At 41.7% G+C, this 72089-nt stretch overlaps 2 protein-coding genes across 2 annotated transcripts; one reads left to right on the top strand and one right to left on the bottom strand.

Moving 5' to 3' along the window:
• Positions 1–49232: 49232 nt before the first annotated feature.
• On the bottom strand, positions 49233–51017 carry LOC147417759 (putative aspartic proteinase GIP2). The gene has a single exon (XM_086507415.1). It carries the CDS (start codon positions 50654–50656, stop codon positions 49319–49321), a length of 1338 nt encoding a protein of 445 aa, XP_086363541.1. The 5' UTR covers positions 50657–51017; the 3' UTR covers positions 49233–49318.
• A 7386-nt stretch (positions 51018–58403) lies between these two features.
• On the top strand, positions 58404–64417 carry LOC147417758 (uncharacterized). Its single transcript, XM_086507378.1, has one exon. The coding sequence runs from the start codon at positions 58914–58916 to the stop codon at positions 59286–59288; it is 375 nt and encodes a 124-aa protein (XP_086363504.1). The 5' UTR covers positions 58404–58913; the 3' UTR covers positions 59289–64417.
• Positions 64418–72089: the final 7672 nt, after the last annotated feature.

Below are 72089 nucleotides of genomic sequence, written 5' to 3'. Positions count from 1 at the left end.
GCATCTAGAACACCTAAGAAAAGTATTTGAGAAATGTAGGACATATCGCATTTGTCTCAATCCTGAGAAATGTGTGTTTATGGTCCGATAGGGCAGAATTCTGGGACATATTGTCTCACAAAACGGAATATCCACGGATTTAGAGAAGATAAAAGTTATAGTGGATATGCGTAGACCAACCAATGCGAAACAAGTACAGAGCTTTATGGGACATTGCGGATATTATAGACGATTCATTTACATGTACGCTATAATAGGCCAACCACTTTACAGGCTAATAGTGAACTTTGAATGGACAGAGGAGTGTGAGGAATCATTCAAGAAATTGAAAGAGGCACTCATTACTGCTCCAGTCTTGAAATCACTAGATTGGGAGAAGATATTCCATGTGCATATAGATGCTTCGGCATATGCAATAGGATGCATTTTGGCTCAGCCACAAGAAGGAAACATGGATTTTCCTATCTGTTACGCCAGTCGACAGCTCAACAATGCAGAGAAGAATTACACCACAGCAGAGCGAGAAGGATTAGGAATGATATATGCTGTGAAGAAATTTCGGCATTATCTTCTAGCCAACAAGTTTGTGTTTTTTACGGATCACCAAGCCTTGCTCTACCTAGTGAATAAACCATGCAATACCGGGAGAATAGTGAGATGGTTCATTATCTTACTGGAATTCGACTTCACGGTAGTAGTAAAGAAAGGAAAAACACATCTTAGAGCTGATCATCTTTCGCGATTGACGAATGGGGAAGACCCTATAGAAGTAGATGACGACATGCCAGACGCGTACTTGTTCAACATAGAAATGATACCGAAGTGGTCTCAAAATGTCGTTAGCCTATTAACCTATGGAGGAGAGTTTGATAGAAGAGAATACAACCAGAAACATATTGCTATTCAGCAATCCAAGAATCTTCAATTGGTTGCAGGAAGGTTGTATCAATTGGGAAATGATCATGTTTTACGACTATGCATCAATCCTGAGGAATATAATATATATCTGTGCGAAGCACATGTTCAGGAATGTGCATTTCATTGTTCAAGAAGGAACACATATAGGAATTTGTTACAATTGGGAGTCTATTGGCCAGGAATGAAAGAAAGCGTACATGAATATGTCACTGTATGTATTGTATGTTCATCAAAACCGCCAGCAGAGTATTCGACATTATATCAGATAATGATCGCTCCGAAATGGAGTCAGTATATTATTGAATATCTCACAAATAGAACTTTCCCAGAAGGAACGTCAAAAGCTCGTCAGAAATCTGTAGAGACAGAAGCTAGAGATTACGCTTTAATAGGAGATCAACTCTATAAGAGAGGTAAAGACAACCAGCTTAGGATTTGCGCATCAGAGTCTGAGTATGTGATAATCCTGGAGCAAGCTCATGGAGGAGTAGGTGGAGGCCATTTCTCAGGTGATAAGACAGCAAAACTTGTCTTAGCCGCAGGAATATGGTGGCCAACATTACATATGGACGCTGAGGAATACGTTAAACGGTGTGATGACTGTCAGCGGACCAAAGTACCACTTAAAGAGATGATATGCCGCTTAGACCAATGATGGGGGCAAGAGCTTTTGCAAAATGGGGGATTGATTATGTCGGACCCATTTCACCTCCTGCATATAAGACTCATGCACAATACATCGTTGTGGCTACAGACTATCTAACAAAGTGGGTCGAAGCAAAGGCAACTCAAAAAGCAGATGCCAGGACCACGACACAATTTCTATATGAATACGTCTTTGTATGATATGGATTGCCAATAGAAATTGTGAGTGATCGAGGCACGCATTTTATAAATGAAGTGATAGAGATCCTTCTAGATGAATTCATGGTGATCCATAGGAAATCAGCCCCGTATCATCCACAAGCAAACGGACAAGCTGAAGCAACAAACAAAACCATATGCACGATCCTTACGAAGATTGTATTTGAGTCGAGAACTGACTGGGACCAGAAGTTGCATTCAACATTATGGGCATATAGGGTAGCATATAAAACATCAATAGGAACGACCCCATATAACATGGTTTTTGGGCTAAATGCTATCTTACCAATAGAATTCTTGATTTCAACCTTAAGGGTGGCTAAGGATCTAGAGTGGACAGGGCACGAGCTTTCTGATAGAATAGATGACCTGGAAAAGCTAGACGAGATTCGCCTAAAAGCAGTAGCTTCTATCTACGCTCAAAAAAGGCGACAAAAGGAATTTTTTGATAAGCATGTGCAGACTAAAGAGTTTAAGGTTGGGGACTATGTCCTAGTTTACACTCTGAAACAGCATGCTAAGAAGCTTAAAAAGCGAGGGATGGGACCTCTGGTGATTAAAGATCTATCACCAAGTGGAGCCGTCAAGCTTGCTACATTAGATGGAGAAGAAATGCCCAATTGGATTAGTGGATGCAGAGTGAAAAAGTATCTTTTGCCGCTAACCCAAGACATGCTTCTCAAAATACATCAAGAAAAGCTGCGTGTCGAGAAAAAGAAAAAGATTGTGGAGGAAGCGCAAGCCGAGGCGAAGGAAAGAATGGAGAAAAGAAGACTACTACGTCAGAAACAGCGCAATGAAGGAGCAATACGAATAAACGCCGTCAGTATAACAGAAATGGATAATGACAAAGAAGAACCCATCATTGAATGCAAAGTAGGAACCAACCAAATCAAAGCCAGAGCACTATTGGATTCAGGAGCTCAAACTAACCTACTTTCACTCAGTTTGTATAGACAATTGACAAATGACACTAAATTGCAAACTGCCAAGCAAGAGTTAAAGAGTTACTCTGAGAATTCAATCAAAACTGTCGGATGCACAGTTTTACATATACAGATTAACCAGTATGTGTATCCTCATATGTTTTACGTGGTTGAAGACCAAGCTACACAACATCCATTATTGCTAGGACAACCATGGCAGAAGCAATACAATGCAATGATTGACTGGAGTTCTAAATCAGTGCTTATCAAATACGAAGGCGAAAGTCAATCAGTTAAGTTCACCAAAGGAGAAGAGCCAACTCCAAAGGAGGAATCCAAGAACAAAGGTAAACAACAACCAGAGAAAAAGAAGAAGCAATGGCAACCAAAAGTTTCTATACAACCGGATTACTCTTCGACGAGGAATTCTCAACAGTGGATAAGGAAGACAAGCAATAATATAACAGCTCAACCTTGGGAAAAAACGGAGTCAAAGTTGGTATGGAGACCAAAAAACGTTGTGCCAGAGAACACAAAGGTGGAAAACAGAGTCTTCAATACCGGACAACAGAGTGATTCCAGACAATCAAGGACAGCAAAACAGACCTGGATTCCAAAGAAGTTCATGACGGCACAAAGCTATAGCAAGCAAATTTGGATCCCAAAGATTTGTAAACAGGAACTCCCTTCAGTACAATCAACGGAAACTCCTAGGTATTTAAAGTCGAGGAAATCAACACAAAGAACAAAGCAGGTTTGGGTCGCAAAGAGTTTGTGGCAAGCACAAGTGAAGCGGAAGCAGATTTGGATTGTAAAAAAGAACAACAAAGTAAAGAAGAATCCATCTACTGATTCTACTACCGAAGTGCCAAAACCAACCCAAAACCCGACCCCCAATCCTTCAATCAAACAAAGAGCAGCTTTATTGGAAAGACTATTGTATCATCGCTCTGCAATTGCATTGGGAACTTATGACCAAAACAACTACAATGCTTCGCCCACAAACACTTCATAGTCGTCCGGGAGGACTCAGACTAGGAGGGGGGGAGGTATACAGGTATACAAGAGCTAGAAAGCAGCTACAAGCGACAAAAACAAAGAAAAACAAAAATTATATTACAAGGGCAGTGTCTTACATGATTTTACAATTTTTATGTTTGATTGCGGATATTGATAATACTCAGACTAGGAGGGGGGGAGGTATACAGGTATACAAGAGCTACAAAGCAGCTACAAGCGACAAAAACAAAGAAAAACAAAAATTATATTACAAGGGCAGTGTCTTACATGATTTTACAATTTTTATGTTTGATTGCGGATATTGATAATATTTATGCCCTTATATACCTTGTTTTGCAATAAGAAGAGATCAAATGATGAATTTGGGTCTCTAGACGTGTAAATATCACTAAATGAGAGTGTTTTTGGAGCTAAAAAGTGGAAAAAAGTGATAATCCAAGTCCAGAAATCACAAATAAGTGTATATTCATATACACAGGGTTACCAGCTATTTATTGTGTATGTTTGGAATTTTTTGGCTTCAATTTGCTATTTTCCTTTATTTTTTATGATTTTCTTGATAAAAGTAAAAGAAAAATAAAAAGCAGGTGAAACGAGATCAGAAAAAAGAAAAGAATAGATGGTGATGATCCTAATGACAAGGGCAACCCATGGTAAAAATTGAGTACAATTCGGGAAAAGTTGCGGAAAGCCCGAAATGACAGAATTTTGGCAAAGTGAACAGATTTCTCAGAAACAGGTCAAACGGAGTCCAAATTGAGAAATTTCAAATCCTAAAGTGCATTTCACAACGAGATAAGAGCACATGTCAAATTTGGTAACAAGTGATCCGAGAAGTCCGAAGTTAAGTATTTTTCACTTCACTTTCAAGCTCATTTTCACTATTACCTTCTTGGAGAGAGCAAAGAGCACACAGGAGCATCCAACCTTCTACAGCCTTCTACGACTGCTACGAGAGCTCAGAGGACACCAGAAATGAGAGGTAGACTCGTTGCCATAAGCTTTTGATGCCTATCATTAACTTTTGTCGTGAAAACTGACCAAAACCAAGAAACAAGAGCAGACGGGGAATGCGGTAGAATGCTAGGTAGTGGCACAACCGCCTAACCAAACCTTGCAATAACTTATAGGTGGGTTACCCTAGTATAGAAGATGGGTTTCTAACACTCAAAGCTCGAGAAAGAACGACTGGAAAAACCCTAGGTCAACAGAGCCTGCAAGAGGCAGACAGGAAAAAATTGTCGAAACGACACGAAACTTCACAAGAAGTTCAACCACATCAAGGACAATGCAACCATAGAGTATCTCCAGGTTTGAACCACCAAAAGTAGGTCGGAACAACCGATTTGGCTGCGGACACACAAAGCGTCATTTTGGCATAACGGCTGAAATTGAGGACCGAATGAAATGAAACTTCACAAGCAGCTTCAAATATACATGGATGACTTATGTTTGCAAGCAAAACCCAAAAGAAAGCTGATTCACTTACCGATGGTGAAAAAGACGCTTTCGAGCAACCAAAAGGAGAAAGATGGAGAACGAGAAGCCAAAGTCAAGTTCAACCAAATAGATGGCTTCACAACATATCCAATGAGCTGGAAATGCAACTCTCGAGAAGAAAAGTTGAAGAAATTCAACTCCAAGGCAAAAAGACGACTTCGGAGACTAAAATGCCTATAAGGGGGCTTTTTAGCTAAACTGATGACTTTTTAAGTTGAAAACTAGTTAGCAGGGCTTAGGGCACTAGCACAAAGCATTCTTTGCACAAAAAGACCAACATTTCAAGAAAAGACATCATACGCGTATGATGTCTCACAACATGAATTTCACATCTATTTCAACATTTGAGTGCATAGCCTCATTCCACATGTTAATCACATCCTATGAACCAAGTATCATGAGAATTGGAGTTAGAAAACCCAAGGAAAAAAAAAAGACGCAAAGTAGGCCATAAAATTGATTTTTGGTCCTAATTTTGTCAAAGTAACTCCAAACTCATTGAAACTTTGTAGGATTGTTGATTAACACATCTACAAGCTATCTGGAACCAAAAAGCACATTTTGACACAAAAGACATCATACGCGTATGATGTCTATTTGCACTTACAGAGCCAAAACTGCTCATTTGTCATCACACATCCATTATACATATCTAATACATGCTACATATGAAATTTGGAACCATTTGGTCAAGAGGATCACCCCATTAGCCCAATTGAGGGAAAATCCTTCACCTAAAGCCTATTTTTGGCCCAAATCCAACATACTCAAGTCCAAACCAAGATTTAAGTAGATATAGTCCTTCACTAGTACATGGGGAGTCCACAGAACCACTCCCATGCAAAATTGATGAAAAAGACATCATACGCGTATGATGTCTCCAGAGCCATTTTTAGCCCAAAATCTATCCAAACTTCATAAATCCACTGAATAAGCCTATCTAAAGCCAAATCCAATAGAGAAATTTGGTCCAAAAATACACTAAAAGACATCATACGCGTATGATGTCTCACTATGTGATTTTGGCACCTCAGGGCTTCAACCACCAAACAGAAGTGATCTACATGCCATTTGAAAGTGAACCACCAAGTCTTATCCAAGTTGGATCATAAAATTTAAATCTCTTTCAAAATTTTGCCAAGAGCCAGAACTGGACTAAATTGGCCAAAACTTGACCAAATGGTATCCAAACTCAAATCCATGCATATGATACTCATGTATACACTATCAGCTACAAGCACAACCAATATGAAGTCATTTTGACACAAAAGACATCATACGCGTATGATGTCTCCAACATGATTTTGAGCCCATTTTGCATATTTTTTCACCTACCTTGCATCCTTAGGCCCTGAATAGCTCATGTTTCAATTTTCAAGTCATTTGAATAGTTAAAAGCTTCATTTCGGCTTTCAGTACTAAAAAGATGCTAACTTCTGAAATTGGAGTTACAGGATCCATGGATTCCGCCAAGTTATCGGCAACGAAGAGAAAAAGACCGACAATCAAAGATGCTCTTGCAGAAGCGGAACCCTTTGACATTCCAGCAGAAACCCTCAAGCCCACAAAAACTTGGGTGGAGGAAGCAGTATTGGAGAAAGAGGGATCTACCAGGGGACTTTCAGAGATCCTCAAGGGCAAGCGGTGGATGTACCGATGATCCCACAGGAATTGGTAGATTATAGCAGGTCAGAAGACATCAGCAGGTACCTGGAAAGGGCAGACTTCCACAGTTTCTTCACCTCGAGACCATCAGGTGTGGATACAAGAAGAGTGTACGAGTTGGCAACATCCATTCAGAAGGATGGAAAAGCCACATTGACAGCCATGGATGGAGAGAAAGTAGAAGTACAGATCACTCCACAGCTCATTGTAGATTCATTGAAGCTGCACAACAAAGGGAGCTTGGTCAGGGAAAGAAGGGAGGCCATAGAGGTCTATGGGCCCAAGAAGCAAAATGCAACCTATGGAGATATGGCGGACCCAAGAGCGGCAACCCTTTGCCGACTGTACAACCAATTTCTTCATGTTTGCAGTAAAAGACCGCAAAAGTATACGACACCACCCCATGCCATTGCGACCACCATCACATGGTCATTAAAGAGCAATATGCCAAAAGAGGTGAATTACGCTCAACACATCCATGAGCAAGTAATTTCCATGCACAACAAGAAGCCAAGGTACATAGGAGGAGCGGAAATTCTGACAAGAATAGCTTATGAAGCTATTGGAGCTAGAGATCAGTGGCCAAAGGTTCCCTCCCAGAATGAGTGGCTTAGAGAAGCCGACGAGGAGGAAGAACAGCCCGAAGTATCCAAGAGGGCGTCCACAAGAGCACGCCGGAAACTAGAAATAGTTTCAGAACCTGAAGAGGAGGTGGACGAGCCGCTTATGAAGAAAGTAAAGAAGAAGGTTGCTCCCAAGCAAACCAAAAGTCAGAAAGTGGCAAGAATGGAAAGACTAGTGGAGCAGTTTAGAGCGGAAAGAGCTCTAAAGGGTGACTTTGAAGAAAAGTGGGTGCCAGACCCCACCAAAGTCGGAACTAGCTCAGCCAGGCCACATGTTGATCAATACGATCAATATATTAAAGCTTATGAGGAGTCAGAGGCTATACTGGAGCAGCAACATGTCGAGCCATACACTGAAGAGGAGGTACAGCTTTTAAAAGCTGAGCTGAAAAAAGACGACAAGGGGAAAAGGAAAGTAGATGAGTCTACTAAGCCTCAAGAGAAAGACGGGCAAGCCGACAAAGGGAAAGCCAAGGAAGATGAGGACATATATCCCTCTATGACTGATGTACCAAGCCCGAAGAAGACGGAAAAAATTGTGGAGGAGACCACAGTAGAGGTGGACACAGATGATTTGGAAAAGCCAGAGGCCGAGACTAGAGAAAAGAAGATAGATTCAGTTCAGCAAAAGAGAAATGATTATGAGGATCTGGTAGCTATAGGATACACTGAAGAAGAGGCACTTGAGGCAGTTTATGGGATCACCCTACAAAAACAAGATGAACGGAGAGGAACGGAGGAAAAAACAAAGAGTAAACAAGAAAGTGAAGAGAAACTGGACGAACCAAAAGTACTAGAAGAGCCAAAGCCAGTGGAGGTGGTGGCAGAAAGAGCTTTAGAGTTGACAGATGAAGATGAAAAAGACATGCACATGGTGCATGAACTGCTAGGCAAGATCAAAGAAAGATCCAAGGCAAAGGAAGTAGAGATTGAGACAGCCAAACAAAGGGAAGCAGAGTTGCAGAGGAAATTAGAGAATGCTATGACTGAATCTGAAAGTCATAAAGCATCACTCTATGACGCAGAAAACGAGAGAGACGGCTTGATACTCCAGCTAGCCGAGGATTCAAGAGAGGTAACAAGTGCACAGGAAGCAAAGGAGCGGATAGAAGATGAGTTGGAGGCAGCCAAGGATGAGCTTATTGAGCTAAGGGAAAGAGTCGAGCTCCAAGAAAGAACAATCACTAGACTCACGACTACCCCTAGAGCTAGCAGAGCAGGAACCGAACAAGAGGGAGCTATCATACCAGCTTTGGAAGACCAGGTCCGAAGCTTACAAAGAGAGCTGAGATTAGAGCAAGTGCAAAGGTTGCACATTGCGGAGGGATCATTGGCAGCAGAGGAGAGGCTCACATTAGAAAATCAAACACTACGGACAGAGAATAAGGCCCTCCGCAAACAGCTCCAAGATCTACAAGAGCAACAAAGAAGAGAGATAGAGACACCAGACGAAGAATTAGGTGGAGCAGCCATAGAGCTACCAGAAACTGGAGAGGCAACCACAATTGAAGATCCAGCCCCAGCTCAAGAGGTGGCCTCGACTTCAAGAATCTCTGAAGAAGAAGAACAAAGGCTCCATGACCAAATAGAAAAGTCAGCAGAGGAGAGTGCCAAGGCGGAAATGGAATGGGAGAGGAGACTCCTAATATCCATTAGACTTCAGGGACTTGACACAAAAGTGCTCCATGAACAGTGGATGCAACCCAGCCTGCCTTTCCCTTTGATGAAATTTGAAGTGCTAAAGACGAAAAAGAGAATAGAGGAGGAGCAGTATGTCGCTCTTTACGAAGGCGACATCACAAAGGAGGAACAATCAAAGAAGATAGTAGATTCACAACCTAGATGGAGGAAAGGTTGGCTGAACAAATACCCAACCTACCTCATCTACTTGGTGGAGGCACTAAAGGAGATTCGGGAGGATGCAACCTTCTGCCCGGTGCCAAGAGTCAGAAACTGGAAAGAGCATGGCAGGATTGCAGAAAAGAAGCCAAATTGGCTTAATTATCCCAGGATGCCAGGACCAAAGGCAGGAGAGAGAATAGGTAAAGCCTACATGGTGAAAACCCTAACGGGCACCATCAAGCTCTTTACTGGCTCTCCTGACCTTTCGTGTCAGATGCTCAAGAAAATCTGCAGGACTCTCTTAGCTTGCATTGAAGTGTTCGCGCCAGATAAAGCCACGACCTCGAGTCTACTATCGATGGCCGACACGGTGACTGATATGATGTACGATCTTTCATTGCAGCCTTCTCCAAAAGTGTTACACCTCCTATACCAAAGGATTATGTTTTTGCCTAGCTTCCACATGCAAACATTCGAAGAAGCTTTCTACACAGGCTTTTTCACCCACGAAAGAAAAATATTCAGCCCAACCTTGACCATCGGCAACCTACGATACGAATCACATTTGCAGATGCTCAAGAAGACAAGACTTTATTGACCAAGCATAAAAGTCATGTCGGGGACGACATGAACGCGAAGGGGGGGGAGTGTTGAGCCAACAGAGGATCACACCCACATTTTCGCTCACACTCATCATTTTGTAACCATTGATTGTAATAAATGTCTTTCCGACATTAATTTTGATTTGAGCCATTCATTAAGTAACGGGACTCAATTGAGTTTCCAGCTTGTAATCCCGAAGTAATTTCACTTGCTGATGTAATGAGTTAGAGATGTTCTCACCTCCAAGGCTGAGGTATATAAGCTAAAGTTTTTGTAACCTAAGGGAGGATTCAGATTATTAATCAAAGTGAGTTTTTGGAGCGCCGTGACTGTGTCTGAGAGAGAGAGAGAGAGAGAGAGAGAGAGAGAGAGAGAGAGAGAGAGAGAGAGTCTTATCTAGCTACGCGAGCTACGGAGCCGCCATTGGAGAAGCGACATCGCCATTGTGTTAGCAACGGCGAGAGCTACGCACAGATACCAAGAGTGCGCGCTATCGGCATCTATGTGTGGTAAGTTCCTACGAGCTTCGGTGTGAGTTTTCTTCCAACTCGTGTGTCGGAATGGAGCGTGCAGCATATCTATAGAACCACAACGAGTAGAGCTACACATTAGTACCATCGGGGTCAAGTTTTGATCACCTGTATTTTTCGGCCTGTCTTCATACGCGTTTACCGCACGGAGTGGTTATGGGTTGATTTTGCAATTCAAGTCTTTAGGGTGTTGTTCTTACCTAGTGTATAGACTTCCCCTTGAGTTTGAGATCGATTCTATGATTCTAGATCTTGTTTTGTATAGCATTCGTTCGTAGTACGGATTTCAGTCACTTGCGTATTTTAGAACTTAGATTTGATTTCCTTAGTAGTGATTGTCATTAGAAGGTCGAGTAGGTGATTTGACACCCACCTAGTTGTTTCCATGCGCCTGCGGGTCAAGCTCCGTCCTCGTCTGACAAATTCTGTTGTTGGTTGAGTTCTCGCTATTTAGCTTCCGCTAGCGGCGTAACCGCCTTAACAGGCATAGACTTTCAGGAAGTGTTCTCTCCTGTTGTGAAGATGACCACGTTGCGTGTATTGTTTGCCATAGTGGCTGCTCTTGATTTGGAAATGGACCAAATGGATGTAGATACCGCTTTCTTGCATGGTGATGTGGAAGAAGAGCTTTACATGAAGCAACCCAAGGGTTTTGTCATCCCTGGCAAGGAACATTTGGTATGTATGCTCAATAGAAGCTTGTATGGGCTGAAATAATCATGTAGACAGTGGTACAAGAAGTTTGATCGCTTCATGCTTAAACATGGTTACAAAAGAAGCCATGCAGACCATTGTTTGTATACCAAACGTGATGAGGATGGCAGCCCTATCATTCTTGTGCTCTATGTAGACGATATGTTGATAGCTGCAAAGAAAAGAAGCATTGTTGATGCTCTTAAAGGGCAGCTGAAATCTGCATTTTCAATGAAAGATCTTGGGGCAGCTGAACATATACTTGGAGTGCGTGTTACACGACAAAGAGACAAGCGCCTATTGTATTTGTCGCAAGAAGTACATTGAAAAGGTGCTGGACAGATTTAACATGGCTGAAGCAAAGCCTCTTGGTGTGCCATTGCAGCCATATGTCAAGATCTCCAAGGATGATTGTCCCAAGTCAAAGGAAGAAGCCAATGACATGCAAGGTGTGCCTTATGCTTCAGCTTGTGGTTCACTTATGTATGCTATGGTTGCTACTAGGCCTGACATAGCCCATGCAATGGGAGTTGTTATCCGATTTATGGCTAATCTAGGCAGGTTGCATTGGGATGCAGTGAAGTCCATTATGAGGTACTTGAAAGGGACTAAAAACAAATGCCTCTGCTATGGTAAAGGACCGATGGAATTGAAGGGATTTTGTGACTCTGATATGGCTGGTTATGTGGATACACGAAAATCCACAAGTGGCTATGTATTTACTCTTGCGGGAGGTGCTGTTTCATGGTGTTCTAGATTGCAAAAGATTGTTGCATTGTCTATGACAGAGGCTGAATATATTTCAGCCACTGAGGCTTCCAAAGAAGCTATTTGGTTAGCACGCCTATGCCGTGAGTTTGGCTTGCCTGCCAAGGCACCTATGCTTGGTTGTGATAGCCAGAGTGCTACATGTCTGGCAAAGAACGCCATGTTTCATGCACGCACAAAGCATATTGATGTGCGGTATCACTTCATATGAGAAGTGCTTGAGGATGGCCTTATTACATTGGTTAAGGTCCATACATCACAAAATCCAGCCAATGCTCTCACTAAGTGCTTACCCAAAGCACAACATCATCTATGCATAGAGATGGTGGGAGTCACGTAGCTTAAAGGCGCCATTTATGCCTTTAAGTGGGAGGTTGTTGGGTTAAAAGCCTAAATAACCCCTTTTTGTACATTTTTATACTTTGTCCAGGTTTATATTGAACTTGGACACATTTTTTAAAGGTCACTTATAATAAAAGTGGGAAAACCCAAAACTCACTTAATGAGTTTTCCCCAAAAACGTGAGCCCTCTCTCTTCTGCTAGCGTTTCCTCTCCTGCTGGCCTTCGCCTCCCCTCTTTGCACACACACTGCACTTCCTCACATGCTCTTTCACTTGCACACACCGCCGCGCGCTCATCACTAGTGTCGAGGCAAGCCTGACCTAGCAGCTACAATGGGAGAATCTGCAGCAGCAGGGATTGTCAGTTGCACGGTGACTAACACTAGCATGATGCATAGTGGAGTTTTACATACCATACAAGGTTGTCTGCGAGATTTACATGCAAGCTCTAGCGTGGATACGCACACTCGTCTATCATTAGAGCCGATACGACTACATGTATATTGACTGAGCGAGTCAGTGGACACAGGTTGAGAGAGTCTCTCACCTGTTTTCTTGTACATACTAGTAGTTTAGCTAGTAGGACCCACTTATCGATACATTTACCTTCAAGTGGGAGATTGTTGGGGTAAGGGCGACTGTGCCTTGCCCGGCCACCCAGGTTATGGGCGCTCGCCCACCGCTCACCTTATTGATGGTACATATATACAACAATAGGGAGTAGCTCATTTGAGTACTACTCCACCCACACACTCTCTACTCTCTCCCTCTCCCCTTCTCGCATGCACGCACCGCACCACATCCACACCGTGCAAGCACGCATCCGCGCACAATGCTCTTCACATGCCATCTTTGTAAGTGAAATATTTTTTTATTTCAAAAACCATTTTGCTGACGTGTATACGGCACTGTACATTGGTTTTTTATCCCACGATTGGCCATAAATGCATTAAAATCATGAGACATATGCTCCCCCCTTTATCTGAGCGGAGGGTGTCCATAGTACATTTAGAGACATTTTTAGCCATAGGAGAAATTTCTTGAAGCACAGGAATACTTTGGGCTTAGCTTAAAGTGGAAACACCCATGCATGCTTGGAGTAATCATCAATGAAATTCACAAAGTATAGGTAAATGCCTAAGGATGGAGTTTGCATAGGCCCACAAACATCACTATGTACAAGTTGCAATCTGCATGTATCCCTTACTGAACCATCCTTTGGAAACTTCAAACACTGCATCTTACCCAAATTATAGCCTTCACAAACCTTAATAGAAGGTGCTTCACTGAGGTGGCAAAGAAGGAACCAAATTAAATTTTTGCAAATGCAGCAAACTGGCAAAATTTACATGCCCAAAACGTGCATGCCAAAGTTTTCCATCTAAAATAGCTTTTGAATCCCCAACTGTATTTGCAAAATTCTACCCACACTTGTCATACAAAGGAAGCTTATATGGCCCACAACACAAAATGCCAAATGCAACTATTTCATCACCAAAATTGATATCATGAAGTGTACATCTATCATCCACAAATTGGACAACAAGGCCAAGTCTTGCAAGTGCATATACAAACAAAAGGTTCTTTTTTAGTACATAAAGTGCCTGAGCAATTGTAAAAGAACTTGCATTCACAATAGCTAGCACAATCTTACCAACTACCTTGATCGGATAAGAGGCATTGTTGGCACATGTGACCGTAATCCCATGAGGGACAAGAGAGGTAAACAAGTCACAATGTGAAGTAATGTGCTTTGTAGCACCACTATAAAAGTACCACACATTTGAATATGCAACAACAAACATACATGCATCATGGACATAAGGATCATAAGTACATTCTGCACTAAATGCCCACTCTACATCTACATCAACATCACAATCTCCTTTCCTAGAAGATTCTACAATAACTGCACTTATAATGGAGCCAGCCTCTCTCTTCTTGCCCTCTTTGCCTTCAACTTAGGACATTGCTTTATCAAGTGATCATTAGCCTTGAAATAATGTCAACACATCTTCTTCTTGCCCTTTTTACCAGAATTCCTAGGTGAGGTGCTGCCAGCAGAAGCATTAGGAACAAGCGATCAGCTACTCACCGAAGGACCATGAGAAGTAGCTACATTGCTGTTACCACCTTTTCTTTGAGCAACAACAAAAACATGTTTAAATGCACATTGTTTAGCCCACTTATTTCTTAAAAGTGACTCTTGCAACAACAATGTGCATAATGCATCAAACTTGATAGCTTGAGAGGTTCCTTGGGTCGTAAGTCTCCAAGTACTAGCAGAAGTTTGGTAAAAATCTAACAATGCATTGAGAACAGTCTACACAAATGAACTATTAGAAATGACTACCTTTAGAAATGAGTTCATAATAAATCTCCTTGATACAAGCAAGAAAAGTTTCCATGTCATCTTTCTCTCGCATTATCTTTAACTTCAACTCTTTATGCACCAATGCAATTTTGGCCTCATTGCGACTTGCATAAAGATCAGCTAGAGTATCCCAAGCCTATTTTACTAATTTTGTTGAGCAAACGTGAGGAGTAATAGCGTGATACATAGATAATGAAATCAATGCATGAGCCTGTGCATCTCTAGTATCCCAACGAGCCTTCTCAATTGTAGATAAAGCAACTGCAGTGACAACAAACCTGTAAGAACCTGCAATATTCTCAATAGAGCTTGCATCCATAGAAGACGGATGTACATAATCAATTCCCTACATAACATTCCAAACGCTCTTTGACACAAGAACATTTGTCATCATATAACCCCACAGTGTGTAGTTATCCCCATCGAGTTTATCCTCAACAACAAACATATTGAAAACATCCGTGTTTGTCAACCAGGATGATTAACTACATTCGATGTGAAAACTACCCAAAAAGAGGAAAAGTAAAGTAGGACTATTATGTGCTATGTAGTACAACGCAAGAGGACCACAAGGGACTTGTTTTGCTGAAATTTACACCGACAAAAAATTTACACAAATGGACAAAATTGCCTACATAGTACTACTTGTAGTGGAAACAGAGGCTAAAATGAGTCAAAATAAAAACTCTTAGCAAACAAAGCTCTTCAAGCTAGCCTAAAGTTTTTGTTGACATGTTGATGCTCACCAAAGCTCACTCAAATCGGAGAAAGTGAGCAGGCCAATGCTGACAATGTTGGCAGCTATGCCCCGAAGGACACAACGTGCTCTGATACCATTTGTTGGAATTAGGGTTTTAGGGATACACACAACTTGGAGAAGATGAAGAAGCTCAAGGCACACAATAGAGACCATATTGCTTAGCGCACAATAGAAAGATAATTTAGCCTTAAAATGACATGCGTATATACAATGCACGGGCGAAAAAATCTTCGAATGAGGGGAAAAATTCCCCTACAGTCCTGAGTGTGTTCACACACATCACTACCACCTATATGGTAACATAGACTACATTGTACATTGATGCTACATCCCACCTCTCACTACAAATACAAATATAGATAAATTTTTAGCCATAAACAAAAATTTATTGAAGCACATAAATACTTTAGGACTTTTCCTTAGGCAGCTATACCCATGCATGCCTAGAATGATCATCAATAAAAGTCACAAAGTACAAAAATTATTTCAAAAAGATGGAGTATGTATCAGACCACTAATGTTAGTATGGACAAGCTACAATTTGCAAGTAGCCCACACAAGACCATCCTTAGAAAATTTACAATGTTATATTTTGCCCAAAATAAAGCCTTCACGGACATGTTTTAGTGGGGCCTCAAGAGGGGGCAACAAATCCACCATATCAAATTCTTGAAAATGCAACAAAATGGAAAGATAGAACCAAATTGTGCATGCCAAATTTTTACGTCTTCCAATAAAAATAGACAAGTTGAATCTTTTATCCAATTCATATAAGCTTCAAATTTATAAAGCCCACAAGAGAAAGATGGCAGACCTGAAACTTTTGAAAGCAAGGAACTAGACAAAGCTCAATAACATTTTTTTGCATATCAAAAGGAGACTCATACTTGCATCATACAAACTAAGATGCTCTTTATACTCAAAAAGATGATGGTTTAAAAGGCCAAATGTGTAGAGCTATGATTGCTTATATTAATGAAGAGCATGTGGCTACTTGCATTTGGCTTTAGTATGGTTTTAGCTCTTGAATGGGTCTCTACCAAGAGAATTTGGGCTCCTATTCACTCATCAAGGCCCATGCATTGCTTGGTAGTAACCCTCTTGGAGGCCAAACATTTGGACTCATTGCTAAGTACATTAAGGCCTTGCTTGTTTCTTGTAAAAGGGGTTGCTAAATTATCCTTAATATTGTTAATTACAACAATTAGATACACTTTGAAATACTATGATACTTGATATCACAGCTAATGTGGGTATCAAGTTTGTTGTTAAGAGACATATCGGCTATGATCTCGCTTTTAATGATACTATTGTGAACATGGCCTATTATATTGGTGTGAGCATTGCAGTTATGGAAAACAAACTAGGGTTAACACTTTGACATTGAATAGAGAGTTAGGGAGTCCTCTAAACTTGGTACATAAAGTGATTTATGTGGGCCTATGCCGCATACATCTCTAGGGGGGCATTATATTTACTAACATTCATAGATGAATCTAATAAGAAGGTGTAGGTCTACCTCTTGGATTTTGCTATGTTTTAGAAATGCCTTTCAAACGGTAGAAAATTAGTCAGGCAAGAAGTTGAAGGCTTTGCACATTGAAAACGGGGGAGAGTACATCTCCATTCAATTCAAGAAATTGAGACATTAGGCAACATTTTACTGTGCTATACACACATGCTCAAAATGGTATTGCTAAGTGCATGAATACATTAATCCAAAAGAGAGTCACAACCATGTTTTCTACGGTGAACTTACCTCCAGAGGTTTGGGGAGAGGTTGTTATGACAACATTTTTCATCATCAATAAAATTCCTAGTATGCCATTGAACTATACTATTTCACAGGCAATGTGGATTGGCAAGAAGCCAAACTAGAATATGTGTATTTGGGTGTGAGGCATTCTCAAATGTCCCTAAAGAGGTATGCAAGAAGCTAGATCCCAAACCACACAAATACATCTTCATTCAATATGGTGGCAGATGGAGAGATGGGCTATTGTCTTTGGCACCCAAAATCTAGAAAAATTCATAAAAGCTCACAAATTATCTTCAATGAGTTGAAAATGCATAGACAACATGTAAAAGAGGTTGAGTATGGCAAGGTCAAATTCTAGTATGTAGCCACAAATGAGATCAAACAAACAACTCAATCTACTAGTGACATTCTTACCACTAGTAATGCTCTAGAGAGAGCAAAGTCTAACAACTAGGTAGTGAGGAGATCTATGTGTGTCTCTCATGCCCTTGAACATTTTGAGCTAGAGTTAGACTTTATGTTGGTCATTGACTACGAAAAACCTATGTGCTACTACCAAGAGGCTATTCAGATGGAAGATAGCATGAAGTGGGAGCAAACAATGCAATTGGAGTATAGCTTGATAATGGAAAATGAGATTTGGGAACTAATAGAGTTTCTAGAAGGCAAAAAAGCCTTGCCTTGCAAATGGGCGTCTAAGAAGAAATACACAGCAAAAGATCTCGAGCCTAAGTATAAGGCTAGATTGGTTGCTAAGGGATTCAAGAAAAAGAAAGGGATGGAATTTGATGAGATTTTCTCTCTAATAGTACTACATTGCATCTTGTGCTTGGATTAATAGTCAGAGGATATGAAACTTTTTAAATGGACGTGAAGATGGATTTCCTTCCCAAGAATCTAGAAGAAGTTGTCTACATGAAACATCGAGAGGGTTTTGAAGTTGAACCTGGCAAGCTTACAAGGGCAAGACTGGTATAGACTACGTATGGATTGTATGGCCTAAAGCAAGGATGAAGGCAAGACTAGTGTAGACTATGTAAGGACATACAATTGCCTTTTGGAAACTGATTTGTGTTCTTGTACCCACTCTCATAGGAGTGAGATTTGTGCCAGTTTTCTCCCAAGATTTCTATCCATAATTTGGCTTCATCACCATACACTTTTGTTGCATATGGGCTATCTCTGCTAATATGGCATCCATCATGTGTGACAATTTAGAGTTGACAGTGACGACTCGTGAGATGATACTCTTGTAGTTGTTGATACATGCGACGTTGGCATTGTGATCACATGGCACATTAGGTGTCGTTGTTTTAGACGTATGAGGTAGCAAGAAAGATCTATGTAAAATGCAAATATGGTTTTGACACATGCTACAGATGTGAATTTATATTTGAGTGATGTCAGGTTCAGCTTTGACGTTCCTGTCGCTTGCATGTCTTTTAGGGTGACACTTCTCCCTAGTTGCTAGATGAGGATGAAGTTTTCCACGTCACACCACAATGTCATGAGTGGTTTAGCACTTTCTCTAATAGGAGATCTGGTTGTGTGCACTTAGTCAATGGTTTGGTGTTTGATATTGCAAGTACAAAAGATGTTTCCTTGTCACCTAGTGGTGCATCCTATATGCTTCGATATGTGTGCTATGTTCCTTAGTTGAGATAGAGTTTGATCTCAATGAGATAGTTAGCACATTGTTGGTGTCAGATACTGTCTAGAGAGCGGTCTTTCTAGATGCATTGCAAATCACTAATGATTTCCAAAGGAGACCAAAGTGGCTTGGTCTATTGTACGTATGTATCAAAGGTACGAGACAACATAGTCTTGATTTTGTTGTTGGCATGCGTTGATCAAGAGATGAGATGGGTCTGCTTCGTGAGTGAGCTCCACCATGCTCACAAGACAAAGCATGTAGCTATGCATGACATGTTAGTAGTTTTGTAGAGATAGAGGTAGAGTGACAATGCTCTAATGAGACACAACATGTGTCATTGGAGTCTGTTTAGACAGAGGTAGAGCAGGTCTGCTTCCCAGAGACACATGCAGAGATGACGAACATGGAGTTTTTTTATATGCTTATGGTAGAGACTCATGAATTGATGCCAGGATACATAGTTTTACCTATGGATGAGAGGGACATAGCCCTCCCAATGTCGACAATGACACATCCATGTGTGAAGAGTAGTTTTGATGATGCAATGCATGCAAATAACAGTAAGGAGTCTAGTACAACTAGGTTTGTCCAGATTTAGTCAATGTTTGGGCATCTTATGTACGACCTAATAGTGTCAAGTCCTGACCTAGTAGCTATAGGAGGAGCATTTGTAGCAGGGATTGTTAGTCATACGGAGACTATTAGTAGGAGATGCATTATGGAGCTATGCAAACCATACTTAGATGTCTATAAGATTTACATGCAAGCTCTAGTGTGGATATGCATGCTTGCCTGTCACTACAATTAATACGGCTACATGCAGATTGAGTGAGCAAGGCAGTGGTGGGTGGGGGTTACCAATTTTCAAGCTAAAACCAATGAGATAACGAGCAAAGGGTCAAAATAGATACTAAAAATAGTTCAAATTTATTAAAATTCTCTATCTACCATCTATATTTCAAAAACACATCAAGACTAAGTGTTTACAACTAAATGTTCTTTTTGGAAGGAGACATATAATTGTAAAACAACATTTTGATAGGCATCTACGATGGACGCATTCGAGAATAGGCCATAAAAATTATCATCTCACATTCGAGCATCGGAGTATCTAAATACTATGACCTCCAAGTATAGATGCCTTGCAAGATTGTCTTGTAGTAGTTTATTCTTGCCCTATCTTTTAAAATTTATCTAAATTCGAGCATTGGAATATCTAAATACTATGACTTCCAGGTATAGATGCCTTGCAAGATTGCCTTGTAGTAGTTTATTCTTGCCCTATCTTTTAAATTTTATCCTTTGAATCATCTCTACCTTTCTTTGGATTTTCTTTTAACTATAGGCATGGGAAACTTAAGATGGATATGGCACGTCTAGGCTTTAATAAGATAAGAGTATATTTTGGAAAGAAAATGTAAAATTTTTCATTCACACCATGCTAAGAAGGAGCTCATTAGGACATTTTGATAAGAATCCTTGAGCTAAATTGCCAACTTTAGGAACCTTTTATGCTCGTCATGCGCATTGGAAGCTTACACATTTACAATGTGAGCGATTGAAAATTAATTTGAGGATGGAAGGGTCAATAAACAAGTTCAAATTGATGAAGGTAATTTGTAGCATTAGATTCTCAGACAAGTTGCACCTACAAAACAACCGTCTTAGTGGCGGTTCACATGAGGCATTGATTGGCAAGTTCTATGCAACCAGTTAACAACTTCTTTTGTTTCCATGAACAATTTCTAGCCTAGCTTTCAATTCTTGAGTGCCAATTGGTTGCCCACCCACTCCATTGTTACCATATACATGTGGTAGTGATGTGTGTGAACACACTAGGACTGCCGGGGCATTTTTCCCCACTTTAGGAGGTTTTTCCCCCCATGCATTGTATATATGCCCATCACTCTAGGGCTATCTATCTTTCCATTGCACACTAAGTAATACACTCTCTATTGTGTGCCTTGAGTTCCTTCATCTTCTCCAAGCTGTGTGCGTTTCTCTGCAACCCTAATTCCAACAATTGGTATCAGAGCAGGGTACGTCCTCCCGGGCTCAGTCACCAGTTGCTCCAACACACGCCTGCTCACTTTCTTCGATTACAATGAGGTTTGGCAAGCGTTCGCAGGTCGACCAAAATTTCGGGAGTGCTCGTAAAGCTTAGTCCACTCAAATTTTTGATTCGGGCTCATTTCGGCCTTCGTTTCCACTACAGGCATGTCTGCACAGGCTATTTTGTCATTTTGTGCAAAATTTCTGTCAGTGCCATTCTCAACATAATAGGTGCCTTACAATCTTCTACGGTTTGTGCTATATAGCACATGTTGTTCCCGCTTCGTTTCTCCTCTTTTTGGGCAGTTTTCACATCAGGTGCTGCATTTACCATGGCTGACAACAACACAGATGTGTTCAAGATGTTTGCTGCTGAGGACAGGTTGGATGGGGACAATTACCCTATGTGGGCTTACATGATGCAACATGTTCTTGTGTCAAAGGGCGTCTAAAATATTGTGCAGGGCATTGATGTACGTCCTGGTTCTGAGGATGCAGGCGATGTTGAGGATGTTGCAGGTCTTGCTGCTATTAGAGTTGTTTTGCCTACGGCAGAACAAGCTCGTTGGGATGTAAAGGATGCGCAGGCTCATGCATTGATTGCGTTGTCTGTGAAGCGCACCATTGTTCCTCACATCCGTTCAGCAAAATCTGCAAAACAGGCTTGGGATATATTGGCTGGTCTTTATGCAAGCCGCAATGAGGCTAAAATTGCTTTGCTGCGCAAAGAGCTGGAGTCGAAGATTATGCATGAGGAAGATGATATGGACACTTTCCTTGCTGGTGTCAAGGATATCAATGAGCAACTTATTTCTGCAGGTGAAGTCATTTCAGACAGTTCCCTTGTGCAGACTGTTCTTGATGCCTTACCAGATTCCTACCAGACTTTTGCTAGTACTTGGAGACTGATGACCCAAGGAAATCCTGACGTTGTCAAGTTTGATGCATTATGCACATTGCTATTAGAAGAGTCACTTTCCAAAAAAAACAAGACTATGCAGCGTGCAGTTCAACATGCTTTTATTGCTTCTCAAAGAATGGGTGGTAACAGCAATGCAGCCACTTCTGCTGCGAGTGGAAAAACTTCTGTTCTTAATGCTTCTGCTGGCAGCAATTCGTCTGGAAATTCTGGTGATAAGGGCAAAAAGAAGATGTGTTGCTATTATTGTAAAGCTAGTGATCACTTGATCAAGCAGTGTCCTAAGTTGAAGGCCAAAGAGGCTAAGAAGAAAGAGGGTGGTTCCACTGCAAATGCTGGTTCCACTACAAATGTAGCGATTGTTGAGTCTTTTGTGTTACCATATACATGTGGTAGTGATGTGTGTGAACACACTAGGACCGCCGGGGCATTTTTCCCCTCTTTAGGAGGTTTTTTTCCCCGTGCATTGTATATACGCCCATCACTCTAGGGCTATCTATCTTTCCATTGCACACTAAGTAATACACTCTCTATTGTGTGCCTTGAGCTTCCTTCGTCTTCTCCAAGCTGTGTGTGTTTCCCTCTTTAGGAGGTTTTTCCCCCCTTGCATTGTATATACGACCATCACTCTAGGGCTATCTATCTTTCCATTGCACATTAAGTAATACACTCTCTATTGTGTGCCTTGAGCTTCCTTCGTCTTCTCCATGCTGTGTGCATTTCTCTGCAACCCTAATTCCAACATCCATCTCTTGGGGGTGGAGTGAGAAGGAAATTGCAGAAACGACAAAAGGTGGATTTCATCAACATTCAAAATTTTGATAACCAAATTGATTTTTCAAAAGCAAAAACACTTTCTTGATCATTTCGTTCAAATTTCTTGGGAACTTGCAGAGCCTCAGCTGCCAATGACAACCAATTTGCAACTGGTTATGAACCTATAATCCACGTGAACTATGGTTGCTTGCTAAGTTGTAATAAAGGAGATTAGAGGCCTTAAAGAGTCCACTCTTGAGGTGAACCAAGGCTAACATTTTTAACAGCCAGTATTGTGACAACCCTTGCAAATGAAACCTATTTGTGCCCACTGATCTTCTTTATTGATGCTGAGCCGAATGTTGAGCAACCCCCCCCACCCCCCCCCGACTGAGGGAGATGAACTCATATGTTGATGCCTACAACCTATATTGTGGTAGTTGCTTTCCCTCCCTACATCATGTTAGCAAAGAATTTTTTATAAATTCCTTGTACTTTTGCCATTTCCTATCATTTCAGCTTTTCTCGTGTACTCTAGCTTTCTAACTTGGTTGTTTAAATAGGCACAAGTAATGGATGAGCCTTTTGAGTGAGATTTTGTCTCTTGAATTACACTCCTTGCAGGGTGTGTCCAACATGGTTAGTGATGACCAAGAAGCACTTGACTATATTAAGCATGTGTATCATGGGGAGATCTATAAAGATAGAGCACACACACATACATGTACATATACGTACACACCTAGGTACGTACACACATATATTTACTTACATGCATACATAGATTTATAAAGACATTCAAAAGCGAGAATAGAGAAAAGAGAGAGAGAGAGAGAGAGAGAGAGAGAGAGAGAGAGAGAGAGAGAGAGAGAGAGAGAGAGAGAGAGAGATAATGTGAGTGTTTCTTTGTGTGCTCATGGGTGAGCTTGAGAAACTATATAAGATTGTCATTCAAACCCGTTGGTAAGAGCGAGTGAGACCCATTAAGCTCTCTCGCTCTCTCTCTCTCTCTCTCTCTCTCTCTCCATTGAATCCCATGTTCTCCCAATGTGCTGGTGCATACCTGCGTGGTTGCCACACGCCTCCCTGAGATCATTCCCCCTCATTAATGCAGCATCGAGAATAATGTCATGTAACAGGTGCGCTCCCCCGTTGCAACTGGACCTGATCTCACCATCAAATATTGTAGGCGTGGCAAAGATGTTTCACGGGCTCAAAAGAGGGTACAACAGAGTAAATGCAGCACCATTTGGCCGTCATAGTATAGGTAATGGAAACCACAAGACATGCAAACCAATTATGATCAAAATGAAAAGTAAGAGATGTGGAATTATCAAGAGATCTCAGGTGAGAGGTTAGCATTAACACTGAAGAGTACTAATCGGAAATTTTGTGTTGAATTTCTCTAAAGTTTGTAGGTTTTCTTAACCCTATTGTTAAAATTTAGAATGGCAATGTGACTATATATATTTAATGTAATGTAAACTTCTCTAAATCTGCACTAACTCAAGATGTTGAGCCAGGCAAAAGAATTCACGATGACATTGTTAGTCAGGGGCTACTACTGAAAGAAAACACGGATGAAATCACGTACGCTTTCAACTTGAAGGCATGTGACACTACGCAATATACTGAAATGGGCAAAAGAATTCACAATCATATTGTTAGTCAAGGGATGTTGAAAGAAAACATTGTGCTTCGCATTCCCTGGTCAACATGTATGCCAAATGTCATTTACTTCAAAATATGGTGATGCCAGGCTTGAATTTGACGTCATTAGCTTAGTCTTGCTCGCCAATTGTTTTGCCTCAACCAGTGGCTATCAAGGATCGGTGCGGTCCATTCACAAATGGGGCGTTGCATAATGTGTGCATGTCTCTGTGTGTGTAATAGGGCTGCGTTCAGACTGCGCAAGGGTTCCTTCTCCCTTTTCCACTCAGAATTCCTTGAGACACTGCGCACGTCTGCAAGCTTGTTCACACATCATAGCTTGCTAAGGGTGGCTCTTTGACAAAAAGGTAAGGTGTGTCGGGTTTTCTCTCCACCCAATTGGTTGAGAAGGGAGTCTCTCAACCATTGGCGGCCTTCCAGCTCGGAACACCCTCGCCATCACTTGGGCACAACTCAGCACGCCACCTCGGAATGTGGGCAAGAACTCCGTGTGCAGTCTGAATCGCAGCTCAAAAGACATCTTGTTCTATTGGTCCAGCTCAGCAAAAGCCATGCGCAATCGGACAGTCTGAACCCAGCCTAAGTTTTAAAACACAAATTAAGACTTTTGAAAAAATCACAACGATGTCCATGTGTGCATGTGCATGTGCACACACACTTGCGTATGTTCTCATGAACATGTGCCCATGTGTGTGCATGTGTGTAGTTGTTTTACTTAAATACATAAGCACAAAAGAACCATAAAGTTCAAATAACAGTTGGCTGTAGAAAAGTGACCAGGGGTAGCACAAAAACAACTCAGTCTTAGAATTATTTTTGTACATTGCAATAAGAATGAGGTCTCACTCTAGTAACAGAGTAAAAAGGAACATTTGTAATGTCTGCTTCAAAAAGTGGGATTAGTTTGATATATGAAGGATGAACGACAAAAAAGCCAAAGAGATTCCAAGAAAGGATAGAGTCCTCACCTACATTTATTCAAACAAGACAAAAATTTCGTTAGCCTTGAATGCGCATAGTAGGTGCCAATAGACTATATGAGTTGTTATACATGTCCAACTTACAACCTTTTTAACTTAGACCATCATCCAAAGTAATCAGTTTTGCTAAAAAGGTGTGTTTTTGTTCTTTTTAAGTTAATTTTATGGCAAGTCATCCAAAGATCATCACTCCTTTAGGATAATAGTGAACTAATATAGTTTTAATAGATATGGTTTTTGTATCACCCAATTCTATTAAGACCTTATATAGCATATTAACGTACATACCACACTGATCGAAAGGCCACTACCTCTTTTGATCCAAGTGTTTTAATCCCAAAATCAGGCCCAAATTTTCAGTCCTTCCCTACTGCAGAATCTTACAAACAAATAGCCCAAGAATTTATCAAACCCAATCAAATGATTGTGATTTCCTTATAACCTCCTTTCTTGAACAAAAATATTTAATAAGACTCACTTATGCATGTATGAAACAATATACAATATCTATCACATTCCGCACCAAACAATAGACAGTAGGTGTTAAAAAACAAACCATACGGGCCTCAAAGCCCCTTCTTCTCTCTCTCTCTCTCTCTCTCTCTCTCTCTCTCTCTCTCTCTCACACACACACACACACACACACACACACACAAACGATAGCTCTTAGTATGCGATAACAAAACAAAAAATGCAACCTAGTTAGGATAGCAACATTGTTTGTAAACAACACATTTGAAAACATTTCGATGCTACTAGAGCCCCTTTTGGGCAGAGCATACAATGTTCTTAACTAAAAAACTGTGCAGAGTTTCTATTGCCTTGCCTGACATCATATGGGGTATCCCCCCTTTTTTAAACCCATAAACACGAGCCATATCTTTTTCTAAAAAGACTAGTATTAAGATAACTAAGACAAAGCCCCAAAGTAATCTAAACACGTATTGGTTACCGATATGAATTTACTAGTGGCCAGTAATCTGCAAGGCCAAGCACGAGCAATAGATGTCAAAACATATGCCATTATTTGGAGTAATACCAGTGCAGTATACCATATGCGGGGCAAAATAAAAAGTTTACGCAAACAAAGGCCACCCTTACCTTGCAGTGCAAGGCAATCAGTACAAAATACCAAGGTGTGTTATTACAGAGCTTGTGAGCCATAAAAAAAAAATTTAAGTTATACATAGCCCCATTTTACCCGTTAGACTCAAAGCAAAAATAGAGTATGATGCAATAAACCAGCGCAAAGAACAAATAACCAACGTAAAAAATACCATTGAATACATCAAATTTTCATGCTGCAAAACAGTCAGCTCAACATCATATTACACATCATGTGTAAAAGAAACTTTTAGTCTATGCAGTAAAAAAGCCCAAATTAAGTCGTAAAAAGAGCCCAACGGGCAAGTGAATGCTTTTATAGAAAAACCTTTTCAGTGCAGAGTGTATAGAAAGAAAGAGGTGGATTATGCAGAGTACAGACTTATGAAGCTCCTTTATGTTTCACTAAGTCCATAGTCATGCAATGAGAGATCGACCAGAGAAAGCCCTCAAATCTTCTCTTTTCACATAAAGTCAAACACATAGTCAAGGGTAAGTGAGGGGTATGAAGCATCCATCACCTTGTTTATATATTGATAAGTCTTCATCCGATGCAATGAGTAGAGCCAACAAGGCAAATCATGTTTAGATCCACTTATCACCAAGGTATATGGTTGCTAGTGGCAACCACCATGAGATCAATGTAGAGGAGAGGGTAGTGGTAGAGAGTAAACAATGTGAAGACGACTCAGAACTCCTAGTGCAGAGAGGAAAACTTTCAAGCATGATGAGTTAACGCCCAAATATTGGCCATAGTGTCCTGGGTTAGGGAGCCAAAATATCAAAGCATGGTCAGAGTTATATTAACTTGACCCAAGAGGCTAAGCAACCCCTTCAAGGGTAATGCCACATACGAGATGGGGGCCCTATGCTAGTGTAGTTTTTATAACTAGAAAAACCTTTTTGACTAGGTAGGTGTTTATTTTGCCACAAAGGTGCCAACCGTGCGTGAAAAAACTATGTAAAAGACCAATGTGTGTGTGTGTGTGTGTGTGTGTGTGTGTGTGTGTGTGTGTGTGTGTGTGTGTGTGTGTGTGTGTGTGTGTGCGCCCGCCCTTTCCCAGGCACCTTACACAATGGGTTGGTAGTAGGCCCATTGTGTAAGGGCCTACTACCTAATTAAAGAGGTAAGGATAGTCCGATTGAGATCAAGACCAAGCCAATGGTGGTTAAATGAGATATCCTTAATGATGGTAATAATTAGGTCATTTATTATGAGCCCATTTGATGCAAAATCTTTGAATAAGCCGTCTAATGCCTTCCCAAGCAATGAAGCAATTAGAAGAGGAATACATGATCATATGATGAAGACTAATACAAGTATTAAGAGCCAATTTGTGTGGCATATTACTTTTCCTCTTGCAAATTCTTTAAAAGATATGTTAAGTTGGTCCATTTTCCAAAAGGATCGATAGTCAAAGTCACCATTATAGGGATTGTGTAATATAATAATGATGTTAAGGAATTGTAAAGAGGTGGTGAAGAAGCCAGAGAGCATATTTAATCTATCCCCGTACATGAATAATCAAGCAATCGGGGTAGATGCATTTTAACTCATCCAAGAAGGATTTGTTATTGAGGCTCAAAATATCATCCATATATCTATATGTGTGTTTAAACAAAGAGAATTTGTGATAGTTTTTTTTTATCTTTTAAAGTTTCGAGAAACCACTTGTATTCAAAATAGGCTAAGTATAAATTGCACATAAGGGGTGAACAAAAATTTCCCATAGGGATACCAAGGCTCTGGTTGTAGCATTGGTTGCCAAACTGGATAGAACAATTATCAAGAAGCCAAGTAATGTGATCAATTAGTTTCTTTTAATCAACGTGGAAGTTATGGGAAGAGGTGGCTTTTTTAATTCATCTAGGTTTATTTACCAAAGAGATGTAGGTAAAACCTTCTAAACGTGCATTTTCAAACGTAATCCTAACCATTTTCCTCAGAACATTTTTCAATCCTTCATCCCCATTTAGGGGTATGTTCTCATAGCATCGAGTGATCTCTGCAGATCCAAGGTGAAAAAACCGACCGGGGAAGTTGAGAGTGACATCAATGAAGTTTTTAACCAGCCAAAAGAGGTGACTATGTATTTTAAGAAAATTTTGAGCAAAGTTTTTGTTTAATAGCACAAACTGTCTCAATCTCCGAAAGGACAAGGTCAAGGCATACCGTAATGTTTTTAGTAATCTGGATAATATCCCATTAGAGCTATTAGAAATCCAACGGAACTTATGTTTGTGATGTTTGTAAGTGGGAAACAAAACTGGAAGTTTGACGGATTCCAGTGAGTAACCCATACTAATAAGGTGAATAGTAATTTTATTAGTGACCTCCCGAGGAGAGAGGTTAAGCAGAGTAAATTCTTCACTAGAAAGGCAAGAGTGAGCTGCTTTTCATGCAAGATTTTTGCAAATAAGAGTGGGGGAGTTGGCGCTTTTATCTAGACCAACAATAGACCAATTTAGTGCGAGTTTTTGAAATTTCAATCCCAATTCTGGGGTGATCCAGGAGCCCTTTGTAGACAAGCAATTTTGAGGTGAGAGACACCTTTTGAAAGACACAATGGTAAGCTAAATTGCTTAAGTGTAGTAGGATTGTCTTCTCTAATTGGAGAGCATTGACCAAGTCAGTTAGGCAGCTAAGTAAAGCTAAAACCGCCAAGTATGGGTTCTTAGGAAAAATAGAGATGTGATTTGCCAAAAAGCTTTGAATGATGCATTCATTAACCACACTTAGATCACAAGTACAAACATGTTTTCATAACTCACCAAAGTACTCAAAAAATTACCATATTTAGTACATGCACAATTAGGGATATTACCTCGTCTAAGAAAATCATTTTTGTAGACTAGATTTTTAATCGATTGTTGACAAGTCCAGCCGACGACAACATTGTCTAGTAGTTTATGGTTACCAAAAAGTAAGTCAAAACACTCACAAAATATTGCCTTTGGGGAAAACCAATCGAGAAGTTCATTTTGGAATAGACAATGCATGTAGATATATTTTGATGCTGAGGACTTCTTTTTCTTCCTTCCACAGGGGCCAAAAAGTACCTACAAAGTATAGAAGGCTACAACTCAAGGAAGCGGCAGATGGGAGTCACTTTGCCTCTTCCTCTAGTAAAGTTGCAAGACCTTCCTCTATTAAAGTTAGAAGAAGAATTAGGTGTAAGGAAGGAAGTAAAAGAGGTATTGGGGGTAGTTACAGAGTTTAGTCTTTTCAAAGAGGGAGAATCATCATCCTCAATGCATGGTTTGAGTAGTGCAGTGATGATTTTGACACCTTTGTAGTTGGCATAAGTAGTTTAAGATATGTGCCTGCTTCATCAGATTGGAGCTCTTTAAGAATATCTAGCATGAGACCCTGAAAGATGTTGAAAGCAATTTGAGCTATAACAAGCTGCTTGGCTTGCCCACCCAACCAAGAGCAAATGAGGGAAAGATGAAAATCCACAGGTTTCTCCGGAAAGAGTTGTTGTAGATGATTGATAATATACCAGATAGCATGGTCAAACCACATGATACTAGATTCACAAGGGACTTTAGGGTCCATAAATTTGCATGCACACTTTAGATATGGCCAAAAAACATTCCAAATAGATTTTATGTAGAAGTCTGGGTTCCTTTTTGCGAAGTCCATATTTCCCTTTGTTGGAATGTATAAGCCAGCAGTAGAGGAACATTTAGACTAGTCAACAAAGTAGAGGCTAAAAGGGGCTTTGATAATTTTCTCCTTTGTCCAAGAATAGTCCTCCTTTTAAAACCTTGAGCTTGCAATCCTCCATTGTGGAAGCCGGTAGGTTGGCTAGGTAAACCCATGTTCACTAAGGATAGGTGCCAAGAAGGCCTTGTTAGGGCGGACCCAAAGTTTATGGTCCACACCAAAAGATTCTACTTCAATCTGTCTAACTGGTAAGAAACGAAAAACTTTAGAAACTTTAGGCACCATCTCCAAAAGGTTAGTGTCATTGAGGGAGCAAAGATTATTTTGAAACTCTTTGATAGCTTGCAGAGTAGCACTATCTCTGCAAAATATACCTCCTGTTTGTGGGGTAGCAGGGGTAGAAGGAGCACTAATAAAAGTGGGATTGAGGCCACAAAGCTTCTTGAGAAAGTTGGATAGTTTTTCACCTGATGAAGAAAATTGTGCTACTTCTTAGTTATATTGTATAGAAAGCAAAGGCAACTGAGCAATATATTGGGAGATCAAGGCTATCCCATCTTTGTCTAAAGTGGCCAAGATTTTGACCCAATCATTAAAAGAGCATATGTAAACTGTGATGCTTTCAAACTGTTAATGTAACATTTAATGGTCTAGTAACTTGTGTGTAGCGGAAAATAACATAGACATAGTGAGTATTTCATTACAATATATTCCTAATGAGCATAGCAAGAGTGCTTCGATGGAGATAGCAACAAAAGCATAACACCTAGTTAGATAGGCATGGAAAATACTTCAAAAAGAGAGAGAAATTAAGCTATTGACAACAATTGAGGACCGTATTTACATGGAGCCGGTCCCCCCTCCAAAAGGCTTTGTATTATAGGTTTCCCCCATCAAGGGAGACAATTTACAATACAATACTTTGCGTTCTTTCAATAACTTGCTGGTGCAATGAAGATTGAAGATTCAAACACCAAGTGCTCACACTTATAAAACACAACATCAATTCCCTCACGGTCTCAGATCCAAGACCTCACACACCTTCAAAGATGGTGAGAGCTAATGGGGTATGAGAGTAGATCGAGAGGAAGAAGGAGTATTCTTACGAGAAAGAAGTGTGTCTCCTCACATAATCACTCATAAAATCTTATCATAGCTTAGTAATTAGCATGGTAGAGGAGATGAGCATGCATTGGAGCTTGGCTCTTGGTTGGATTTGCATCACAAAGCCAAGAGTTGTTGGTGTAGGCCTCCCTTCTCACAAGCTTGGAGTAGATGATGAGCTTTTCGTTAAAGCTTGAGAAGGAGATAGTCTTCTTCACCTCACACATGAGATTGTGTGAGTGTGTGTGTGTGTGTGTGTGTGATAATCCTTGCAAAAATCAGTCCCCCTCTCTCTTGGTCGACCCCTCTTGCTAAATGCTCATGCTAACATCCTATTGGCCCCTGCAAAGCTTAGCCAATGACAATTAAGAAGCATAAGTGATAGCCTTGTGACATGTGTTCCCCTTTCCCCTTTTGTGACAGCTTTAGGTATTTAATTAATGGAATTAAACTCTCATTGGACCTCTTAGTCTTCTGGCCAATAGGAATCAAGCCAGCCATCAGGCTGCTAAATGCTCACTGGACCCCTTCGGAGACTGTCCAATAGTCTTTCAGAGATCTTAATCTCTATTGGTTCTTTTATCAAGTGTTTTTAAATGAATTTAACTAAATGTACTCTAGCCTAATTCTCATTGATCCACCTCTATGGCCATCCAATAGGATTTGAATGCACCTTGGGGGCAACTGAGCTAGGGAGCTGACATGTGTCCCCTGTTCCCTTTGTGTAAAGGGAGCTTGCTAGAGTGTGTGTGTGTTTCTTTCTCATTTCCTACTGAGATGGGCTTGCCCCCTCAAGGAGAGGGTTGTGGCAAGACTTTTGAGTCTTCCCACAAGCATCCAATTTACCCTAAGCTTGACCATTGGACATAACCTTAAAATTTTGGAAGTCTTAATGGGCTGAACCTTAGTCTTTGAAGCCCATTTTTGCACATTTCTCTTTTGTAGATGCCCCCCCCTTTGGATCCCTAATGTGACCGGTCTGCTAGCCTAACCAATATTCCAGCTTTTTCTCCCCTGGTGCTTCCTCATATTAAATGATCAGTTTAACATGAGAAAATCATTTAGGAGAATTAGATATTAGTTATTATGGCATTACCTCTCTCTTGAAATCATAATCATCCTTGACTATGGGGTAGGGAAGATAAGGCCTATTCATTGGTCCTTTTTCTAGCGGGAAGAGGATCCCTATCTTACCCTACGACATCGTTCCAGAATGGATGACTAATCCATTTGGTGCTTGAGAGCCTAAGCTGCCGCAAGCATGTCTGCACATTAGTCCTATCGATCTTCCATAGAAGAGTGACAAGCTCTACTTGGTGTTTGGAAGACGTCTTCTACGCAAACTTGATCCTAAGCATGCATACTTCTTAACATTTGTTCACAATAAAGAAAAAAAGAGTCTTATAAGACAAAAAACTTTGTTCATTTTAAGCATTTTTACATTTGCTTACTCTAGGGAAGCACTGTAAGCATTGACAAGGTTTAGGCCGTCCTTTAGTTGTATGCCTTGCATCCATCTAGCATCTTCAAAAGGATAGTTCTTAAACTTAATAAGATATCGTCGGATAATCTTACCGCCTCTCAATACCTTGTCTTCATGTCGAAGAATGGACTCGGCCTGAAGCACCTCGTCTTGGTCCTTGATCTCTGGTGGATAGTTGGTTGTTGAGGTGGCTCTCCTTTGTACGGCATTAGTAGGCTCACATGGAAAGCAATGTGTAGGAGCCAATGACTGGGCAACTGACTTGATAGGCCATCTCGTTGATTGGTCTAAGAATATGGAAGGGACCATAGTGCCTTTTTGCTAACTTAGCATAGTACTTTTGGTGCCCCGTAGGATTCTTGCCCGTCGTGTGCCTTAATCGAGCCTTGGGAAATTTAAGCAAGACCCAATCATTTTCTTTAAAGGCTTGGGCTCTTCTGTGCTTATCAGCGCTAGCCTTTTGCCTTTGCTGTGAGATAGAGATAGCATCCTTAATCTTTTGGAAAGATTCTTGTAGGTCTCGGCTATACTCATCTGCAGCGAAGATCTTCCTGTGTACCTCAAGTAACAGGGGACTTTTGGATCTTCGCTCAATTACCTCTAAAGGTGCTTTTTTCGTGGAGGTATGTACAATATTATTGTAGGCATACTCCACTAAGGGTAAGTACTTCTCCCGTTGGGACCTTTGATCTACTTGAATTACGTAGGCTTTTAGTAGATCAAGAATTGTTAGGTTAGCTATTTCACTTTGTCGCTAAATTCTCGAAGAGACCCTTCCAAAAATTACTGGTCATTCTAGGATCTCTATCCGACACTATGGACATTGTCAAGCCATAGTGTTGGATCTCTATCCGACACTATTGACATTGGCAAGCCATGGTACTTGAAGATTTGTGATATGAAGAGGGTTTCCATTTGATGGGCTTTGATAGTCGTTTTGACAGGTATAAAATGAGCTTGTTTGCTGAGCCTGCCTACTATCATCCATATTCCCGTATTCCCTTGGATAGACTTAGGCAATCCAAACATAAAATCCATGCACATGCTCTCCCATGGTGAATTAGGAATTGGCAAAGGTTGAAGCAATCGAGGTTGCTTCCCTCTATCAAACTTTGTCTTTTGGCATACCACACATTTAAAAACATACTCTTGTATGTTTGCTTTCATGGCAGGCCAATACAAATATGTTTTTATCCCTTTTAGGGTAGACGGAATCCCTCTATGCCCCGCATAAGAAGGAGCATGAGATTCATACATTACTCTCTCACGTAGTGAGTTAGTAACGCAAAAGTCTATTGCCATAGAAAAGATAACCATCTTGTAAAGTAAATGGCTCCTCTTTCTTCCCTAATGCAAGGGCTGAAATCAAATCTCTATAATCGGGATCAATAGCGTACTCATCTATCATAGAAGATAGATCATTGTGAGTTGCTATGGAAACCGCATCCACTCTCCGTCGTCTTGAGAGTGCATCGGCTACTTGATTATGCTTGTCAGAAATGTGAGCAATATGAAAATGAAATTACGAAAGGAAATTTGCCAACTTAATTTGTTTGTTGGAGAGCTTGGTCTGGGTCAAGAAGTACCTAAGGCTTTGGTGATCCCTCCGCAGAATGAAAGGAGTCCCCAATAAATAGTGCTTCCACGAGTCTAAGGCATGTAGAAGTGCGAGGAGTTTTTTTTCATATATGCCTAGAGCTTGCTCAACAGGGTTAAAGCCTTTGACTTTCATATGCTATGGCGTGCCCTTCTTGGAGCAAAACAGCTCCAAGGCAATCACCACAAGCATCACATTGGACCTCAAATGGCTTTGAGAGATCCGGTAGTGTAAGTTGAGAGATAAGCTTTTCTTTAAGCTTCTCGAAAGCATTGTTCTGCTTGGAAAACCATGTATACCTAACATTTTTCTTTGTTAGGTCATGTAATGGCCCCGCAATTTGTGAGAACTTTTTTATGAAGCGTCTATAGTATGCACACATACCTATAAAGCTTCTTAGTTCATGTAGATTCCTTGGATTAGGCCATCCTTTTATTACCTCTACCTTTGATGGATCCATTTGGATTTGGATGCCATCTTGAGAACTAATATGACCTAAATATTGAATCTTTTGTAAGGAAAACTCATTGTTCTTTTGATTAATATAAATTTTATTCTCTCGTAAGACTTGAAATATTACCTGGAGGTGTTGCTTGTGTTTGTCTAGTGAATTAGAGTAGATTATTATATCATCAAAGAACGCTCCAGTAAAGGTTCAGTGAGGCCTGAATTGCTTCTCCATCAAACGGTTAAATGTGGCTGGTGCATTGGTCAAGCCAAAAGGCATGACAATGTAATCGTAAAGACCAAACATAGTGGGAAATGCGGTCTTTACAATGTCTTGATCAACTATCCTTATTTGATGGTAGCCACTTTTTAGGTCAATCCTACTGAAGTAGGTTGACCCTTGTAGCTTATCAAATAGGTCTTCTACCCATGGAACGGGAAACGTATTCTTGATAGTGATCCTATTTAGTGCTCTATAGTCGACACACATATGATTTGTGTCGTCTTTCTTTTGCATTCATAACACGGGTGAACAAAATGGAGATGAGCTAGGCCAACCATGCCCTTCTCAACTAACTCATGCACTTGCCTCATAATCTCCTCTTCTTGGGCTTGAGAAACTCTATAAGGAGGTTTATTAGGCGGTGAACTTCCTGAAAGAAGTTCAAGTGCATGGTCATCATCACCTCGTTTAGGAGATAGTTCACAAGAGATGTCATCAATAAAAACATCTTGAAATGCCTTGAGAAAATTGGATAACTCTAATTTTTTGTGATTGTTTATATTTTCTTTTGCTAAAGCATTAGGTTCATTTTGAGAATATTTAACAAAAATCATGTACACGGAAATAGAGCTCTTTATTGACTTATTGAAAGCTTGCATATGTACAATGGGTATGGTGTTACCCAACTCCTTAGCATCTATGTACATATCTTTTTCCCTGAACCTGTAGTAGATTTGCCTTTCATGGAATTCAACATTGGCAACCATGCGATCAAACCATGATGCCCCTAGGATTACATCCTCGTGCTTGAGAGGAGAGATAAAGAAGTCCTCCTTGTCCACATAGCTTTGGACATGGAGACTCAATTTCCCAATTAAGGGAGTAATTGAGGCTTCTTGCCCCTTGAAAGCACCATCAGCGGGTAGGACATCTCCCATCTCATAGGCTTGGATGCCTAGCTTGGTGGCCAACTCTGTGGATATGAAATTGTGAGTAGAACCAGGGTCAAAGAGAATAAAAGCATCATGTTCTCTTACCTTTCCCCAAGCATGGCATAGAGGATATCCTTTGTGGTGAGACTCCTCTTCTTGGATTTCGACCAAGGTAGCTCTAGGAGGCTCATTTTGTGTATTCTTGTGGGGACAAGCACGATAGGCATGCCCTTATTCCCCGCACTTGAAACAACGGTTATCTTTACAATAACGCTCAAGCTCTTCAGGAGAGAGTTTATTTTTGCCTTTATAAACTCCCTTCTTCTTAGTTTTGTTGTTGTTGGCGTTGCCTTTAGGAGGCTTTTGGACATTATCCTTCCCCTTGGGCTCATTATTATGGTCCTTGTTGCCCGTGGGCTTAAGATTTCTCTTAGCCCCTTGTTGGAAATTGATTCGTAAAGCCACCATGGTATGATATATGACTGCAGATATGGTGCGCGGCCTTTGGGAGTTGACATACTCCGCCATATCTTCAGTTAGACCCGCACTCCAAAAGCCATCTTTTTGAAGACAGTGGCTTTGAGATGTAAGTCCCAAAACTTGTCTACATATTTGTGAATAGATTCGTAGGGAGAGAGCTTCAAGCTTCGCCATTCGGTGAGTACTTTGTCTTTGGCATTGGTAGCCAAAAATTGCTTCATGATGGAAGCTCTTAAATCTTTCCATGTTCGTGGAGCTTCACCGTTTGTCCGTAGGCTAGACCACCATTGCCTGGAGGACTTTTGAAAATGCATAGCTACATGGCATAGCTTAGAGGACTCCATGAAGCCCTCATCTCCAAACGCCGCATCAAATTTTTGGATGAAGTCCAAGACATTGTCCGTAGCACCAAAGGTGCCATCGTAGGTAAGGAAAGAGATGTTCTTTCCTCCCTCTTTCAACTTTCTGAGATTGGATGACCTCTTCCACGTGGCATAGGATTTCCTATGGCCTCTTCTTTTTGGTGGTTGAAAGTTGCACCATCACTTTCTTCACAAGAGGAATAATTTGAGGAGGATGGAGAAGAGGGTGACCTCTTTCTCACCTTTTTCTTTCCTTGTTCCTCTTTGTCTGCACCATCACTTCCTTCATAAGAGGAAGAGGATGAAGAAGATGGAGAAGAGGGTGACCTCTTTCTTGTTTTTTCCTTCTCTTGTTTTTTGTCGTCCCTCTTTGAATTATGGTGTGGAGAAGTGTGCGATGGTCTTTTCCGTTTAGGGGGTGTTGGAGAGCGTTTTGCCCGCCGTCTTTGTGGAGCCATCTCCGCCAAGGTGGCAGGAGACTCACTTCTTTCTTGTTCTTTTGGTGAGGGCTCTACCATTGAAACTTGAGTTCTCCTTTGGAAAGGAGATACGTCGTTTGAGCCCTTCATACAGATCCTCTTCTTCTTCCCTTATCGGAGGGAGGCCTCTTTTGGAAGTCTCACGAGGAGGCTTCCTAGGTACTCTCTCTTCTTGGGTGGGGAGTTTGGAGAATCCCATGAGCACACAGCTGCCGTTGCACTTCACTTTGGAGAGATGGATTGCCCATGGCCCTTTTGAAGCCTAGAAACAAGGTAGTTAACAAGCATAGGGGCATCATTAGTAGCATGTTCATTAGCAAAATCAAAGCTATCAACATTAATTTCACTTTCTTTACTATTGTCAGCCATTCTAACAACTTTTAGGTGTAAAATTTTTTAGGTGTACTTTGGCACTTCAAGCCCTAGTTGCTACTTCTCTTAACCCCTTTAGAAAAGCACTCAAGCTCCTATACCATGGCTCGAATATCATTAATTACAAGGAATAGAAGAGAGGGTCTTTCAACACCAAAACAGTTCATCTCCTGTCAAGATTCTAATAGCTCAATAGTGGTTAAGTTGTATAGGCAAGCCCCGTAGGACTCTACTATTAAGACCATAGCTCTCGATGGTAATGCCTTGTTATCTGCACAAAGCAGGCACGCTGCAAGGCTGAAAAATCCATATTCTACTTATTCAATTGCAATTAGTAATACCAACCATTTATAGTTATCTTGAGGACCTCTCCTCTTGAGCAAGAAAAGAGAAACCTTGTGCTCTGATACCAATGTAACATTTAATGGTCTAGTAACTTGTGTGTAGCGGAAAACGACATAGACATAGTGAGCATTTCATTAGAATATATTCCTAATGAGCATAGCAAGAGTGCTTGGATGGAGAGAGCAACAACAGCATACACCTAGTTAGATAGGCATGGACAATACTTCAAAAAGAGAGAAATTAAGCTCTTGACAACAGTTGAGGACCGGATTTACATGGAGCCGGTCCCCCCTCCAGAAGGCTTTGTATTATAGGTTCCCCCCATCAAGGGAGACATTTTACAATACAATACTTTGTGTTCATTCAATAACTTGTTGGTGCAATGAAGATGGAAGCTTCAAGCACCAAGCTCACACTTATAAAACACAACATCAATTCCCTCACGGTCTCAGACCCAAGACCTCACACACCTTCGAAGATGGTGAGAGCTAGTGGGGTATGAGAGTAGATCAAGAGGAAGAAGGAGTATTCTTACGAGAAAGAAGCGCGTCTCATAAAAGCTTAGCATAGCTTAGTAATTAACATGGTAGAGGAGATGAGCATGCATTGGAGCTTGGCTCTTGGTTGGATTTGCATCACAAAGCCAAGAGTTGTTGGTGTAGGCCTCCCTTCTCACAAGCTTGGAGTAGATGATGAGCTTTTCGTTAAAGCTTGAGAAGGAGATAGTCTTGTTTACCTCACACATGAGATTGTGTGAGTGTGTGTGTGATAATCCTTGCAAAAATCAGTTCCCCTCTCTCTCTTGGTCGACCCTCTTGCTAAATGCTCATGCTGGCATCCTATTGGCCCCTGCAAAGCTTAGCCAATTACAATTAAGAAGCATAAGTGATAGCCTTGTGACATGTGTCCCCCTTTCCCATTTTGTGAGAGCTTTAGGTATTTAATTAATGCAATAAACTCTCATTGGACCTCTTAGTCTTCTGGCCAATAGGAATCGGGCAAGCCATTGGGCTGTTGAATGCTCATTGGACCCCTTGGGAGACTGTCCAATAGTCTTCTAGAGAGCTTAATTTCTATTGGTTCTTTTAACAAGTGTTTTTAAATCAATTAAACTAAATGTACTCTAGCCTAATTCTCATTGGTCCACCTCTATGGCCATCCAATAGGATTTGAATTCACCTTGGAGGCAATTGGGCTAGGGAGCTGACGTGTGTGCCCTATTTCCTTTGTGTAAAGGGAGCTTGCTAGAGTGTGTGTGTGTGTGTGTGTGTGTGTGTGTGTGTGTGTGTGTGTGTGTGTGTGTGTGTGTGTGTGTGTGTGTGTGTGTGTGTGTGTGTGTGTGTGTGTGTGTGTGTGTGTGTTTCTCTCTCATCCCCTACTAAAAGGGCCCTCCCCGTCAAGGATAGGGATGTGGGAAGACTTTTGAGTCTTTCCACAATCATCCAATTTGCCCTAAGCCTGACCATTGGACATAACCTTATCATTTTGGAAGTCTTAATAGGCTGAACCTTACGGTCTTTGAAGCCCATTGTTGCACATTGATGTTTTGAAGATGCCCCCCCCTTTGGATCCCTATTTTTCCTCCTTTGGATCCCTACTGTGACCAGTCTGCCAGCCTAACCAATACTCTAGATTTTTCTCCCCTAGTACTTCCCCATATTAAATGATCAGCTTAACATGAGAAAATCATTTAGGAGAACTATATATTAGTTATTATGACAGTTAATACATCTTAAGACAAGGGAAGTTGCCACAGAAAGGGGTTCAGAGGATAGCTCTATGCCTTGAGAAAGGGCCATAGCCTGTATAATAAACAACATGTAAGATTAGAAAGAGATTACTTAGGATAGGGGGCAATAAATTTTTTGGCCTTTCTAGAAAGAAAAGGCCTTGTTTTATGGGTAAAGGGATTTTTTGAAGGGTGGTCCTTTAAGTACAGTCTGATTTGCTCTAAAATTTTCCCATGCTTCTCTGGGTCTTGGATAACTCTCGTGCGAGCTGTCAATTTGTAATGTGAGTGTTCCTGAAAGACTGTATATACATCAAGGTTAGTAGTTTTGGATATCCATGCAACCTTTAAACCGGCTGAGTCCACGAACTATGATAGCTGTGAGAAGGAATCCATAATTATAGGCTAAGAGAACCCACCTAGCACCAGCCAACCTAAAAACATGAATTATTTTCAATGCGTCTAACTTAGTTCTATAATCCAAATTAGTCTCTAAAGCCATCGTCTTGGCTTTCCCAAAACCTGGGAAAGCCTTGTAAATAGGACGTGTGTGGAGCTGTTACTTAAATACATCACAAAAGAAGCATAAAGTTCAAAAGATAGCTGGCTTTGAACAAGTGACCAAGGGTAGCACAAAAACAACTCAGTCTTAGAATTATTTTTGTACATTGCAATAAAAATGAGGTCTCATTTTAGCAACATAATAAGAAGGAACATTTGTAATGTCTGCTTCAAAAAGTGGGATTAGTTTGATATATGAAGGATGAATATGACAGCAAAACCAAAGAGATTCCAAGAAAGGATAATGTCCTCACCTGCATTTATTCAAACAAGCCAACAATTCCGTTAACCTTGAATGCGTATTACAAGTACCAATGGACTATATCAGTTGTTATACATGTCCAACTTACAACCTTTTTAACCTAGACCGTCATCCAAAGTGATCAGTTTTGCTAAAAAGGTGTATTTTTGTTCTTTTTAAGTTAATTTTAGGGCAAGTCATCCAAAGATCATCACTCCTTTAGGATAACAATGAATTAATATAGTTTTAATGGATATGGTTTTTATATTATCCAATTTTATTAAGATCTTATATAGCATATTAACATACATAGCATTCTGATTGGAAGGCCACTACCTCTTCCGATCCAAGTGTATTTATCCCAAAATCAGGCCCAAATTTTATGTCCTTCCCTACTACAGGATCTTACAAACAAATAGCCCAAGAATTTATCAATCCTGATCAAATGATTGTGATTTCCTTTAACCTCCTTCTTGAACAAAAATCTTTAATAAGACTCACTTATACATGTATGAAAAAACTATACAATATCTATCACATTCCGCACCAAACAATAGCCATTAGGAGTTAAAAAACAAACCATACGGGCCTCAAAGCCCCTCTCTCTCTCTCTCTCTCTCTCTCTCTCTCTCTCTCTCTCTCTCTCTCTCTCTCTCTCTCTCTCTCTCTCTCTCTTAAAAAACGACAGCTCTTAGTATGCGGTAACAAAACCAAAAATGCTAAACGTGCAGTCTAGTTAGGATAGCGATACCATTAGTAAAAAACTCGCCAGAAAACATTTCAATGCTACTAGTGCCCCTTTTGGGCAGACCATACAATGTTCTTAACTAAAAAAACCGTGCAGAGTTTCTATTGCCTTGCGTGACATCATATAGGGTATCCCCCCTTTTTGCCCCATAAACACGAGCCATATCTTTTCCAAAAAAGAGCAGTATCAAGATAACTAATACAAAGCCCAAAAGTAATCCAAACACATATTGGTTACCAATATGAATTCACTAGCGGCCAATAATCTCCAAGGCCAAGCACGAGCAATAGGTGTCAAAACATAAGCCATTATTTAAAGTAAAACCAGTGCAGTATACCATATGCGAGGCAAAATAAAAATTTTGCTCAAACGAGGGTCACCTTTACCTTGCTATGCAGGGCAATTAGTAAAAAAGGCCAAGGTGTGTTATCACAAGGCTTGTGAGCCATAAAAACAACATTAAATCATGCAGAGCCCCATTTTACCCGTTAGACTTAAAGCAAAAACAGAGTATGATGCAGTAAACCAGCCCGAAGATCAAATAACCAGCAAAAAAATTACCATTATATACATCAGCTTTTCATGTAGCAAAACAGTCAGCTCAGCATCATGTGTAAAAGAAACTTTTAGTTTATGTAGTAAAAAAACCCGAATTAAAACAGCACGAGAGCCCAACGGGCAAGTAGATGCTTTTGTAGAAAACCATTTTCATTGCAGAGTGTACAGAAAGAGAGAGGTAGATTATGCAGAGTACAGATCTGTGAAGCTCCTTTATGTTCCACTAAGTGAGAGATCGACCAGAGACAGCCTTGAAATCTTCTCTTTCCATATAAACTCAAACACATAGTCAAGGCTAAGTGAGGGGTATGAAGCATCCGTCATCTTGTTTATATATTGATAAGTCTTCATCTGATGGAATGAGTAGAGCTAGCAAGGTGAATCACGTTCACATCCACTTATCACCAAGGCATACGGTTGCTAGTGGCAGCCGCCATGGAATCAAGGTAGAGGAGGGGGTAGTGGTAGAGAGTAAACAGCGTGAAGACGACTTAGAATTCCTAGTGCAGAGAGAAAAACTTTCAAACGTGATGAGTTAACGCCCAAATATGGGCCATAATGTCCTAGGTTAGCGAGCCAAAATATCAAATCACGGATAGAGTTATATTAACTCGACTCGATATGCTAAGCAACCCCTTCAAGGGTAATGCCGCATGCAGGATTGGGCCCTATGCTAGTGTAGTGTTTATAACTGAAAAAAACTTTTTGACTAGGCAGGTGTTTATTTTGCCAACCGTGGGTGAAAAAACTAAGAAAAAAAACTATGTGTGTGTGTGTGTGTGTGTGTGAGAGAGAGAGAGAGAGAGAGAGAGAGAGTTATAGGGGGAAGGTAGACATAAAATTTAAGGAAAATTAAGGAAGAGAAACAAAATGGCTTTTCAGGAGTTATAGTCTGTAAGTCAAGGTGGCAATCATAATGCATTACGATGGCTCAATCAATACTTGACTATGCATGCAAACACTAAAGAAAATTGACCAAGATAATGCCAACACACTGATCTGATTAACTAGTAACTTGATGCATGTGCTCCTTGCCAATGTGGGTATAATTAAGAGACTTCCATAAAGGATTTGAAGTGGCTAGAGTTTGAATTGATTGTGGGGAGTTTTACCTAGAAATAAAGACAATCATGGGACCTATTTGAAGCGGGAATCCGAGACCCGTACAAGTGGCGTTTGTTAGGTGATAAAGATAAGTCTCCAAATGGCAAAGGGTACACACCTCATATGGTAGATAGATGACAATATACATAGACATCTAGTGAGGATACACAAAGCAATGAATAAAGAGTTGCCTCCCCCAAAATTCTTTGTGAGTGATAGTAGAATATTCAAGATGATATCATAACAATGGCCCTTGTGACAACAATATGCATCCCCTCATACAAAAGGCTAGAGCAGACAAATGGACTAACCAACATGACCAGCTATTTATGGAATGCCCAGCTATCAGAGGCCTCACAAGAAAAATATGCAATTGGGTACAAAGAACATGGAAAATTGGTTTTTTCAAGACTGATTTACTCCTTGGAGGTAAGAATTTGGGTAGTCTCTGCCCTCCTCGTCTATACTCAAATTATCAGGTACTTCTTCTTACATAATGTATGGAAGACAAGGAACCTCCGTGTGTTTGAAGGAGTTTCTGAGGTGGCAAGCTTCGCAGAAATTATACACGAAAGCAGAGTGCTAATATGGACGCTCAGACGCATGCAAAACTCGGATGATTGGTCTAGGATTACATATGCCTTGTTATCTGCTAATTAACCTTCTGTATCAAGGGCAAGGGGGCAGGTCGTTAGGGGTGGCTCCCTAGATAGCCGATGTAATTACGGTCTCTGGATGATGTCATGGCTCGGCACGAGCATGGCAAGTTCTTGTAATTTTTTGGGATGATCAATATAATTCACTCACAATTGTGAGTTTTGCTATTAAAGAAAAAAAAAACATTGAAGGGAAAATCAACAATTAGGTCTCTCTAATCTTAGAAAAATAAAAATTCTTTCAAAATATATTAAATGTATAATTGAAGGGTGAGTTTTGGAAATGAAAAGACATACTAAGGTGGAAAGTTAAAAGAACTTTTGTGTCCATACGAAGAGGTGTTTTTTTTCTCCTTTATATTCCCTTTAGTGTTTTCTTCTCTCTCTCTCTCTCCATCCTTCACAACTAATACTGTTGCCAATCTATGTGCTTCGTCATTGCCCATTGCTACATGTTATAGACTAGCACATCCTGTTTGTTGTTGTTGAAGGAATCTTTGAATTAGGAATACCTTTTAATTTTTTTGAATTAGAAATACCTCTTAATTGTTTTCATATGTAATTGATTGTGTCAGTATCCAAAATTAATTGAAGCTTTTTGGATATTCATCGCAAGCGATCCCCCTCTCCCCCCCTTTTCTCTCTGACTAGGACTCCTACGACCTTTGCTCCCTGTGCCCCCTGGTCCATCTTTGTCTCCTCCTCCTGCAATCGTTAGCAGTCGCCTGCAAGGAGAAACCCTCCTCGCCACCTTCCCCAATGTCCCCATTACGTCCCTTGCAGGTAACCCTCCTCACCACCTGCCCCAATGGCCCCATTACGTTGCCCGTTCACATGTCTCCCCCTTCGCGTCTGAGCTCCGACCCTGTGATCTCTCCCATGTGCATGCTCTCGCCCCTGCATCCTGCCAAAAACCCTACAGCTATTGTCCACAGTTTGTGGTCGTACTTCCTCGGTCTCTTTCTCCTGTCTGATGCTTGCCGTGCATCACAACGCATTCCAACATACCTTATAACTGCACACATGTTCTGAGCACCTTCGCCTCGCCTCGTATGCCCTGCGGCCCCATTCTTGCTCTTGCCACTTCCCATCAAGCACTATCAAGAAACACAGCAGGCTGGGGCTACCTGTAATACACACATGCATCCACACATCGGGCCCTGTCTTGGCGCTTGCCGACCTCGAGGGGTTTCTTCCCTGCATTCGTCACTCTCTCTATGTCCGCGTACTCCTCAAGCCAAAAGATCTCTCTCCGCCCTCGTCTCGATACATGGCATGTCTCTCCCTCTCTCTCTTCCATGTGCCCTCTGCTGCGCGAGCCCCATGCAGTGTTCAAACAAACAAGATTCCTTTCCTTGAATTTTCCAAGAGGAAATTTTAGCAAATCAAGCTATTTTTTTGGGTTTTCACACTATTTTTTTCTATTTTGGGACGAAATTTCTTCTTTTTCCCTTGCCCTCGCCCGACATTTTTGAAATTCAAAACGGCACGATAATAAGCTAAGACACATTTTTCCCGAACACTGGCTCCATGGCACTAGTGTAGTCTCCATCCTTCCTTGCCTAGCTTCTTGCCACGTCCACACCAAACCTCCCTTTCCGTTTCTCGCTACAACTCTATATCCATTAATTAATTAAACCTGAATATCGTTGTCGCTCTCTCTCTCTTTGCTCTCGCCTTTATGGACGTCCATAAAAATCTCCCTCTCTCTTGTTCTCTCTCTCTCTCCTCCAAGTGCCCTCTTTCCCTTTGGCCTTTTCAACTAAGCCAATTTCCCTAAGACACCACAAAATGAGATGCATTAGTTTCTTCAAATGATAACTTAAGATATATATATATATATATATATAACTCACAAACTGTGAGTGGAAATAAATTAAAAACCAAAAAGAATTGCAAGACAAGCCCTACTCATAGCGAGCCAAGGCATCCATCCACACCCATAAACAAGTCCATCAAGCCGGGCTTTTTACAAGAAAGCCAAAAAACCCGAGGAGATACATTCGACAAAAAACCAGATGACCGATTACAATAAGGTAAGCATAGCCCAAGCTTTGAGTGCCGCCAACACAAGGAGGTATTTTAAGTAGTAACTGGCGAATAAGGACATGGCCCCTCCACGGTGGCTTCCCTCTCAGCCGATGTATCTATGGTCTTGTGATAATGTCATGGCTCGTCACGAGCATGGCAAGAACTTCAATATAATCCACTCACCATTGTGAGTTGGAAAAAAAAAGATAAGTAAAAGTAAAAGGTATTCACCTTTCTTCCTCTCAACTCACTCAAAGAGTATCGCCTTTGATTCCCTTTAAAACAAATTAAAAAAAAGATTGTAACAATTCATAGGTGAGACGATTGTCAAAACCTTTTTTTTTTTACCACATGAAGTCTTGTTTTGCTCTTCGAGTCTCTCCCTAAATCGATTGCACTTCCTAGATGATGATTGCTCACATGGTGCTAGAACAATCCTTTTGCTTGCTCAACCTGTCGCGTCACTTGGGGCTCATTAATTAGGGATATAATTGGTGCAACTATGCCAAAATCACCACAGATACAAAAAGACATGCACAATTAGGATGTGATCATGCATGCCTCAAGAATGCGTCCTAGATAGCTAAGGGCACATGTGCCCTACAAATTTCTACACAAGAGACTATGTTTAGTATCATGGTCATGCGAAGCAACAACAATATTATAACTATCAAAGTCGACGATGCAAAAGCATAGAGCAATAAGGAGAGAGAGGGAGAGAGAGAGAGAGAGTTGAACCAACCAACTCGGCAATGAATTAGTGATTATACAATGGGGACTATGTGTTGCTTATATATTGGCTTTGGCAAATTTCCCTACCCAAATCTTTGACAAATAAGTAAAATAAATAACTAAAGCCAAAATAAATATTGGGATCACATTAGGCTAGTCATTTGAGATGCTATAACTTTAACACACTCTCTACATCTCATAGTGAACATATGTAGGAAGATTAAGTTGATGAAGAAGCCAACATGGATACCGTAGCACAAGGCCTTGGACTATTGGATATACCCCGGTTTAGCTACCATGAATGTCTCACCTTAGAAACATGCGAACATTGAAACGTAGATCAAACTACGTTCAAGAATCCCCATTCATGAACTGTGAACACATCACATCCAAACTTTTCTAAAAACTTTTGGAACACATCATGTTCATAATCCGTCCAACAACAATGGATTGGCACACACATCCATAGTGTTTTGTACATGTCAAATTGGTTCCTTGCCAGATGCATGTGCCTTGAACTCTAACTTATGGGTTCAAACATTGATAACTTGAATTCCAACACATGGGTCCAAATCATTTGTAGGGAGCACAGTTTGCCCCTCCACCACTCACAAGCCTCTCTTTGGCTGAAGCTAGTTGCGGCAATGATCACTTAGCTAGCAATCTGGAAACGTTGCCACTATGGCCATCACCATGTGTGCCATGCCAATCTCCCAAGTCAAATCTTTATCATTGTTTTTCTCTGTCAAGCTTTCCTTTGCCTCTTGCGAGCTCTTGCATTTGCCATTGCCTTCACATTCTCGAGCCAAGAAAAGCATCTTCTCCGATTTAAAACAACAGCTCTTGGACCTCGCAGGTACCAAGGTAGCTAACTGAACATTTGACGTACCATCGTAGTTAAGCTTGCCTTAGACTTTGCTCTTTTGCAAGATTCGAACCTTGCCTTGGCGTTACAATTTCGATGAAAATGGGTTGCCAGATAGCTTGGGAACTTAGGTCGTGCCGAGGCCACTAATTGAGTACTAGCCGATTCACTTGCCATAGCCATTTGTTGGTGTTGGTCATTCAAGACCGAACCTCCAAGGGAACAAGCTCTAAGAAGCTCCATAATTGTAGCACTTCAAAACATCCGCGTTGGGGCAGCAAGTATTGGCCATCATAGAAGGCCTAAAAATTGTGTTCCTTTTGAGCCCAAAACAAACTGCATTCCAACACGCATCTCAAACCACATGAAACAATCTCCTCGAGGGAGCTATCTCCAAACTGTTGTCAATGGCAATGTCTCCCAAGAGTTCCTTCTCTGGGTACGACGTCTCAAAACGTTGTCGAAGCACGTGACATCATCGAGTAGCATATCGTATCAAAACGCAACGATAATGTGACAAAAAAGTTGCACACCAAGACTTCCGCCTGCTGGCATTTAAAAACACCGTCGATGGAGCTTCCTATAGGCACCTCATTCAAAAATGCTAATTTGTCTACTTGTTCACAAGAACGGCCTTCAAACTATCCACATGAGGACATCCTTCTCCTGGCTGTGCTGCCCTCTCTCACAATCACCAAACATAAATCTTTAATACCTTCTCAAAGTTGCCGATACGAAAATGCAAAGCAATGGGGAAAATAAGAGAGAGAGAGAGAGAGAGAGAGAAGGGGGGGGGGAGGAGAGAGAGAGAGAGAGAGAGGGGAACCAACCAACTTGGCAATGAATTTTGCTTATATACTATCTTTGGCAAATCACCCTAACCACTTTGAAAAATAAGTAAAATAAATACCTAAAGCCAAAATAAATATTAGGATCGCGTAAGGCCATTCACTTGAGATAAGCTGGTGATGCCGTAAAGAGAGGAGAGATATGGTACATGCAATCAATTGGAATGTGTGAAAGAGGTGAGGCTGCATCCACTTCTGGGAAAGAGAAAGAAAGAAGTGCTCCCTTCATACAACAAAAGTGGAGGTTCACTTTTAATGGTGCCCCTTCCATAGTTTTTTTTTTTTTTTTTTGAGAGAGTAGGAACTTGAAATTACAACTCACACACCCAACTCCGTGAGGTGGAGCATCCCAGCCGGATAAAGGTGGAGCATCCCAGCCGGATAAAGGTGGCCAACCCATCATATGGACCATGGGAACAGTCCCTAAGGGCCTTAATGGTGCCCCTTCCATAGTTGTCCAACTATGCCAGTAACAACATAGTTGCAAAAGGGAATGTGTTTGTCTATGCAAGCTCACTAGCTTTATGACAAAGGCATAGCTATTGTCCGAGTTCCGCATAACTACGCCTAGTGTGACCACCACCTAATATACAACAATTTATTGGTGCACACGTGACCATGCATGACACATAGTCATTTAATAAATTAGTTGATAACAATGCTTCACGTGATCACTGCCTAATACAACCTCATAACCCCGCACACGCAACTCACAAAAATGGGCATCCATAAGAGCGGATCCGCACGGGAGGGTGTGCGGAACCCCAGCCCGTTTTCGGCTTGCACAAGAAGTTTTGAACAAATTCTCACTTTAATTCCCACATTGCGACTTACCTCAACATCATGAGCTTCTATGAGGGAGGCACCGCATACCTAGCTAGGTACGAGTGGGGGCACCGGGCCGGCGGTCCCCTGCCCCCAATCGTACCTAGCTAAGTATGCAATGCCTCTAGAGCAGAAGCTCATGATGTTATTCATTGTATGAAAAACACTGGAAAAGACGCCGTTTTCCTACATGAGAAAATTTCTAAATCTTCTTGTGTTGTGTTGGGAGGCTCAACTCTGTCAAAATCGGCAGAGTTGGAAAACAAGCTGGCTACCCCAGCTTGTCTCGACAAAAGCTCCTTTGTGCTGGGAGCAATCACCCGAATGCGACAAAATTGCTGATGAGCGGCTGGGGTTCTACCTCCGCTGTGCGAACACGCCCTAAGAGAGGGGGCCCCCATCATATCAAGTTGTTTGTATGGTCTTTCAGCTCATTTAGGGCCCCATGGACATGGACATGAACATGCTCTCTCTCACACACATACATGCATGTTTGGCACTAAGTAGGATACTCATGTCATGTACTTCACAAGGAAGTGTCAATTAACCAAATGCAAGCCAAGAATTTGCATGGTTTTATTTGAAGGGGAACAATTTATAGTCCTAAGAAGAGGAGGTGAAGTTGAAATTGGAGCAAGTAGCCATTCGCCCAAGTAGAGTAGAAACAAAGCCAAGCCTAGAAGTAGCCAAGTCATATTGCAAAAGAGCATCCTGTTGTTGAAAGGTGCCCATCACTATTGCCCTTGTCTCAAATTCCCTTGTTCTCTGAAATGCCAGGCATATCACCTTGCCATCATCCAACGAGACCACAGAATTGGCACCCAATATCGACCACACCACGCCCCCGCTCCCTTGCAACAACAGATCTATTGTTGGCACATTGTATCCCACCCTTGTCGACGATGCTGTCGATGCATCAAAGCATGTGTCGAATGGGCTTATCGCTGTCACACTCTTGATCCCCCTCGCATTCGCCGCCGTCTTGAAATCGCTCGCCAGTGCATTGTATATAGAGCTCTCTAGCTGTGTGTACCTCACAGTTGTGCTTATAATTGTTCCCCCTTTTGAGCCTCCTGTGCCATCATTCTTGATCTTGAGAAGATTGGTATCTATGGAGAGGGTAACCTCATTGACGGCGATCGCCTTCACACCGATAAAGTACGAATCCGGCTGCTTTGTGTCCTTGAGAAGAGGTGTGTACCTGAGGCTGTTGGTGAAGTCATTATTGGGCTGGAAGACAATGGGGCTTGCACCAAAGAAGAGGATTCCTTTGCCATTGCCATTGCTAGGCAAGCAGTATGTGAAAATGCGCTTCAGGCTGCGTTTCGCAGCCAGTTGCGTCGGCAGGGCAAGTAGGGCTCTGCTGAGCCCAGCATCTCCAAGAACGCCTGATGGAACAGAGTTGTTTCTGAGGAGAAGATCATCGCCGCAGACAAATGCAAACTTCGGCACTTCGACGAGGGGGCCGGTGTTGCGTCCATCGGTAGTGAGGATGGAGAATTTGTCGGTCCAGACGAGGCCACTGGTGGAGGTGAAGATGGCGCTGTTAGAGATGGAGGTGCTACAGCTGTTGTTGAAGCAAACAGGGGAGGCGGGGGCGTCGCAAGTGGCGCAACCCCGACCGCCGCAGATAAGGGAGTTGCAGACGTCGGCAGAGTGGCAAACAGCACTGTTGCAGCGGACGGGTTGGAAGGAAGGGGGTTCCAAAGAGGGGGAGGAGAAGGAGGGGTTGAGGCAGTCGAGCCAGAGGTTGCTGCTGGCGATGTCGAGCAGGAGGGGGGGGCTGGGGCCGAGTGTAAGAGAGTAGAGGGACGAGGAGGGGTCGAAGGAAATGGGAGCAAGCAGGGCTTTCGGGGCAGCAGAAACGAAAGAAGGGAAAGTGCAGGTGGAGAAGACGATGAGCAAAACGAAGATGGCCTTTGGAGCCATGGCGAAATCCATTCAGAGACAACCTGGGAAGCGCATGTGGATTATTATAGCCTGCCCCCAAATAGCTAAGGTTTTACTACATATTTTATAAATTAATAATACACCACGCAGAGTCCTTGTGGCCATCACCCTGCATGCTATTAGGAAGTCAACCCCAAACTTTTGACCCCCTACCTCTGCTTTGACACTACGTTACAATCTACCATTGGCGGTGGCCCTTTGCTTGTTGCAAAGGCCGCTCTCATATTAATTTTCCCCCATTTTAATGCACCCACGTCCTAGGTCCTTAATTAGGGCAAGTTTCTTCTAGGAGCTTTCTCTGCCACTTGTCCAATGCATCTTTGAGATTGACCACAACATGCTTCAGCACTTAAAATACAATAGGAGCCGAGTCCCGCCGGATGATTGATTAGTACGGCCGGCTGCCTTCGGCGGCCTCTCTCTCTCTCCCCCTCTCTCCCTCTTTATCGCATGCAAAGGGGCTTGCTTTTGTTTTGGACTTTAGCCTTCAGATCGCAGATTGAGACACGTGTAAAAGGCTCCCCCTTCCGCCATATTATATTAGTAGATTAGTAGATGATTGATTAGTACGGCCGGCCACCTTCGGCGGCCTCTCTCTCTCCCCCTCTCTCCCTCTTTATTGCGTGCAAAGGGGCTTGTTTTTGTTTTGGACTTTAGCCTTCAGGTCGCAAATTGCGACACGTGTAAAGGGCTCCCCCTTCCGCCATATTATGTTAGTAGATTTATCGCGTGCAAAGGGGCTTGTTTTTGTTTTGGACTTTAACCTTCAGGTCGAAGATTGCGACACGTGTAAAAGGCTCCCCCTTCCGCCATATTATGTTAGTAGATATATGGGGCTCCCACTTATTTCTCCCTCTCCCTCTCTCTCTCTCTCTCTCTCCCCACCTTATGTAGGCCGTCATGAGTCCTCACCTTGTTTGTTATTTTTTCTCCAAGGAAAAGATCCTTCCAATAGTTAAAAAACCATGCCCAATGTGCTGCAAAGTGCCCCTACTAGAGACGATTGCATGAGACTCTCCCAATGGGTAAACAAGATGTGTACAATGATGGCTAAATCAAGATATGGGAGGAGGAACAACCACATTGGGGGGCGGTAGTGCCATCTAGGTGCCCCATGAGCTATGGTGAAGAAAGGCCCTGGCCGCCAAAGTCGCATTAAGGCCTCGCAGTGCTACACACTTTGACAGTAATCGAGTGTTCACTGTCACTTTTAACAAGTTTTGTCAGCTTGGACACAATTTGGTGTTCTTGTACCCACTCTCGCAGGAATTGCTATCGGATAGACAATCACACGTTTCACAGTTTTTGCAAATTTTTGCGAGCAATTTCTCTTATGGGATACGTTTTGAATTGGTTTGCTCTCTACTTGCGTATATGGTTATGCGATTTACTCTCGATTGAGCAATTTGTCCAAGATTATATGCTTGCAAATAGCAATTTGTGGAGCTGTTTTATATCATGCTTTTCATGATTGTGTAGTGGTCCAGTGATCTCCCACTTTGTTGCCATTTTGGCATTCACTTATGGCAACAATCATATGTGACAGTGAGAGACGACGGTCTTGTTTTCGCCGATATGTATGATGTTGGCATTGTGGTCACACAGGACACATTATGCACCGCTCTTTCAGACGTATGAGACAACAGCGGAGATGTATGCGTGACGTAGATACGGCTTTGAAACATGTTTAGAGAGGCAGTTATAGTGACAGTTTATGCCAGTGACACTGATGTCCTGCTTGCCTCGAGTGTACCTCTTGCAGATATGTCTATCGATAGCACACTTTCTCCACATTGGTTACTAGATAGCGAAGTTTCTTTCCACGTCACACCGCATCGTGACTGGTTTAGCACCTTTTCTAGTGAGAGCTTTGGATGTGTGCACTTGGCTGATGGTTCGACGTTTGACATAGAGGGTGCATGAGATGTTTGTTTGTCATTTAAGAATGGTGCGTCATACACGCTACGCGCTATGTTCCTCAGTTGAAAAAAATCTTGATCTCAGTGAGACAATTAGTTGATTTTAGTTGTCAAACACTTCTTAGCGGTTCATTAGTGATTTCCAGAGGAGCCCGTAGTGGCTTGGTATATCCTATGCATGTGTCTAAGGTTCGAGACAACATAGTCTCGATTTTGTTGCTGGCATGCTTTGAGCAAGAGACCAGACTTGTCTCCTTTGCGGGTCAGCTCCACCATGCTCTAGTGAGACACAGCTGGTGTTGTTAGAGTCTATGGAGGTAGAGGTAGAGCAGGTTTTCTCCCTAGAGACACAAACAAAGATGACAGACATGAAGTTCTTGGATATGTTCATGCTAGAGGCTATTGAGTTGAAACTAGGGCACACGGTTCCTCCTATAGGTGAGGGGGACGTAGCCATCCCAGTGTCGACAATGACACATCCATATGCGATGAGTAGTCCTAATGATGTAGTGCATGCAGATAGCACACGGGAGACTAGGACAGCCATGTTTGCACACATTTTGTCAGCGTTCGGGCATCTCATGTATGACCTTCTAGTGGTCGAGGCCCGACCTAGCAGCTGCTGCAGTGGGAGCATTTGTAGTAGGGATTGTCAGTCCTACGGTAACTGACACTAGCACGGCGCTTCGTGGAGCTTTGCAGACCATACAGAGTTGTCTGCAGGATTTACATGCACGCTCGAGCGTGGATATGCCACTCGCCTATCATTAGAGCCGATACGAGTGCATGTAGATCGACTGAGTGAGCCAGTGGACATAGGTTGAGAGAGTCTCTCACCTAGTTTCTTGTACGTACTAGTAGTTTAGCTAACAGGTCTCACTTATCGGCGCATTGCCTTGAAGTGGGAGTTTGTTGGGATAAAGGCGTCGTGCCTTTGTCCGGGACCGAAAGTTCGGTGTCCGATCGCCCGCCCACCATGTGTATGTACCCTTATTCATTATATATATATGAATAAGGAGCTCCTCACTCATACACTTCTTGAGGTTGCTCCACCCACACTCTCGTGCTTCTCCCCTTCCTGCACGCACCACACAGCGCATACACGCATCCACGTACACGTGCACTCACATGTAAAGGCTGTATTTTGGATATAATGCAATGTTTGAAGGTTCCAAAGAATAGATTAGTAAGGGCTACATGCAAATTGGAACTTGTGCATAGTGATGTTTGTGGCCCTATGCAATTAGGCAATTACCGGTACTTCGTGACTTTCATTGATAATTGCCCCAGGCATGCATGGGTATATCCACTTCAAGATAGGTCCAAAGTGTTTATGTGGTTCAAGCAATTTCTAATTATGGCTGAAAATGTCTCAAAATGTACTATGGAGACCCTCTATTCCGATCAAGGGGAGGGAGAATATGCCTCATGAGTTTAATGCATTTCTGGTTAATCGTGGGATAAAACACCAATGTACAGTGCCGTATACACCTCAACAAAATGCTGTTGCTGGAAGGAAAAACGAGTCGCTTACGGAGATGGGATGTATGGTCAAGAGTTAAGCTTTTTCCACATTCTTTTTGGCTTGAGTTCATCATGTGTGCTACTTATGTACTTAACATGTGTCCTACGAAAGCTTTGCAGTCTATGACTCCTTATGAAGCAAAGCATGATAAGAAGCCATCTATTGATCACATGTGCATTTTTGGTTATTTGGCTTATGCTTTGGTGCCACAAATGTAGCACAGAAAATTGGATGATAAGATTGTCAAATACATTTTTATTGGTTACAGTATTGAAAGCAAAGGTTACAAGATGTACCATCCGCAAACAAAACCTATCTTGGTTTCACAAGATGTTGTGTTTGTGGAAGATTCTGTTCAACCTTTGTTGACATGTACTAGAGACAGTAGTGTAGGCTCACATGATATTTATGACAGTTTATTGCTTCTTTTTAATGGTAGAGATTTCAATATAGATTCTAATGAGGAAAATAAACAGCCTATGGGGATTTCTGAAAATTCTATGGATCAACCTATTACTGATGTAGATGTACATGATGTACTTGATGTGGAAAGGGCTGAGAATGAGGAGGCTAGACGTATGCAAAAATGGCTAGTGCATACTTTGCATGACAATAAATTGGATGCACCTTTGTCTAGTCTTACTCATTCAGATTCTCGTCATGCATCAGATTGCTATGCTTTGGCTATTTCTAGTTTAGGTGATGTTGAGAAACCTCTATCTTATACACAGAATTCAAAAAATTGGATGGCTAACATGCTCCTGCCATACAATCAGAATATGATGCACTTATAAAAAATGACACATGGAACTTATGTGATTTGCCTCGTGGCAAAAAGGCCATTGGTACGAAGTGGGTTTACAAGTTGAAACGTAAGCCGGCGGATGGTGAGGTTGATCGCTATAAGGCTTGACTTATTGCAAAAGGTTATGCACAATCGAAAGGTATAGATTATGAAGAGACTTTTGCTCCCACTTGTTGTATGTCTGTGGTTCGTTTTCTATGTGAATCGGCAGCTCATTTTGGATGGGATATGCATTAATCAGACATTGTTACTATTTCCTGAATGGTGATATATTTAAGAAAGTTTAAGTAAAATAGCCTCGCGGTTTTGTCACGGTTTTGTCAAGAAAGGACAAGAAGATAAATAAACGAGGATTTTGTAACAGTCCAATAGAAAGCACTTTGTATGTAAAGCGTGAGGGTGACGTATTTCTCATCGTTGTTCTATACATGGATGAGTTGTTAATTATTGGCCCGAACGAGACATGTATTGTTGAATTTAAGGCTCATTTGAATGCTACTTTTAAGATGAAAGAATTGTTGCATCATTACTGGGGGCATACAATGTAAACAATGTGATGGTGGTATTGCCTTGTGTCAAACAAGCTTATATAGAGACATCACTATGTAAGTTTGGACTTGAGGACTGCAAGCCTATTGCTACTCCCATGGAAATAGGTTTGAACTTGATTTTTCATGATGCTAGTGATCCTACCGATGTTACTCTTTACCAAATTGTTGTTGGATGCCTTACATGTATGCAATACGAGGCTTGATATTCAGTTTGCAGTCTCACAGGTCATCAGATTTATGCATAGTCGAGGGTCAAAGCATTGACAGGTTGTTAAAAGGATTTTTCGCTACAAAAGTGGCACTTTACATCTTGGCTTGTTTTATTCCAAGAAGCAACCTACTGTGGCCACTTCCATTTGAGAGGCTAAGTATAGGTTAGTCTTCACAGCTACAGTTGTCTCGTACTATAGTCATGGCACAATTTAGATCTTTGTCATGCATGTAATTGAAGGGCCAGGTTTGGAAGGATAAGTTATTGCTAGTCCAAAGTTAGTTTCTTTGCAACCAATGGTAGTGTGGCTCTCCAAATTTGATGAAATATATTGATTCTTTCTCTCAACTTTATAATCTTGAGGATGTATCCTCGGATTTTCTCTCAACTTTATAATCTTGAGGATGTATCCTCAGATTTTCTATTGTTCTACCATTATACAAGATGCGTCATTTTTTTTGTCAAACCCGCCTTACAGAGGTTCCCACTGAGAATTTACTCATACAAAGTCTCAATTCTTCGTTTTGGATGTCTTTTGCATGAGCATTGATGCCCCTAGAGAACTTTTATTCTGATGAAGTATCACCACCTTGTAGTGAATATCTTTTCGTTGAGCACTTGATGGTTCGCAAAACCTCTTATAGGGTTATTGTGGAATTGCTTTTGGTTTATTTGCCATTTTAGGTGCATGAAATGGCATGCCACAGTTTTGCCAAAGGGTTTTTTTTAATAAACTTATGCTTTATTTTAGGCCTTCGGATCAATCTATCTTTCACTTGTGAATTATTCCTTCATGGATTTATTTATTTTTGAGGAAAATACCAAAATACCCCTTTGATTTGTGGAAATTCCCAAAATAGCCCTCTAATTTAAGATCAAATTCCCAAAATACCCTTGTATCTATTTTCGTTGGACTGTTCAAGATTTTGAAATCTTTATTCCTTTTGACTATTGAGATCTTTTTCTGACTTCTTAATGCGTAACTTGTCATACAATACTTAGCAAAAATAGGTAATTCTATCCGAAAATAGGTAAGTAATTCATCTCCAAAACCTATATAACCAACTCAAATTCTACTTTTAGCATCTTCTATTGAAGGCAATTAGTATTCTTATGAAAAGCTACAACTTTTCTTATTTTTGGAAATATTCAATCTCACAAGCAAGGGCATTTTGGGAATTTTGGAAAATTTGAAGGGCATTTTGGGGATTTATAACAAAATATTGGGGGTACCTTGGGAACTTTTGAAATTTGAGGGATAGTGGTAATTTTCCCTTTATTTTTTAATTTTGCCCAACCTTTAGGTATGGTATGCAAGGTGAGAGCTCTCCTTATTATTTCCATGGAGGGAAAAGTGGAGCAAGGGAATCAAAAGTGTGGTAAAAAGCCACAATAGATGCTGGCTTGGTGGTTAAGGATCCATTTTAAAGAGATTCTACTAAGGATATTTCCAAAAGCATCAAAAGACCTCAGTAAATGTAAGTTTCAAAAAACTAGTAAATGTAAGTTTCAAAAAACTCCTATGAATATGCTCAAAGTAATACGAGAGAGAGAGAGAGAGAGAGAGAGAGAGAGAGAGAGAGAGAGAGAGAGAGAGTGTATGTATGTGTAAAAATTCGTTTAGCTGATGGGCGACTTCATGGTAGAGGACCAAGATACGAGAAACTGTTCCACATAGAACATACGGCATGTGTGCGCGCGCGCATGCGCCCAGCAGGGCTTGGGAAAATATAGGTTCGCTATATTCAAAGCCTGTTCAAAATGAAACATGGCCGACTCAAATTTGGGCAAGAAGATTCTCAAGCCGATCCAAATTATGGAAGTTTTAGTTGTAATATGAGAATTTTTAGTGTGATTATCCCTCTCAAATTTAGAGTTAGCCTTCTCATATGCGTGTGAAAAGATTCCAAAGCTGAGTCCACAAAAAGTGTTCCAAAGCCCTCGTGTGCAATGTTCGGGAAAAGTGTGCCTCGAGCCAGTTTAAAACCAAGTCATCGGGTTGACGGAAGGGGGAGAAGAAAAAAATCTGCTTTGAAAAGCTAGGTCCAAAAAATGTTTCCCAAGCGTTGGTGTCTGATTCCGAACACTGTTTGAGAAAAGTGTGCCTCAGCTTAGCCTTGAGCCGGTTGATAAACCAAATCAACCGGTTGGAGGGAGGCGGAGAAGAAGAAAATCCGCTTAGAAAATTAAAGAAAAAAGAATTAAATTGCAAAAAAAACCGGTTATTTCGCAAAATTTCCTCTTTGAATCTACCCTAAAGGGAATTTTGTATGTTTGTGAAAATGATCTTTCTCGAACACTGTCTATGTGTTTACAAACATCTCTTCTGGCTTCCCCCAAGATCGGAATCCGGTTTCACAAGAAAGCCAAACATTGTAGATGTCTAAGACAATGAGAGAAGTTATAGTATTTATTCCAAACACACCAAGCAAGATGACACCAAGAATATTGTCAACATGAAACAAACCTTTCAAATAAGGATGTTGAGCTCGATCCACTATGATAGGCTAGCACTCAAATTAAAACTCCAATTCTCTTTTAAGGAGCGACACAAGGAACTTTTGCCCTTGTCAAACTATCATTCAATATAAGTGTGAAATTTAGTTATAGGGAATGGCCATTTTCAAATCTCTCTTCCCTGTTTCAATTCAAACTTCCCGCTTTGAATCCCTGTCCCATGTTTTAGGCGTGAGTATTTGTAACACGGAATGGCACTTTATGCCCTTTGTCGATCCTTGTTCCGAGTAAATAAGGTGTGAAAGGCTCACAACTACTAAGAGCGCTTCATCACATGAATTTGGAAAGTCACCAAATGTTCATGATTTTGCACAAGCCATCCATACTCTCCCTTTTTCCCAACTTACTTGGTGAAGAAACTCACTTCTCAAAAAGAGAAGAACTTGACAAAAGTGTATAAGCATGCAATAGGGGTGCCCCAAAATGACATAGGGGTGAGGAAAACTGTTGCTGTAGATCTTATGGCCATGGACTTGGCTTGTGATTCAATGCTTTTACCTCCTGTGGCAATTTCTACCATAATTGAGACCAAACTGAGATAGCAATCGAGTATCTTAGCCATTACGCTATGTAAACCATTCGAATTGACAGAAAAAAACCTCAAAGCCCATAATGAGCCCTAGAAACAAATACATTAACCAACATGACATGTAGGGTAGAACAAGAATCCCTCAACTTGGAAAAACAAGAGCTTCAAGAAGGGATGAGCCAGCTTGGTAGATGGATAGCCAGGATACAGACATGCTTGATGAAGCACAAAACACCTTTGCTGGGCAAGGAAGCTTGCTTTTGATTGACCGATTTCAAAGACAGCTTGGAGACTGCACAAAAACTCTGATCCACAGAGAGGTAGACCTTGAGATGAGGTTCAAGCTTTGCTACAATTCAGCTCAGATACGGTGTTGGGAATCGCAGGATGATGCAATTAAGGCCATGCAGCTGGTTGGTATTTGTTCGTGTTTGTGTGAACGAGAGTTTACAGTGAAAGGGCAGTCAACGAGTCTCCCTCAGCAGTTGTTGAACCTCTCATTTCGAGCACATGAAGCCAGCTGCCCACACAATACACCTCTGCTCACCCCAAATTTGAGCACATAAAGGGGCTGGCAATGCTCCTCAATAGGGAAATAGTCTTCAATTGTGGTCACTTTGTTCTAATTTGATTTAAGTAAAACGAAGGGAACACATTCCTTCAAAGCTGTGGTGCTCCTAATACCCACTTTTTCTCTAGTATTAACTCTCATTGACTTATGTCCACAAATCATACTTTTTTAGTAGCCTGGTTTCACTTTTATATTTTTGGTAGTTTCACATTTGCATTATGAGTAATTTGCTTTTGATAGTGGAACTATAATTTTCAGTAAGTGCCACTATATCTCTTTACCTACGTATAAGTAAATTCACTTATGCATTTTAAGTTTTTTTTTTTTTTTGAGATACACAGAAATTAATATTTTGAGTATTTTGCTTATGATAGCGGGACTATAATTTTCATTAAATGCCACTAAGCCTCTTAATCTACAGCCGGACCCGGCTCTAACTTTCCGGCTCTGTTAGAAACCCCTCTTTGAAGCACATCAAAAAAACTGCAGCAAAACATTTTTCTTGATAAGCCGGCATGCATGGAGAGCCAGAGAAGAAAAACTGCTGGCTCTGACACCACTTGAAGCCAGGAATGGATGTGCACGTGCATGGATACCATTTGAGGCAAAAACTGTTGGCTCTACTACCACTTGGAAGGCACGCATGGAGGTGCGTGCATGGACACACAAATGAAATGAAATGTTATATTAAACGTCTTCAAAAGGCCAAAATGACCTATGAGACCAAACTGATACAATCTTGGTAGATCTAAAATGAAGTGAAGTGAAAGACTAAAATCTTAACTACTAGATGTGAACTAAGCAGCTAGCTGGAACTGTGTAGAATATTAGTAAGGGGGTGAAAGAAGTGACTGGGGGCTAATACAACACAATGTGGGTGTCCGTGTGAGGATATAATGGGTGAGAGCTGATACAAAGGCTGGTACAAGATGAGCAGGGTGTACAATCCTCAAAAGAGCTAAATCACAGGAGATCCATTATCAGTCGCTGGCGGATCTAGAGAGAGAGAGAGAATGCTCATAGGAGATCAGATTTCAAGAGAGCCATCAAGCTAGGAGTCGGAAAGTTGAAAGACGAAATCTTGTCGAGATCTAAGACAGGTAAAGACGCTTGCAATCAGCTCCCGGCCAGCAGCAAGAGCAACTTTCACAAACAGCATGCATGTGGCATGTGCTGGCATGTCGCACTGATCATCCTTGCCCAGAATTTCCTTACCTGTGTCTCTTGGCACAATTGCATCATTGGAAGAGATTCAACAAGAGGGGAGCTCAACATGCAAGGACATCTAGAGGATGGACGACAGAGGAAGTGATGCTTGCTCCTAGCGGACAAGGGCTTAGCTTCAAGCTCGGACATGGAAAGAGCTTTATTTCACACTCACTGTAGACATCGGACCATTATAACCAATACCACGGGTCCCCACTAACGTTCGCAATGCACAGTGGGGAGAGTGATGCAACATCTACCAATCAAGCAAATCAAAACTACAGGTGCTCGTCAACTCAAATATGAACAAATTGTCACAAAGTGATGACATGTCTGCCCGAGAGGAAAGCTTGACTGCTGCTAGAAACCCTAACCCTAAAATCTGCAAACCCTAATCTCTGCCAGAAACCCTAACCCTAAAATCTGCCCTGACCTAACCCAAACCCTAACCCTAAAAAGCAGAAGCTGAATTTCCGTGAAACGCGCTGGCATGCTGACGTGGCAGTACGGCAGTCCTGAAATTTGCGCTGGCTGCTTTTGCAGCAGATTTGCCAAGCTTTTGGGCGACGGCAGTTTCCTGCTTTTCTCCACGCAATGTGTGTGTGTGTGTGTGTGTGTGTGTGTGAGAGAGAGAGAGAGAGAGAGAGAGAGAAAAAGACTTTGCTTTTAGTTTAAAGCCCTAGAGAGAGAGAGCCTGTGTGAGAGAGAAGAAGAGTTTGCTTTTGATTTTGAAGCTTTTGGGACTCTGCTTTTGGCAACCCTTGTAAACTTTAAATAAGCGGTTTGGGCACACACTCAACAAAGCATCTGGACGTAGAGTTTGAGAGTGAAACCCCAACCGCTCTCTTGTACTTTGAACATTGATTAATACATAAAGAAATACCGAAAGGTGCGCCAGTCTTTGGGGCCAATATCTCTTTTGTGAACTATAAACTGTTTTGAAGTGGTTACTTGGTGCTGTCGTGATTGATTCTTGACTTGGAGTGTCCAAGTCTGTTACAGTGGTATCAGAGCACGGCCGATTTCTCTTCTATGGGAAATCCAATCCCCAAATTTTTTTCCGGAGCACCTATGGCTTCCACCAAAGGATCAGTCGACTCCCTTTGCATCTGGAGATGCGGGCAAAGATCACAACGAAGATTCCGACTGAGTATGGCCCGCCTCGGCCTACTCAGGCGGAGCAACGAGAGATGAAGCGTCGTCAATTGATCGGCCATGCAACAAAGATGATGCTCAGTTTTGCGAAGAACCCGCAATTGGCAAAATATATGAGCGAGACTTCTTTTCAGGAAGTGCATGCACAATGGTAGAAAACCACAACACCACCCCCGAAACCCGCTCTCAAGAAACCTTCTGATCACAAGCAATATTCAGAGAAGGAATTAGAAGAGGTGGTCGATGCACGTACTGCTCACCTTTTTGACGCGAAGAAGAAAGCCAAAAAGCACGGGAAAGGCACGGACTTCCCGGGTTATTTGGGTCGTCAATCGACATTTGACAAAGCAAAGAAACAGAAGAAGCGTATTCGATTTGAAGAAGTACCCAGTTCTTCTTCTTCTTCTTTTGACAGTTCTTCTAGCTCTTCAGATTCGAGCGAAGAAGACAGAAAAGGCAAAAAGCAAAGCCAGAAACAATGCTTCGGAAAGGGCAAGAAAAAGGCAAAGAAGTCTAAATCTCGCCCAGTGAGTGACAGTTCTACAGAGGACTCGTCTACGGATAGTTCAGACTCTAATGGAAAATTTTATGCGAACAAGAAGAATTTTTATAAAGCCAACCAGTATGACTTTCTGGAAGATAAAAGCAAGAAAGTCCGAGAGTTTAAGGAAGGTGGATAGTCGATCAAATTTGACACTTTTTCAGGATACAAAGATGCTTCGAAGGCTTTGTCTTTTATACAGCAGTTTGACATCACTTTCGCGGGAGGACGCTACTCAGAGCACTCCAAGATTCGGAGAGCTGCCTCTACTTTAAGGGGAATGCTCGAACTTGGTGGTCCACGCTTCTTTTAAACAAGACTGCGCCAGTTAAATGGCTGAAACTTAAGAAGCTTTTTATTTCTTCTTGGCTGACGCAAGAGTATGAACGCGATATACGAGTTGCTTGGAACCATCTTTGGATGACCAAGAGAGATACAGTGGATGCTTACTGTGAGAGATTCTAGAGCTCTTTTCTACCCACCTCTTCATTCAAGAAGATCATGTTCAGAGAACAGATTGAGCGGTTCACCTTGGGTCTACCTACAGAGACCCGAGATCACTGCTTGGAATAGAAGTCAGCTTCTATTCAGGAGTGGATGAGTCATGCGAAGCGGGGCTTTGCCATTCACTTTGACAGTCTGACCTACCCCACCGATGAGGCCATGACACAACGAGCCGAACAGACTTCTAGGAATGAAATATACTCAGATGAATCCAGGATAAGCCTAGATTCACCCTTGAAGGAAAGTGCAAGGTATAGACCTATGGTAGTCACCCACAAGACAATATACCCATCAGCTCCATCATGCATAGTATTGACTAAATACCACGACATCCCCACTAACGTCGGCAGTGCCCGATAGTGGGTGGAATGAAAGTAGAAAGAGAAAGAACAACCCAGAGAAGAAGGATGAACGACCCAAGCTTACTCCTCAAGAGCGAGCTCGCTTCATCAGGGAGGGGAAGTGCTTTGGATGCGAGGAACATGGACATATCTCCGCGAAGTGCCCTATATAGGCACGGAAAGCACAGAACGATAAGGACGACGACAGGCCTGAGAGTTCGAGAGCAGCTGAGGAACGTGGAAGAAAAGGCAAAATGAAAACAGGACTGGTTCCAGATTGTGTGGGTACCGATCTCAACACCATGGACGAGAGTACAGAACTTTGCCGAGCTTGGGGTAAAGTGAAAGATCAAGAGGCCCTGATCTTCTTTGATGGAGGAGCCAAGGCCAACTTTATTTCACCGGAATTGGCGGCGCGGCTCGAGATCACTCCCGATGGACAACTTGCAGAGGCTGTTCTAGCGGCACCCGGCAGGGACGTAGCCATTACACCTGTCATTGACAAACTTCGGTTGCATTGTCAGGGGTATTTGGGGCATGAGGACTTTTTCATAATGCCTTTGGAGGGTTGTGATCTTCTCTTAGGGATTCCCTGGTACCACAAGAACAACGCCGTGGTCAGTTATCGGGCGAGGAAAGCGACATTGACTACAGAGAAGGGCAGAACCATTGTACTTGATATTAAACTAAAGGGCGAGTCTGTCCCTATTGTATCGGCTTCGGCCATTTCTAAATTAATGAAATCTCGTTTGTTTGTTTACTCAATCTTTATGAAAGAATTGAGTCATAAGGATAGGACAAATATGTCTAAACTTGATAAAGAATGCCAAGATTTTCTCCACTCTCACACAGATTGCTTCTCAGAGGGCCTACCAAGCGAGTTACCACCTTCTCGTCCTAAAGATCATACCATTGATCTGATACCTGGAAGCACACCACCAAACCGGTCACCTTACCGTGTGAGCAGAGCACAGAATGAAGAGATTATGAACCAAGTGAAAGACCTCTTGGAAAAGGGTCTTGTCCAACCTAGTACTTCACCATATTGCTCTCCAGTGTTGCTGGTTTTGAAGAAAGACGGATCTTGGAAAATGTGCATCGCTTATAGAGCTCTTAACAAAATCACCATCAAGAACAGATTTCTGATTCCTAGGATCGATGATATACTCGACAAATTACAGGGATCCTCGAGCTTTAGCAGGATTGATCTTAAGAGTCGATATCATCATATCAGATTCGCGCCGAGAGACGTCTACAAGACAGCTTTTCGGATGACTTTTGGGTTATTTGAGTTTTTGGTAATGCCTTTTGGCTCAACCAATGCTCCTGCGACTTTTCACCGGATGATGGACAGGATTTTTCGAGAGTACATTTGATGGCACTTTCTTTGATGATATCATTGTTTTCTCCAAGAATGAGGCAGAACACAGAGATCGTCTGCTTCAGGTCTTTCAGGCATTACGAGATCACAAGTTAGTGATTAATGCAAAGAACAGAGAATTTTTCCTACCAGAGATACACTTTTTGGGACACATTGTCTCAACAGCAAGAGAGCAAATGGATCCGGCCAAGATAGAGACTAGACGTGATTGACCCGATTTGAAGAATGTCCATGAAGTTAGAAGCTTCTTGGGACTGTGTTCGTACTACAGGCAGTTCATTCGAAAGTTTGCAGAGGTTGCTTCCCCTTTGCATATCTTCACACAGAAAGGAGTCCCTTTCCCGTGGGGATTCACAAAGGTGACTGCCTTTCAAACATTGAAAGAGAAATTGACTACAGGACCAGTTTTGACTTTGTCGGACTAGCAGAAGTCATTTGAAGTATATTCTGATGCTTGTGGTCGTAGTCTGGGTGCGGTCTTAATGTAAGAAGGCCATGTCATTGCTTGCGAGAGCCGTTTGTTCTCAAGGCCGGAAATGACAGCACAGATTTATGAGAAAGAGCTTTTGGCGGTTATCCATGCTCTTACTCAGTGGCGGCATTACCTACTCGGAGCGGATTTTATTGTCTTTACAAACCATCAGAGTTTGCACGACTTCTTGTCACATAAGCAGCTTTCGGAAAACCAGATGCGGTGGGCGAACATCTTGTCACAGTTTCACTTCCAGATTGTCCATGTGCAGGGACAAAAGAATGTGGTGGCAGATGCTTTGTCTCGGAAGCCGTTGGTTCTAACTATTTCCACGATACATCATAGGAGCTTCGAGGATATGATCGACCAGTATGCCACAAATACAGATTTTGCAGACTTTTTCACACGGATAAGGGATGGGGAGACAGTAGCGGGATATTCCATTCGATATGGCTACTTGATGAGAAAAACCATGTTGTGTGTTACACAGCCGTTGAGGGAAAAGCTTATGATTGAATGCCATTGTCCACCTCTTAAGGGTCACCGCGGCATTGCTACCACCATGAAAGGGGTAGAGAGATACTTCTTTTGGCCGAGACTCAAAAAGAATGTGGAAGAGTTTATGCGCAGTTGCTTAGTATGCCAGAAGGTCAAGTTTGACAGGCATAAAGCACAGGGATTGTTACAGCCTTTACCCATACCCACCCGCCCCTGGGAAAGTATTGCAATGGATTTCATTTTTGATCTCCCGAGAACACAGAGTGGTCACGATGGTATCTGGACTATGATTGACAGATTTAGAAAACAGACTCATTTCAATCCAATCAAGAAAACGGTCAAGCCAGATCACTTAGCGAGACTGTTTGTGGCCCAGATCTTCAGATTACATGACATGCCTGAGACGATTGTTTCCGATAGAGAACCCAGATTTACGAGTTTGTTTTGGAAGGCAATTTGGGAGAACATTGGCACGCGGTTGCAGTTCTGGTCATCGTTCAACCCGCAGACTCATTGGCAATCTGAGATTGCAAATTCAGTGGTTCTAGATTTATTGAAGTCTTATATCTCGGATCAGAAGACTCAATGTTTGGTGGAATTTGCCTACAATAACAGAATACACTCTTCGACGGGGAAGGCGCTATTTGAGATAGTTGCAGGCGCTACAAAGGTTCCACCCTTCATAAGCACGAAAGATAAGATTTTTGAAGCGGATGAATATACGCGAGACTTAGATACTGCTCTTGCCAAGGTTCGCGAGACTTTGCAGAAGTCTCAAGAACGATAGAAAAAGGCAGCAGATCGCCATCGTCGCAACTTGAAATTGAAGGAGGATGATTGGGTGCTCTTACGTTTTGAGAAGGCATGCCTGAGAAAGAAAAAGGGAAAGGAGAGGCTTTTTCCAAAGCTTAGTATGCGATACTACAGACCTTTCCAGATCACTAAAAAGATAAATAATGTCTCCTTCCGACTGAAATTGCTTGATACTTGGAGGATTCACAATGTATTTCATGTGAGTCTCTTGAAACCTTTTAAAGGTGATGTGCCTGAAGATGGGGAGCCTGATGAGCAACCCAAAGTGGAAGAAAACGAGGAGATACTTGTTCCTGAACAGATTTTGGCACATAAGGATACGAAGAATAAAGGTAAAGTCTGAAGGCGGTTCTTGGTTAAGTTCAAGAACTATCCTGCATTGGATACGAAGTGGATGGAGGAGGAGGACCTAGCAGATACTCCTCAGATTGTGAAACTTTACCTCGATGCTTTTGGTTTAGCATAGTCTACTCCAAATGGAACCTAGAATTTAGCTTGGCCGCAGATCCGGTGCAGTGGGATACACAAGAGGGGAGTCACTCCGCTCCTTTGTCAACAGATGCCTTGATTTAGATACTAGAGTCACTGATATCTCTTTGAGCTTCACGGATACTAAAAGCTGACAGTATTCTGCTGTATGACTTTATGAAATGGAATTCCTGATTATCATACTGATTTGTTCTTGACTTCTTTTAAGAGCAAGAACTGATAGACGAAATGACTGTAGCATTTTGGTTTGATTGATCTCGAATAGACATGGTTGCAATAGGGGTTAGTCAATCGGACATCGCGAGGTCCCGATTGGATCTAGATGCGATTGCTAGCTACATTGCCGATAAACCATGGTCTAAGATCCGAATGAATGTTGAATGTCATGTGATGTCTTGTGATGTCGTGTGATGTGACTATCGATTTGGTACATGTGCTAGATGTGTGTTCCTAGTATATAGGTACTAACAATCAGTGTCTGCTAAGACGGTTTATGGCCTTTATCTTTTTTGCATGCGTAATCGAGCGCGATTACAATGCTTTCAAGAGGGGGGTATGTCACAAAGTAATGACGTGTCTGCCCGAGAGGAAAGCTTGACTGCTGCTGGAAACCCTAACACTAAAACCTGTAAACCCTAATTTCTGTCTGAAACCCTAACCCTAAAATCTGCCATGACCTGACCCTAACCCTAAAAAACAGAAGCTGAATTTCCGTGAAACGCGCTGGCATGCTGACATGGCAGTACGGCAGTCCTGAAATTTGCGCTAGCTGCTTTTGCAGCAGATTTGCCAAGCTTTTGGGCGACGGCAGTTTCTTGCTTTTCCCTACGCAATGTCTGTGAGAGAGAGAGAGAGAGAGAGAGAGAGAGAGAGAGAGACTTTGCTTTTAGTTTAAAGCCCTACGGAGAGAGAGCTTGTGTGAGAGAGAAGAAGAGTTTGCTTTTGATTTTGAAGCTTTTGAGGCTCTGCTTTTGGCAACCGTTGTAAACTTTAAATAAGCGGTTTGGGCACACATTTAGCAGAGCATCTGGACGTAGAGTCTGAAAGTGAAACCCTAACCGCTCTCTTGTACTTTGAACATTGATTAATACATGAAGAAATACCGAAAGGGGAGCCACTTTTTGGAGCCAATATCTCTAGGCACGGAACTCCGCCATGGTGCAAATCTATTGTGAACTGTGAACTGTTTTGAAGTGGTTATTTGGTGCTGTCGTGATTGATTCTTGACTTGGAGTGTCCAAGTCTATTACACAAATAGCAAATTGCTATTATTTGGCAAGACATTACATTCATACCAAGTGCAACAAGCACTCCCATGCCTCAATGACTAACGGTACAGTTAAATTCCTAGACTACACATAGATCCTGTAATCTGCAACCTGAAGCCTACCCTAGAATATATTCACCACGTGTCTCGCGAGGATAGATATAGGATCAAACCCTCTAAATTTGAGTCCATGTCACAAAACAACTAGTATGATGACAAGTGTCAAACCTGTGTTGACTCGTTTGAAGTGTACTACATCGAGAGAGGTTGGCTGGATGGGAATGAAGGTAGCCCTGCTGCAAAGTGACGTCAGGAGATGTGTGGTATGCTATTAAAAGCCTCCCCTCGGATACAACGGACAAATGGCTCACACAATTATGTAGCAGATTTTCACAAGATTGGCACCACGTGCCAACGGAAAAGAACAGACTAAACAACTTTAAGCACTTCAAATAACAACTGAACTGAAAGAGATGCACGACACAAGACAACGAGTGGCGAAATTCCACCCCAAGAGAGCACTGGCCCCAAAACGCTGGCGCCCCTTGCGGTATTACTTTATTATTACTTATTCGCAAAGTACAACACAGGGGAGCACCTGCTCTGCAATCTGCAGGTTGAAGAGTACCAGAGAGGGGCCCCAAGGCTCATATTTAAAGGCCCAAATCCTAAAAGCATCCAATATGAAAAGCTAACCCAAAAAAAACGCTTAAAAAAAAAAATCGAGATTTTTCTAAAAATCCGCCGCGAATTGCGAAACATCAGTACAAGTGCCACATCATCATATTTTGTTGTGCAAAGTCTTTTGAGAGTGTTCTGCTTTATTTTTTACGCCTTTAAATCATTTGGGCCCCATCCAATGAGATTCCGTAAGTTGGTGGGAACTCTCCTATAAAAATAGGCCACTCATCAAGACTTCGGAAGTCTATAAAACTTCTTCTTCTATTGCTGCTTCTTCTTAGGGTTTTGGCCCATTGGCCGGGATCTGAAGGTTGGCTCCGTTCTTCAGTGGCTTGACACGTCAGCAGTTTGTGACATCCCCTCTTCTTGAAAGAAAGTAATCGTCCGCCATTACAACATATAATCCGAGGGACAATCAGTTTGCTCTTTTTTTGCTAAGGAGTTTGCTTCTCTTTTCGGCTCTTTTGATCAAGTTCGACCCTTTTGATCAAGTTGTTGGCTTCTCCTTTCGTCTAGATTGGAACTCTTGATATTCCGGCGTAGTAAAATTAGCCATCACACCCAGACCGCACTGATCTTCTATGAGTGTCTTGATGCACTAAAATTACATACCCAGGCAATCTCATCCAATTAGGAATATTCAATGGTTGGCACATCACAATGCAACACAAATGCTCACATATGCATGTTACAAGACACAACAAACAGCGCCGTTGAGCACTCCCCCGAGACAAACAGTCTGCGGTATGAAGCTACTCAACGACTACCTCGTCACTCCCCCCGTATATAACCTAAAAAGGTCCAGGCCATGAGCTTAGAGGACTGTACAACCAAACGCTCCCCAAACCACAGTCTACTCGCCTGGAGGTTCAAGCATACAACCAAACGCTCGCGAGGCATCGGCCTGTGTCGTTCGGAGATTTGCACCCCAGCCATCGTCATGCGTCATTCCGAGGTTTTCAAACATACAACGAAACGCTCCCCAAGCATCTGCCTCCGTCGTTCCGAGGTTCAAATAATACCAAAACAGTATTTCTCACTTCTCCATCCGAGAGAAAATCACCAATCAATGAAACAAGTATTAAAACCAGAGTCAAACAGTTCAAATCGGCACCGAGATAGGTTCAAAACAGATACCATCCATTTCAAACAAATTTCAAACAAGATCACAAACAAGTTCTCAAACAGAACTCGAACTTAAAAAGAAATTTCGACATCACCCGAGCTCGAAAAGTCGACTGACTTTCCATCCTGAAACATGTGGCCGTGATGGTAGTCCCAAGATATAGCAATCACACCGAACCTCCGAGGATATCAACAAGAGACACCTGTTGAGAGATGTCTAGAAATTTCAAATTATAATCTGTTAGGGTTTCCATGGCAAGCATTTTAGGATACTCGACTCTGCCAGAAGCTACACTCCGCAGAAAGATGTCATAAACCATATAACTTCGGGTAAAAATTTTCTTGAAAGCTTGCCAAGTCCTTGGAGTGTGCAACTTGGTAGCTATAGACATCAACATCTACATGGCACTGCTTTTGAGAAAAACAGTGATTCAAAACAAATCTTCAATCCTTCTCTTGTAAGTGATCTTTTTGGCTTATACCCTGTAAGACATGAGCGGTGAAGACGGGAGCGCGCCCGATGCGCGATGTATAAAGGGTGGGACTGGCTATTGAGTCTGGGGTCAGGACCCGTAGATACCTCAAACAAAATTCCAATAGTCTCAGGTTTGCTCTGTCTGCTCTTTTGTAGGACCGGTATGCTTTCAGAAAAGCACACGCCTGATGCTCTGATACCACTGTCACAAGACGGACACCACGTGCCAATAGAAAAGAACATATCGAACAACTTTAAGCACTTCAAATAACAATTGAACTGAAAATGATGCAAGACTGGAGACGGGGAGTGGTGAAGTTCCACCCCAAGAGAGCACTGGCCCTAAACGCTAGCATCCCTTTCAGTATTTCATTAATATTACTGATTCGCACAGAACAACGGCAAGGGAGCACCTCCTCTGCAATCTCTGTGCTGAAGAGTGCCAGAGAGGGCCCACAAGGCTCACATTTAAAGGCCCAAAGCCTAAAAGCATCAAAATATAAAAAGCGGACCCCAAAAAAACACTTTCCTAAAATTTCGAGATTTACCTAAAAATTCGTTGCGAATTGCGGAACGTCCGTACAGGTGCCACGTCATCATAATTTGCTGTGCAAAGTCTTCTGAGTATGTTCTGCTCTACTTTTAATGCCTTTATGTCACTTAGGCCCAATCGAAGAGGGTCCCGTAAGTTGGTGGGAACTCTTCTTTAAAAATAGGCCACTCTTCAAGACTTTGTAAGTCTGTAAAACTTCTTCTTCTTCTACTTCTAATAGGGTTTTGGCCCCTTGGCCAAGATCTGAAGGTTGGTTCCGTTCTTCAGTGGCTTGACACATCAACAGTTTGTGATAGTTTATCCCGGATTCATCTAGGTATAAAACCTTACCTAGTGTATCATTTTGGAGAGGTATCACATTTTGCGCTATGTTGTGCCACTCAAGTGCATCTTTCGCTGCAAATGTAACAGATTTCTCCTTCGGCATCTTTTAGAAGAGTTCTAGTGTTTCTACATTGGCTATTGTACCAGTTATTTTGAGACATTGACCCAACTTTATGCAGTTTGATCTATGTCACAAACTGTTGACGTGTCAAGCCACTAAAGAGCGGAGCCAACCTTCAAATCCCGGCCAATGGGCCAAAACCCTAAGCAAAAGCAGCAGCAAAAGAAGAAGTTTTACAGACTTCCAAAGTCTTGACGAGTGGCCTATTTTTAAGGAAGAGTTCCCACCAACTTACGATCCCGTTCAATGGGGCCCAAATGATTTAAAGGCATTAAAAATAAAGCAGAACACACTCAGAAGACTTTGCACAACAAAATATGATAACGTGGCACCTATACGGAAGTTTCGCAATTCGCGACGGATTTTCAGGAAAATCTTGAAATTTATTTTAACAGCATCAACCGAAGAAGAATTTCTACAAACTTACAAAGTCTTGACGAGTGGCCTTTTTTTAAAGAAGAGTTCCCACCGACTTAGGGAATCCCATCCGATGGGCATTAAAAACAAAGTAGAACACGTCAAAAGACTTTGCACATCAAAATATGATGACGTATAAACCTGTAGGAACTTTTCCTCATGCGTGGAACAAGTTAGACTTGGGAAAAATTGACATGTGAAGCCAAACAAACCGTCTCTCTTTGCTGCATATACCTCCACGAGACAAACCGTAATTGCATATAAAATTGGACCTTCTCTCCTACATGCGAGAGAGAGAGAGAGAGAGAGAGAGAGAGAGAGAGAGAGAGAGAGAGAGAGAGAGAGAGACTGATGCGAAGCTTGCCATCTTGCTCATCCACTCTGATCTATCTTGATCAACATTGTCAAGGTGCCCTGCCCATCCACGAAGATC

This window comes from Adiantum capillus-veneris, chromosome 30 (genome assembly GCF_014529385.1).
Source record: "Adiantum capillus-veneris isolate H3 chromosome 30, ASM1452938v2, whole genome shotgun sequence".
Taxonomy (NCBI): Eukaryota; Viridiplantae; Streptophyta; class Polypodiopsida; order Polypodiales; family Pteridaceae; genus Adiantum; species Adiantum capillus-veneris.
Note: the sequence above shows the minus strand (reverse complement) of the source record. Positions and strands in the feature narration are given on the sequence as shown.

Bases quoted from the DNA above. Each gene is read 5' to 3' on its own strand.
- LOC147417759 (XM_086507415.1), bottom strand. From the start codon at position 50,656: ATGGATTTCGCCATGGCTCCAAAGGCCATCTTCGTTTTGCTCATCGTC.
- LOC147417758 (XM_086507378.1), top strand. From the start codon at position 58,914: ATGGATAGCCAGGATACAGACATGCTTGATGAAGCACAAAACACCTTT.